This window comes from Ascaphus truei, chromosome 1 (assembly GCF_040206685.1).
Source record: "Ascaphus truei isolate aAscTru1 chromosome 1, aAscTru1.hap1, whole genome shotgun sequence".
Taxonomy (NCBI): domain Eukaryota; kingdom Metazoa; phylum Chordata; class Amphibia; order Anura; family Ascaphidae; genus Ascaphus; species Ascaphus truei.
The window spans coordinates 468,362,148-468,434,236 of record NC_134483.1 but is presented as its reverse complement, the minus strand read 5'-3'; the positions used below and the strand labels follow the sequence as shown (position 1 = coordinate 468,434,236).

The window sequence follows — 72,089 nt, the reverse complement described above, 5'->3', positions numbered from 1 at the left end:
CTGCTTAAAGAAGAGTAGACAAGGATTACAGTTGGGGGTTGGAGTGTGATGTGTGTGTGTGTGTGTGTGTGTGTGTGTGTGTGTGTGTGTGTGTGTGTGTGTGTGTGTGTGTGTGTGTGTGTGTGTGTGTGTGTGTGTGTGTGTGTGTGTGTGTGTGTGTGTGTGTGTTAGCAGTACAAATTATTACCATAAATGTTAAGCCTTGAAAGTTATTTTTTTGTCTAGATCAGTGAAGAGTACCCAATGATGTTTGTCTTTGTCATAGCTGTACAATTATCTGCATTGTTACCGTACCTAATAAAAGTGAAGGTACTGTACTTTGAAACATTTCTTGTGTCAGTCTCAACTTCCTTCATTGGTGATTGACCAAGTTAACTTCCAGGAGCACCAGACCAGAGACATGGAACTAGAGTAACACTTTTGTTGGTTTGGGGACAGTCAAGAAGCTAAAAGTGGCCCAGGGGACAGTCGAAAGGCTTGGAGTGGTTAACCCTCGGAGATTGAACATTCCCCAGTAAGCAGACATGCAAGAGGTCTGAGTGGTGAGTATCAATAAGGTAATAGGAGACGTAGGATCTAGGTGTGAATAGATCCTTATCTATATTCTGTGTAACTGATCACTCCTAAGGCCGCGCATATAGTGCCGGAGACGGGACGGGTGACATCACCTGTCGCGAAAGTTATATTTTTGCTTTGGGGCGCAGGCTTTCTGGCATTTGATTGGTTATGGGGCTGTTACATGAGGCAACAGCCCTTGAAAAATCAAATATTGCCAGCTTCCAAATTTGGCGACACCGCTCCGTCGTATTGTCGCCGTCGCGCTTACTATAAGAGCACGCGGCGGCGGCGGCAATGTATTTGTTTTTGGGCAACGTCGCCGTCGCCCGTCGCGGACACTATACGCAAGGCCTAAGAATCAAATACATGGAACATTTTCAGACACCGATTGTAATTGTAATCTCTTCAGGACAGGGACTCCCTTTCCCTATTGTTTTATGTCCGAAGCGCTTAGTCCCATTGTGTTATAATATTATGTCACGTGTATTGTAAAGTGCTATGTACCTGGGTGGCGCTATATAAATTAAGATATACATACCGTACGTGTTAAAAAGTACAGTGCCTGCTAATTCACGACAGACTCTATGTCCACCATTATTGATCAGTTTGTATCATGGCAATAACAGTGAAAAGCGTGAAATGAAAAGAGAAAAAAATGACAACGTAAAACTAAGGAACATGCACTCTGATGCACAATATAGCCAAGTAGGCCAGTCTAAAATGGGCGAAAGAGCAACAAGCCCCCCCAAAAAGGAAATTAGGAATTCAAATCACAGTTGCTCACAGATAATAAGAGCGCTATACACAAACAGGGACGGAATGATGCCTGTGCCCGTGATGAATTGCAATATCAGATTAAACAGACACTGAAAATATTCAGGTAGACACACGAACACAAAGATATACACATTATGTATTGTTTCCGCGTATAGGGAAATGACAGGATTACTGCATGAGAGAGTGGGAGTTTCAAGTTTAACCCCTTCTACGTCAAAAGATGTTAAGTGTGGAAATCTGTTGAAGTGAATAATAATTTCAGGCCTATAAACTTATTCTTGCCTTTATCTATTTCAGGAATGTTATTTAAGCAAAGTAAAAAAAACTTTTTTTTAGGACAATAAAGATGCACGTAAATATATACGTTTTATCTCTTTGCAAAATCTTGTACGTCCTAAAAACACACTAAAATAACAATCATTTGCATATTTATTACATTATACACACATGCAAATTACCATTAGCAGGAATATAATTAGTCAATTGCTCATGACAAACACGAGCAAAATATGAAGCATTTGTGCTTTAGGCACTTTTACTAAAAGTGCCTTAGGCAAAGCAGGTATTTTCCTAGGACGGCAATAATTAGAGGCATCAAGCAATGCTTTGTAATGTGCACCATGACCTTCTGGCAACAGAGAGATTCATTTCTAGCAATTATAAAGTTCATTTGACCCTTGCTCTGCCAGACAGGTCTGTAATAAATTACTATGCCAGTAGGGTTGCCAGGTGCCCGGTTTTGATCCGGACAGACCGGTATTTTGCCCCTGCGTCCGGTAAAAAATGAGAGGTAATGCCAGACATGTAATACCGGACACATACCTTTCTGAACGTGCGGCAGGCAGCGCGAATGCGGAGTGTGGCCGGGAGCGGACAGAGGCGTGTGGCAGCGGGTGGCCAGCAGCAGAGTGAGAAGCAACCAGTTGCAGTGCAGGTTAGAGTGGAGGAGGGCGGCATGACGCCGACTGATGATGTGGAGGGTGGCGTCGGAGTCAGAGGATGGCGGTGGCGGAGCCCACACCTCAGCGGCACCAGCAACGGGCGACCTGAGGCTGCAGTGACATCTTCCAGTGCCACTGTCTGCCAGGAGGATCTCCACAGTTAAGACATTTTGACAGAAGGGGGAGAGGATGAGGAGGGGGGCAGTGGTGAGGAAGGAATAGGGGGTAGTGGTAAGGAAAGAAGAGGGGGTGGTGGTGAGGAAGGGGGAGGTGAGGGAGTGGTGGTGTGAGAGGAGGATGAGGAGGATGAGGAGGATGGTGGTGTATGAAGAGGATGATGGTGTTAGAGGAGAATGAAGAGGATGATGTTGTTAGAGGAGAATGAAGAGGATGATGGTATGAGAGACGGATGAGGAGGAAAGTGGTGAGAGAGGAGGATGGGGGTGTGAAAGGAGGAAGAGGAGGATGGTGGTGTGAGAGAAGGATGAGGAGGATAATGGTGAGAGAGTAGGATGGGGGTGTGAGAGGAGGAGGATGGTGGTGTGAGAGGATGAGGAGGATAGTGGTGAGAGAAGAGGATGGGGGTGTGAGAGGAGGAAGAGGAGGATGGTGGTGTGAGAGAAGGATGAGGAGGATAGTGATGAGAGAGGAGGATGGGGGTGTGAGAGGAGGTAGAGGAGGTGGATGGTGGTGTGAGAGAAGGATGGGGAGGATAGTGTTGAGAGAGGAGGATGGGGGTGTGAGAGGAGGAAGAGGAGGATGGTGGTATGAGAGAAGGATGAGGAGGATAGTGGTGAGAGGAGGATGGGGGTTTGAGAGGAGGAAGAGGAGGATGGTGGTGTGAGAGGTGGGTGAGGAGAATAGTGGTGAGAGAGGAGGATGGGGGTGTGAGAGGAGGAAGAGGAGGATGGTAGTGTGAGAGAAGGATGAGGAGGATAGTGGTGAGAGAGGAGGATGGGGGTGTGAGAGGAGGAAGAGGAGGATGAGGGTGTGGGGAAGGATGAGGAGGATAGTGGTGAGAGAGGAGGATGGGGGTGTGAGAGGAGGAAGAGGAGGATGGTGGTGTGAGAGAAGGATGAGGAGGATAGTGGTGAGAGAGGAGGATGGGGGTGTGAGAGGAGGATGAGGAGGATAGTGTGTGAGATGAGGAGAAAGATGGTGATGTGAGATGAGTAGGAATAGTAGTAATAAACTAGTAGTGGTGGTGTGAGATGATGATGAGGGGGTGAGGATAAAGGGAGGGTGAGAGGAGGGAGAGGAAGGATGAGGGTGTTGAGAGGATAAGGGGTGGTGAGCAGATGAGGGGGTTGCAACAATCTTGGAATTTGTGGGAGGAGCATTAAGATCAGTATTGCTAGCCGTGTACAGTATGACTGCGGGTGTGTTATTTATAAATTATCTGACTGTTATGTCATTTTTTTTTAACTCCCAGTTTGCACCAATTTGCACCATTTCATATTCTATTTCATAACAAAATGCTGGGAGGGCGCTCAATCCCAAGACCCCTCCCTGGAATTTTTTTTACAAAATAGAATATGAGATGGTGCAAATTGGTGCACACTTGGAGTGAAATTTAGAAAAGATTACATACCAGTCAGATCATTAATAAATAACATACTGTACCTCCCCACCGACTTTTCGAGTGCGTCGCATCTTTCACCATTGTGTCCAGTATTTTTGGAGAAGCCACATGGCAACCCTATGTACCAGTATGAACTTGTGTAAGACTCTACATACAAAGAGATGGAAAGCATTTGGGACGCCAGTATTCAATTTGGTCTATACTAACATAAGGCCTTGAGCCAGTCCTGAAACTGTCCAGTGTTTACATTTGTAGATGTCTACCCTTGCTTTCATGCAGAAGTCTTTAGGCTGAAAACTTGGGGGCTCACAAACTTTAAAAAAAATTAATTAAATTATCAGTACTTATGTGTAACCCATCTTCCCCCCCTCCCCCCCTGGTTGCAGATCGGACCCCTAGGGTGTAGTGAGAGCTGGCTACATGTCTTATGGTGGTGCATACCTGTAAGGAACAGGAGGGCCTGAGTCTCCCGCGTTGGTATAGGGGACAACAGGGACAGGCTTCTGTGGTTAATGCTTTCATCTTTTAGCAACGGTGCAGCGCCTCCATCTCTGGCGAGCCCTATAGGGGTAGGGTGAAATCCTCCCAGAGAGCCCTGGTCTCAGGGCAAGAGATTTCAGTCTCACACAAGTCTCTTAAAAGCAGCAATGTCTCTTTATTCTTGCAACAGCTCACAGAAGCAGCAGATCATACATAGGGTCTTTTCCTCCTTCTCCTCCAGAATGTACCCCTTCAGGATGGGCTGTCCGGGGCTCACACTGCTCCCGGCCTCCACCCCAAAGTGCAGACACTCAAGGTGAGGCTAGCTTTCCCCCTCACCCCCTGAGCAGGGTGAGGGGCATTGGTCCACCACACTAGAGTTCTATAAGCTCTACTCAGTCTAGCCTGAGCTTCTCCAACTGTAAGACCTGTCTCTCCTGTAAATCATTCCTCCTGATCCCAGGGCAGAACTCTCTCCGCTCACTCCCAAGACAGATCTCACTCTCACACCTACTGCCACTGACAGGATCAGGCAACTCAATTTAGACAGCCCCCACCATCATGATGTCAGCAGGCCCCTCCCCTTTGTCTCTTGCCTTCCACACAGAGTCAGGGGGCCTACCTCCACCAATCATGGCAGGGCTTGAAGCGGGGGAAACCCATGATACCTACTGGCGACCTGCCCTTAGCAGGACTTACACCAGTAGGAGAAAGATATATAGCCCAAATTATTACCAGGGCTACATATGCAATGTAAAATCCTTTCAAATTCGGTCATATTTATTAGAGGTGTATAATTTGTTTGTGGAAATATTTTGCAAATCAAATTTGAAGACAGCCGGAACAACTCTAGCAAATGACATTAGGTCACACGGTGGCCCTTTACATTCTACCATTTTCTCAAAGTTCTATTAAAATTCGCAACGTTTCACGGTAATCTGGCGAAAATGTAACATTACTGACTAATGTAAACTTTCGCAAAACGTTTGTAAATTAAACATTTTACTTTAAGGCCTATTGAACCTTTTAAAGTTGCAACCACCCCCTCCCCCCCAAAATAAAAAAAAGTTAATGTTGTAAAGGAGCCGAGGAGTTAAACTCCCTTTACAGGGCAGGGATACAGGCTTGTTGACCAGAGGATTTTGCCTGGCAACAGTGGGGAACCCAAAGCCCCACACAGCAGAAGCCTGCACCGATAAGGCAAAATACTTTCCTGGGAGCAGCAGGACTTCAAAGCTTGCAGCTGGAGAAATCAGAGAAGCCAGACCAGCATCAGTCAGATAAGACTATATATTTGTGACGTTCAGGGGATTCCTTCCCCTTCATGTGTCCCTGATGTGACACGCTCACCTACCCTCTCTGTCCCTTCCCCTGCCAGCCTCCCTTCTTCTACCCACTCCTGTCCCTCTCCGGCAGCCTCTGACGCCGTTCCTGCACCACGGCGCGCGCCCCACAAGACTCGCGCACCCACGCGGTTCTCGAGCCCCTGCTGCGGCGTTCCCCACTCTCAGTCCCCCTCAGTATCTGCTCCCATCCCCTTACCTCCGGCGGCTGTTCCCTCCATTCCTCCATCCTCCTCTGCGGGCGTCCCCGCAGCGTGGCGTTCCGCGCGCCTCGTGATGCAGCCTGTGCGCGCGCACTCTCAGATTACAGAGGGCGGGCACACACGCTCCTCTTCTAGAGGTTTTCAGACTCCTCCTCTCATGCACTGCAAGCGATCTCCCTTACTGGTTCCCCTGTCTCCTCCCCTTACCTATCCCTGCTGTCTCCCACTTCACCTTCTGCTCCTCCTCTCTCTCCTATTGGTGTTTCCTCCTTTATAACCCCTGTCTGTCCTTTCTATCATTGCTCTGCATAGCTCTTGTTACCCCTGTGTGTGCAGTCCTATGCTTGGCTCTCCTCTGTGTTCCAGCTTGTTCCTGCTCCTGCTTATCCCTGGATTTCCCTGGTTTGACCTTTGCTCGTTCTGGACTACTCTGCTCTCTGTTGCCCTTGAACCCTGCATACGAACTCTACCTTGCTGACCTCTGTAAACCCTGGACTTTGGCTTACGAACTTGACGACTCTGACTTCTGGATCCCTGGACACTGGCGCACGGACACCACTACTCTTACTCTTTACTCCCAAGGCATTGCAAGTACCACTAACTATCTTTCAACAGGCCCGGCAACGCCATACCGCACTCCGGGCACGCCCTCACTGCTGTGGGTGCATGGTAATACCCTTCCCACCTCAGTATTGGGGTCTTGCCCGGTCTGCGGGAATACGGGCATGACATTATGCAGAGCCTAACAAATGCAGACCCCCCTGAGGTGGGTACAGGTGTTTCACTTGAGGCCTTACAATTTGTGAGCAATCAGCTGTCCACAGTCTCCCAGCAATTGGCTAGCCTCTCCCTTCAGGAGGCTCCTATGGCTCCAGCACCCCCGGTTGCCACGACCTATGTCAACTCTGGACCCCGTGTTCCATCACCTAATCGCTACGATGGGGACACCCTCGCCTGCCGCGGTTTCCTAAACCAATGCGAGGTACAATTCGAGATGTCCCTCTCCCTGTTTCCCACAGGTCATTCTAAGGTGGCTTACATCTACACCTTGCTTACCGGTGACGCCCTCGCTTGGGCCTCTCCCCTCTGGGAATGTAAGAGCGAACTAACCCAAGACTATCCTAAATTCAGGCACGAATTTCAGCAAGTATTTGATACTCCTGCACGGCGCGAGACAGCTGCATTCTCTCTCTTCCATATTTCACAGGCCCGAAGATCTGCTGCCAAGTACGCAATCGAGTTCCGTACTCTCGCCGCAGAGACCCAATGGAATGATGAGGCACTCGCCGCCGCATATTGGCACGGACTCTCAGACACCTTGAAGGATGATCTTGCTACTCATGCCCGGCCTTCTTCCCTGGAGGAGTTGATTACCCTGAGCGTACACATGGACCAGCGTACCCAGGAGCGACGGCACGAGACACACTGTTCTCGTTCTCTTCCTTCCTCTGTTGTCACTCACAGGTCATCTACTTCACCCCTCCTGGCACTGGATGCCCCGGAGCCGATGCAAATCGGTAGCCAACAACTTCGGGCCGCAGAGAGAATGCGACGCCATCAGAAAGGACTCTGTTTCTACTGTGGTTCTTCGGAACATCGTCTCCAGAATTGTCCCCTGAAGCCGGGAAACGGGAACACCCAGTAAAGGTAGAGGGGCTTCTACTGGGTACTGTCTCTCCTTGCCCCTCTCTCCCCGAAAATCTCCCAAAGAAGTTTATGCTTCCTGCCACTCTGGAGGGTCCTGACCTTTTCCTGCAGGTAAAAGCTTTCATTGATTCTGGATCTGGTGGTAACTTCTTGGACCAAACCTTCGCCTCTGAGAATGAAATCCCTATGGTCAGGAGAAAAGCACCTATTGGTCTCGAGGCCATCGACGGACGACCGCTCCAGCCAGCATTTATCATCTGGGAGTCCATTCCTCTCACACTGACCTTGGCCGATGGTCATAAAGAGGTAATAATTTTCGATATTTTTCATTCTCCGACTGTTCAACTTATTTTAGGATTGCCTTGGCTTCAACTCCACAATCTGCACATTGATTGGACCGGCACCCTGCCTATCCAGTGGCCTTCTTCCGCTGACTCTGCTCCTGCGGCTCCTCCTGTTGCGGTGCTTGCCGGCTTGGATTCCGTTCCTTCCAATCTATCGATGCTGCCAACCGTGTATCATGAGTGCTTGGATGTGTTTGTGACGGTTCAGGGGATTCCTTCCCCTTCATGTGTTCCTGATGTCACACGCTCACCTACCCTCTCTGTCCCTTCCCCTGCCAGCCTCCCTTCCAGTACCCATTCCTGTCCCCCTGCGGCAGCCTCTGACGCCGTTCCTGCACCACGGCGCGCGCCCCGCAAGACTCGCGCACCCGAGCGGTTCCCAAGCCCCTGCTGCGGCGTTCCCCACTCTCAGCCCCCCTCGGTATCTGCTCCCATCCCCTTACCTCCGGCGGCTGTTCCCTCCGTTCCTCCATCCTCCTCTGCGGGTGTCCCCTCAGCGCTCCGAGCACCTCGTGACGCAGCCTGTGCGCGCGCACTCTCAGATTACAAAGGGTGCGTGCACACGCCCCTCTACTAGGGGGTTTCAGCCTCGTGACTCCTCCTCCCATGCCCTGCAAGTGATCTCCCTTACTGGTTCCCCTGTCTCCTCCCCTGTCTCCTCCTCTTCTCCTCCTCACCTATCCCTGCTGTCTCCCACTTCACCTTCTACTCCTCCTCTCTCCGCTAACAATTTTGATGTGTTGGACGAAATCAACAAGGCCCAGGCTCACGTTCCCAGCAGGTTCAGGGTACCAGAAGGGCGCTTATATGCAGCTCCACGATTTCGCCACAAGATTCTACTTTGGGGTCATTCCTCTAGATCTGCCAGTCATCCAGGCTTCAAAAGAACAGCGAATCTTATTAAACGGACATTTTGGTGGCTGAGGATGAACTAAGACATTTTCGACTTTACTAGTGCCTGTCCTGTATGTGCCCAGAGTAAGACGCTCCACCACAAACCTTCTGGCCTCCTCATGCCTCTCCCCATTCCGGAGCAACCCTGGAAACACATCTCGATGGATTTCATTGTCGAACTGCCCAATTCCAAAGGAAAGAACACCATTCTTGTCGTAGTAGACAGATTCTCTAAACATTCACACTTTATTCCCCTCAAGGGTCTTCCTAATTCTGCTACTCTGGCCAATGTTTTTTCCAAGGAAATTTTCAGATTACATGGCGTTCCCATTTCTATTGTCTCTGACAGAGGGTCTCAATTCATCTCTAAGTTCTGGCGGGCGTTTTCCCAGAGACTCGGAATTTCCCTCCTTTTTTCTTCTGGATACCATCCACAGACCAATGGTCAGACCGAAAGGATGAATCAAACCCTAGAGCAATATCTCAGATGTTTCGTATCGGACTCACAGGACAACTGGGTGGACCTGTTACCATGGGCCAAATTTGCAATCAACTCTCTCAAAAATGAGTCTACCCAGGAGTCTCCCTTTTTCATTAATTTCGGCTTTCACCCCAGCAGTCTTCCTCTCTCTTCTCCCCCTTCTGGCGTTCCTGCAGCCGACTCTCATGTTACGACCCCACAGAACTCTTGGAAAAGGATCCTCAAATCCCTACAATCCGCTTTTGCCAAACAAAAAACCAAGGCGGATCGTCATCGCCAACCAGGTCCTTCATTCAAGCCTGGTGACAGAGTGTGGTTGTCCTCGAAGAACATCAGGCTTAAAACTCCATCTCCTAAACTGTCACCAAGATTTCTGGGCCCATTCAAAATCATAGAAAAAGTCAACCCAGTCGCTTATCGTCTCGTTTTACCTCCCACCATGAGGATTCCTTCCGTGTTTCATGTCTCCCTGCTTAAACCCTTTGTACAGAGCTCACATTTTCCGGACACTTCCCGTAAACCCAACCCAGTGTCCACCCTAGGACAACAAGAGTACGAGGTCCAATCCCTCATTGATTCATGCTGGTCTAAAAACAGCTCCAGTTCCTCGTCCACTGGAAGGGCTATGGTCCGGAGGAGCGTTCGTGGGTACCGGCACGTCACATTCATTCAGGGGATTCCTTCCCCTTCATGTATCCCTGTTGTCACACGCTCACCTACCCTCTCTGTCCCTTCCCCTGCCAGCCTCCCTTCTTTTACCCACTCCTGTCCCTCTCCGGCAGCCTCTGACGCCGTTCCTGCACCACGGTGCGCGCCCCACAAGACTCGCGCAGCCGCGCGGTTCCCGAGCCCCTGCTGCGGCGTTCCCCACTCTCAGCCCCCCTCGGTATCTGCTCCCATCCCATTACCTCCGGCGGCTGTTCCCTCCGTTCCTCCATCCTCCTCTGCAGGTGTCCCTGCGGCGTGGCGCACCGCGCGCCTCGTGACGTAGTCTGTGCGCGCGCACTCTCAGATTACAGAGGGCGCATGCAAACGCTCCTCTTCTATGGGTTTTCAGCCTCCTGACTCCTCCTCTCATGCCCTGCAAGCGATCTCCCTTACTGGTTCCACTGTCTCCTCCTCTTCTCCTTCTCACCTATCCCTGCTGTCTCCCACTTCACCTTCTGCTCCTCCTCTCTCTCCTATTGGTGTTTCCTCCTTTATAACTCCTGTCTGTCCTTTCTATCATTGCTCTGCATAGCTCTTGTTACCCCTGTGTGTGCAGTCCTATGCTTGGCTCTCCTCTGTGTTTCAGCTTGTTCCTGCTCCTGCTTATCCCTGGATTTCCCTGGTTTGACCTTTGCTCGTTCTGGAATACTCTGCTCTCTGTTGCCCGTGAACCCTGCATACGAACTCTACCTTGCTGACCTCTGTAAACCCTGGACTTTGGCTTACGAACTTGGTGACTCTGACTTCTGGATCCCTGGACACTACTTTTACTCTGTAATCCCAAGGCGTTGCAAGTACCACTAACTATCTTTCAACAGGCCCGGCAACGCCATACCACACTCCGGACACGCCCTCACTGCTGTGGGTGTGTGGTAATACCCTTCCCACCTCAGTATTGGGGTCTTGCCAGGTCTGCGGGCATACGGGCGTGACAATATTGTTCCCTAATCTTAGTTCATATGTTTTGGGGTTGGTAACCAGCTTAGTTGGCGGCCCAGATAGAAAGGGTCAGAGTAATGTTTATTTAGTCTCCTAACATGGAATAGTTGTTTGTTTTAGGATTTTGTGTTTTGCCTTAAAGGGGCAGTAGCCCCAATGTTTTGGCTGCTGTTTTGTGGAGAAATAAAACCACTAAAGATTTGGTGTACCCTAAAAATGCATGTGTGGACTTGTATCTGACCTCACCTACAGGCTGCTACATCACAGTTGAGCTGATGGCGTTCTAATTTTTCATTGTTTCATCTTTTTTTTTTTTGCTGCGTTATCACTGGCATTAGCTGTTACCATGACAATCTCTCTACTCCAAATGAATGTGAATAATGGTACAATTTTAAGCTTCCTGGGAGGCAATATTTTAGCAACGAATATCTCCAAAATTCAACTACAGAATTTAGAAAGTGTTGGATTGCTAAAAACAGCAGCAAAACGCCATTGCAATGGTAAAAAAGGAAAACATTATTTTTTTTTTATAACTTTCTTTTTCAGATTTTTATGGGGTACAGAAAGGAAAAGAAAGTTTACATAATATTATCATGACATTTCGGGAGACATAAGAGGGAACAGAGAACATGAAGTTACAATTGCATGTCAAGCCACTGGGAGATAACCCAGAATAATCTGTAGCATTCCAACCTCAAATGTTCAAACCCAGATATTGCTAGGGGAAAAGAATAAGAGAGGGAAGAGGAAGTGAGCAAAAACTAAATAAAGAAACAGGACGTGGTATCTCCACCCAAGTTTGTTCTGAGGGATTTGGAAACCCCTTCCAACAGGCTCCGGCAGCAGGACTAGGACATTGATTTTCCAGAATTCCCATCAAAGACTGGACTGTTTGACCAACGTAACTGTATGTAATCCCTCATTATCTGATAAGAGTTATAATTAATTATTATATCATAGGAATAGGGTGCTAGCGCTTCTTTCTTTTCCTTGTTGATAAGTATGATATGTATCTTTTATTTTACCTTAGCTGAGGATAGGCACACTTGTGAAACGTTTATAGAAATAGGCAGGTGCTGATCTAGTACTAAAATTGGTCTCTAGTGGAAATACAATATAAGCCACTCTTTCTTATAGTTGGAGAAGACCATTCTACAGTTGGTGGGACTATTGAATTCCTCGACGTTATGGTATATTAGTTTCAGGGAGGTCATTCTGGAGCATGAGAAATTATCTCAAGGGACCGAAATTTAGCGGGCTCTATGAGCTCGTTAAGCCTTCTGTCACAAAACTGGGGAGTACTGGGGGTGTAGAAAAGGGTCGGTAGTCTACCACTTGGGGTGGAATTTAGGGACAAAATAGGTGTTGACAAACATATCCATTTATGGATTTTTAAAAAAAAAGAATGTAGGCCATACAGAGGATCTAAGCCTGAAGGTACCATGTCTCGGTTAGGAGGGGACATGGAGAAAACCACTAGGTGACCCGCACCGGGGCTAGTGTGTCTGGGGCTATGGGGACAGGTGGCCATTTTTCCCCTTGATTTCCTTCCTGTCTCCCATAGAGGCCCCCCATGGGATAGACGCAGTTCCCTCCAGGCAGCAGGACAGTATTGCCCTCCTCAACCTAGCCAAACCAGTTGAAAAAGGCACTGGTGCTTTTCTATTCAACTTAAATGCATGTCATCACAAAACCCTTATCCCTACCCTCTTATGTGCAACAGTGTGTATGCCAATGGGGAACCCGCTCGTAGTAACAAGTTTTTTTTTTAAACCCGAGAGTTATGAATAAGGAGAGTCTCTTAGTCCGACTATGGGGCCCCACACAAGGCAACCTCGGGCCCAGTGCTCTGTGAGCCCTGTTGAGCACAAGCTGCGCTTCAGAGAGATCCGGGCACAGATGTAGAAACAGTCAGCCCAGATATACCCCTCACTCTTATGTTGTTTCTCCACTGTCTGTTCTCTTGATCTATATGTGCCTCTGCTAGATCTGTCACTTTGGATGCCAGAGCCTGAATTTGCTCTGCCTGCGATCACTGGAACGCCTCCATCACGGCCATTTTGTTTTCAATCTCATTCGTTCTTTCCACGAGGTGGTTCACGTCTCCTCTTAATTCTTTGACGACATGCTGAATTATAGCCTGAAAGGCTGTTTTAAGCCTTATATAAAGTTTGTCTATATTCTGCTTGGTGGAGTGCCGTGGCTCGATGTCTACTTCCGGCTCTAAATCGGTTCCTCCTCGTGAGGTGGCACCATATTAAACTGAGCTTTCTGCCTCTGGCCTTTTTTGGGAAGAAATCCTGAGCTTCCCTGAGCGGAATTTTTGGGATTTCGACATGTTGGGGTACCTGGATGAGAAAGAAATCATAGGCTTTGGTTTTAGGTCAAAAGTTGTGACTAGTGTTCCATATTTTGGTGTTATTTTGGAGTGAAGCTTTAGCAGCCTGTATCCATAAAATTAGACTCCTGGCCACGTGACCCAAACATCACTTTATTAGGGCGAGTCGAGCAGATTAACAGTAAATGGATATCCTATAAGGCATGTAAGGGGTAATTTATAAAAGTCACCCAGGTTAAAAAAAAACAGCACCATATTTATCACAGGAAAAAAATCCCAGTGATTTTATTGGAAATTAATACATTTGGTGCACTTTTTATGTCCTGGTTTTGCAGCTTGGAGACTTCAACCCTTCAAACAGTCCCTCTTCTGAATTTTCTAAAGGTATTTGTTCACAGACTTGGATCATTCCAGTAGTAACCTGAGGAAAATGCCTTTCAAGGTCTTCCCAACAGGACTTATGTCGTTCAGCTTCCACCTCAGTTGGTAGGCTGGACAATGCATCTGCATTTGCATTGGGTCGCCCTGAACGATACATTATAGTCAAGTTCTAACTACAAAGGCTTCATGCCCATCTTTGCTCCAAGCCTGCCAGTACTAAGGTGGGCTAATGGGTTTTTGTCCGTAAGCACAATGAAAGTAGTTGCCACCAGATAATCATGTAACTTTTCAGTAATTGCATAAACAAAAGCTAAAAATTGTAACTTGAAACAATTATAATGTTCATAATTTCGTTCTGAGCCCCTCAGTCCCCTGCTAGCATAAGCGATTACTCGCTCTACGCCTCCCTGTTCCTGGGCGAGAACAGCTCCTAAACCCTTATTACTTGCATCTGTGTATAAATGGAAATGTTTTTGTGATGGTAAGGGTGTAACCAGGCGATAGAATGAAGGTTAAGCCCCTCTGGTTACCCCTGAAACCGTGGCTTCCCTGGCAGCTACATAAGCCAGGGGCCAGGTAAAATAACATGCAAAAGTGAAAGTAACCCCTGCTTTTCCACTCTTCTTATTCCCTGTGCCCTAGAATCATGAAACTTTCTGTGTATAAGTTTTAGGTGGGATATTTGGGTCGAAATGCAGTTGTTAGCAGGAGTTCGGGGGCCAAAGATACCGGTAGTCCCCTAATTCTCCCGGGGGTGCAGGCATGATTTGCCAGTGCACGGGTTGAATTACTGTCCAGTGTCCCCTAGACTCCTAGTTTTTGAGCCCAGATATCCCAGTCTTATGTCCCGCATAGATATGAGTCTCCCCAAGTTATAACTTGTATTAAAATATGTTTTATCATGTTTGGTGCATTTACTATAAATGTCTAATAATTGGATGCGGTCTTTGAACCGCGCCCCGAGGCATAAGAACACTTGGCAGAGTGTGCCTCCACAATAAATGTACCAATCACTGGGGCTATAAAACTAAGTGTCAGCCACACTGCAATTTGGACTATAAGGGGATAAAATAAGATGCGGGTCTCAATCGCGCCCCGAGGCAGTAGGACACTCGGTTAAGTACCCCTATATACAGTGCATTAGTGCTTTGGATACAACATTGTAGCATGGGTTGACACTGTATATGTTTAGACTGAGAGGAGCATTGCAACAAGTTCTGTTTCTGCCAATACTGACAAAAGGTATTGACACAGCAGTCTCATTATACATCTACATAAGAGAGGGAGCTGTAACTGCTACTTTTGGCTATCACTACTACTAGTCTGAATACAGTCAATCAACATGGTTATATTTCCAGCTAATAAATATGCTACCCATTGTTGTATCTAATTAAGCACCTAAATAGAAGCCTGGTTCTGGGCACGACTATTTTCAGATAATGTCTTCGCAATCAGAGCCACTAACCTAGTGCTAGCTATGTGGTACTCTATATTTGAAGGGGCTATAACTGGATGTGGTCTTTGACCCGCGCCCGAGGCATACAAATACCTGGTAGGGTGAGCCTCCACACTAAATGTACCAATTATTAGGGTTGTTAATTAAGTGTTAGTCCCACTGCCACCCGCACTATAAAAGGTTTAAACACTATGTGGTCTTGGAATTGTATCCTGAGGTAGTGAGACTTTTGTTAGAGTATGTCCCGAGTCTAGACCATGCACTCCTGCTTTAGATACAATATTATAGTGTGGATAAACACTGCACATGTTTAGATTGACAGTAATATGCTGTGAATTGATATGCTACATACAGTGACATTTTTAGCCACATATTTTCTTCTCCCCCATATGGTGGGATCTATATGAACTCCTAAACAGTTGAGGGAATTTAGGGACATGAGATGGATCATTCATATAAAAAAGTTATATGTGAGTGATTCTACACATCCTGACTTAACTGCTATTACACACAGTAGCACGCGTGGTGTATGTTGCTAAATATACGCATAGCAGATCGTGTCAATTTTTATTCATATTGCTTAGTTGTAATTAACACTATTTTTTGCCACATGTTTAGTTTTGGCACGATTTTTGTGCCTCCTGTGTATTTGGCTGGTGTTACAAATTCACCTACAGTAGCTTTATATTTTAGAATAACCGATATATTTCGGCATGTATTAGATTGAGCACATATGGACTAACTGCGTCTTATACAAATATAATGGGCAATTACCTTGATCCTATTAAGACAGGGAGCCATTAAGGCATATTGTGAATTATGTCTCTGCTATAGCGATATTTGAACTATTAAGAGTTTGAACGGGTAGCGGTTGTACAGGGACAGGTCGTGGATTTACATACCTGGTCCCTCTTTCCAAAATATTTTTAAACACTCAATAATAGGGTTTTAAATGACTAATACTACCATATACATTCACACAGTGAGTGCATTCTGTAGGGTTCTTTTTCTCCTTTATGGCTAAGTGAATTACCAGTTCATCACATAACGGAGTCATACAAATACATTACATAATACCTTTACTTGGGGAATAAACTATTTCAAGGGACAACATAACTTTACACTAGTTGGCCATTTTAGCCAGAGTAATATGGTAATTTTAGCCTGTAATGTAGGCATCCATCTTGACAGGTAGGGGCAACGGATGGACTTAATCTTTAATGTGCTTGCCAGCGCTGCCCTTACTATCACACACGTGATTACAGGTCTAAGCCCCAGATCCACTAAAGCATGCCTCGGCTCCTACTCATATGAATGGGAGTACATCGGTGCTAGAGCTTAGCACCCGTTTGTAGATCTGAGCCTAAGAGAAAGCTGCAGATCCAGAAGGGTCAGAAAAAAAAATATTTGCTGTACTGTAAAATTAGATAGCTCAATTAATATGACCTTCAATTTATACATAAGCAATTAAACCCCTTTAGATGATATATATATATATATATATATATATTTATTCATATATATATATATATATATATATATATATATATATATATATATATATATATATATATATTGTGACAAATGCCCCTCTTTTGTAGCGCTGACGTCTGTCTGGGTTCTTCCCGACACAGTCTTCTAGGGTTATTTATACAACAAACAGGAACATGCAAAGTATTACGTTGCTTAACTCAGGCTTCTGCCTGCTTTATTTTCATTCAAGTAAGGTACTGCAGCTTTAACATGTGTAGGCAGGAGGCACTCAGACATTTAACCTTCAGCGGTTTACTCATATCAGTGTTATAGCATTTCACACAGTGTCACTTTTCAGAACCAAACCAAATCAAATAAACCAAATCCTATCCCATTCAGGGATCTAACTACACATCAGAATCAGCCTCTAACTGCTGCTGGGCCAACTAACCTGGTTCCCCAGTTTAAAAGAATGCCCTCTCATTTAGGGTCACTAGATAAAGCATAGTCTTTTAGATACAGCAATAAAGATTTATTTGTCTTATCTGTTCGTGGTGGGAACTCGGTCCCAAGTGTCCAGGCAAATCCTCTGGTACTGTGATATTTGAAGGGGCCGTCCACCCCGAACTGGATTCCGGGGAGCAGCGAGACCCCCAGCCCCCAGGCTCTAAGGAGAGAGACTGAAATGCAAACCTCTCTGCTCTAAATACCTGTGTATGTGATTAGAAGAGCAGGTGAGGGAGAACTAGACACATTGTAATCTGTGGTCTGGATTGTCCATCCAGCTGCCTGAGTTAATGTGAAGCTGTGGAATGGATCATTTTTAACTATTCCTGCACTTTCTGACCTAAAATGCCTAACATCTTTGGACTATGTCACAATATATATATATATATATATATCCCATTATTCATGTGGCTAGCACTTACATTGCATAATTAGCTACAGACATGAAGGCACAAAAATGATTCTTGTAAAAAAATAAGCCACATTGGCACATTATATTTTATAGATCTACTACAGGTAAACAGCTCTCGGTCAATCTAGAATTGATTTTAACATAAAGCATAAAACAATCTAGGAGATCAGCCAAGGCACTGAAATGTAGGATGGATGAAAGACTGCAGGCATATCCCATAAACATGCTGCATTCTGTGTAAAATATATAGCACATCAATTGTAATATTTCTAATATTAATAGTGTTTTTTCTCTTACTCGTACAGCACTGACAGGGCTGTTTGGAGACTTTTGCTGACATAATGAGTCCCTGTCTCGGAGAGGTCTTGCCCAAGGTCACAAGGTGAGTGGAGACTAGGGTTTAAAGGAAGTATTATATATTTTTCTTGAATACAACTCTTTAGATGAATAACTGTGGAGCCATGTCAAGGCTGTCACAGGACTATAGGAGTGCTCACCACAAACCAGACTGGACCGCGAGGCCGAGGTGGTGATACAGGTAAACCACCGCCCTACAGCCGCGTGAGCGGGTCCGGTAAGCAGAGTAGTGTGGATAGCCTGGGTCGGGGAAGGAGAGTGTAGAATCGTAGAGGTACTTGACGGAGTCAGGGTCGGAGAGATCAAGAGTAGTCGAAGTCCAAAGCCAGGGTCGAGGAGAGGAGAAGGTAGAAGTCCGTAGGGCGAGCCGGGGTTCAAGGGTGCCAGAGGTCGGGAGTCCAGATTCAAGCAAGGGTCTGTAACAGAATGACAAGAGCAGACTACGAAGTAGCTTGTAGCAAGCACAACCAGAGACTGACTATGCTCAGCAATCAGCTCTAGGCTGGTAGCACCGCTACCACTGATAGGAGCCAATGGGAACTACCAGCAGTGAGGTCAGATGTAGGTAGAGCGCTGATAGGCTGAGGCTGGATGCAGGACAGGTGTGGGAGGAACAAGTACATTGGTGGCAGTGGAGGTGGACATACTTGCGATCGCGCGCGCGACACACGCGGCGGAAGGGGAAGCGGGAGCATGCGGGGAAAATAGGCAGAAGCCGTCGGGGCGCGCGGGGGTCTGCCCTGGCGGCGCGCATGTGTGGGAGAAGATGGAGGGAGGAGAGGGCGCGGGGCTGGACGCCGTGCGCCTGGTGGCGGAGGTGAGTGCTGGAGTGGGCGCCGCGGGCGTCGTCCTTACAAAGGCATATTAATGATTTCAGCACTAAAACCTTTACTATTGAAATGTAACGGAGTGCTCACCACAAACAAGGCGCGACCGCGAGGCCGAGGTGGGGATTGATATGAACGCCACTCACAGCCACGTGAGCGCATCTGGAGTATAGATTGGTCGAGGTAGCCGGGTCGGGATTGGAGAGGTCAGGGTAGTCGTAATACATGCCGAGGTCGGGTTTGGAGACTAATGGATCGTTGCAGGTACTAATAGCCGTGGTCAGGATTGGAGAGAGAAGAGTAGTGGTGGTTCATTCCGAGGTCGGGGTTGGGGAGGTGTGGATCGGCGTACGTAGCAGGGGTCAGTAGTATAGAAGAGCGGAGTCCGATGGAAAGCCGGGGTCAGGAACTGAGAGCTAGGAACAATGGTACAAGACAGGACTTCAGGGTCAAGGAAGCAGTGAACACTACGCAACATAGGTTTATGCTCAGCCAAAGTGCCAGTGGCACAGCTGAGCATATAAGAGAGAGAGGAAACAGTGGAAAGAGAGGCGGGGCGGAGGTGTGTCAGCTGCGACGACCGTGATTCGCCATTCCACTGCAGGAGGCAGGTGTAAGTAAGATCGCTGATGCAGCGTGATGATGTGGTGCTTGCGCGTGTTGTTTGCACGTCACTGCGCATGCGCAAGCCGGAGGAGCCAGACTCCACACTAAGTTGCGGACGGCATGCTCGAAGTATCGCGGGTAGCAGCAGAGTTACCAGGAGATGTGTTGGAAGGAGCGGATGCAGTGGACGCGGACCGGGGTAAGGCGGGTGTGCGCCAAGGGCGGCGTGACTCCCCGATACTTACATGAAAGTACAGTGGCAAAGTGATTGGCAAAGTGCTATAAAAATAGTGTTTACTGCTTTACTAGACAACCGTCCTTTAAGATACAGCTGCAGCAAGACTTACTGTCTTCTGTATCATGACAACTCGCAAGATTCCACCTGCAGGAACACTTTGGGTACCGTGGGTATCGAATCACATCCCACGGTTTTGTGAGGTTTATTTATTTAATTGCAATTCAGTATGTGTTCGTCAGATGGCACTGTGAATATTTTTGCCCGCGGTGAGCCTATTTAATGGCCCAAGAACTTAACAGGTGTTTTTATACAGCACAGTATTTTAACTGATTGCAGCGGTGGGCAATTGTTCAGGTGTAAAATAAATGATATTTCTGTACTGTACCTTTTTAATCATAAATAGAAAAAGAGGCACGCCACTGGTCTTTCAAAAATTATAACATTTATTGCACAAGAATCAACGTTTCGGTCCAATTGCGTACCTTTGTCAAGATAAATGGTAAGGCACAATGCATGTCTCATATACCCTCTATGTGCGCGGCATATGCAAAACGGCACCAAAAACCTCCAATGAAACCTATGCGGCAAAATACACCAAAAAGGATCATAAAGTGTACGAGTAGTAGTAAAATTACGGTAGCCATAAATAAGATGTACATAAAACTGCACAGCATTGCAGCAACAAGTTCTAACAGCATAAGGTATAAGATAATAATATAGATAAATGAACAAATATATATATATATACACACACTATACAAAACGTTACCTTAAATGCCTGTAAACATGTTGAAAAATATGATTCTGCCGGAGTGTACTGTACATACATACACACATACAACCATACGCACAGAGATATATATATATATATTTACTCACCATAACTTAACTCAGTATTATGGTTTATATATATAGCCTGGAGCTCCCGTGGCTCCTGGAGACCCCCCTCCCCTGGAGCAGCTCGAGCGCGGGTGCCGAACGACCCGACGGCTGCTTCCAAGGGTGGGGGCTGGAGCAGGGAGCAGCGCGGCTTCTCCTGCCTGCGGCTGGTTGCCGGGGACGCGATCGGGCCGTTGCTAAGGCCGCGATCGCATCTCTAAGGTCCCGGTGGCCGGACAAGCAGGGCGCCGCCATTGTCCTGAGGATTGCGCATGCGCAGGGACGCGTAGGCGCAGGAAGAGCCCCAGAGACAGGGATAGTTCGCGCGAGAGTAGGGGCAGCCGAGAGAAGGTACAGACAGCCCGGGAAAGCTTGCGCAAGCGCAGTGCAGGGTAGGAAAAGCCCGCGAACCCCTAGCCTACCAGGGAAGGCTCTGAACTGGGACTACATATCCCATGAGCCTCTGTATGCCCCACGTGACACCAGGGAGCCAATAGGGCTTAGGAAGGCCAGGCAGGCAAAGAGATACATTGTTTGGGCTGCAGCACGTTTGTCAGTTGGAGCCAGGGAGCTGTGAGGGAAGCAAGGGTGCGGGGAGTGAGTGCAGCTCCTGCATCCAGATAGGTACCCACACTCCAGGTAGGCCCCAACTCCCCACCAGGTTAGTGGGTAATTTATAAGGGACGGCCCTAGATAAGGAGGTCACCCTTAGGTGTGAAAGGTGCAGGTTTGGCAGTGCCACAGCGGGTAGTGCTGTGCGCACTGGCAGATAGGCATAGAGTGCGTGCAGTGGATTATTGCTGCGGGTATCCAGGTGGCTGTGTACGATTGCCAGCTGTGTGTGTGTCGCTGCATGTGCTGGGCGCAGTGTGTGCAGCGTGGGTGAATGTCTGCAGGCGGACGGTGAGAGCTGTGTGTCTGCTGCAGGCTGTTAGGAGTAGCTAGTTATAGGGAGGATTAGGGACTTGGGTAGCTAGGGGAGTGGGGCAGGTTATAACTCCGCAGGCCCTAGGAGAGTTCCCCAAGCCACCCCAGGTTGCGGTTCATCAGGGACAGGCCCTAGGTTAGGGTTCCTGTCACTTTAGGGTTAGTTAGGGATAGACAGGGATAGCGGCGGTTGCTGTTCCCGTGATGCGGTTGGTGTTGCCGTGATTCGGTTGTGTTCCCGTGAAGCGGTGGGACCCTCGTTGGGGTTCCTGGAGAAGTACCTGGATAGGATCAGATGGATGCATCGCACGTCTGACCCTTTGAGAAGAGTGTTGCAGGCCCGAGCATCGGAGTGCTCGGAAGGTACCTCTGTATTATATGTGCACCAACAGGCCTATTAGTTCATAGTGACTGCGCAGTCACCCACGACCTCCGTAGGAGTACGGGACATTGGGTGGGGATTACCGGACACTGGGTGGGAACACCAGACATTGGGCAGAAGGTGATACGGTTATAGCATAGGGTTATGATGTTGTGTAATGTCTTATATGTGTGTTGGTAAAGTGTTTGTTCATTCAGTAAACCTGTTATCCATAACACTGGTGTATGTGGTTTCTGAGTGGGTTCCTATGTTAGGGTCATTCTACACTTCCATAGAATCCTACATAGGTGGAGGCGCTGAAACAAGAAACGTTCCAGAGGAGTCACCCCAGGCTCTCACTAGCGGAGGCTCAGACCTCCTGTGAGCCTGCAGGTATACGCACCACACCGGTAACACTACATGTTCTACTCACCCACACTATATATGCGATTGGGTGGGGTGGAATACCCGTTACATATATATATATATATATATATATATATATATATATATATATATATATATATATATTACAAATTGAGCTAAACATTATATGGAACAAACAGACAACATACACACATACACACATATGTATATTGTGACAAACGGCTTACTCCGGGGCTCCGCCGTCTGTCCGGGACTGTTAGAACACGGTCTTTTAGGGTAGGTTAAATGACGAGGCGTCACGTACTGTTCCTTTAAACAGGCTATGCCTGGTTTATTCAGTCCCAGGCACTGAGACTGCCACAGTGCATACAATAGAAACACATCAAAACAAAAAGCTGCTCACCTGAGCGATAACTTAACTTAGATTTTCCCTAACTCAGGGTGGAAGTGGCTTTTCCACTTCCCACAACAAAACAAGGTACTTTTCAGTTTTAGACAAAAAGGAACATAAACATTTAACCTGTTTGGGGAGAGGCTTTTTCCCCTCTCTGCTTCCAGCAGCCTTCCTGTCTCCAGGCTCTTGGGGAGAGGAAACAGGAAATCAGTCTTACATACCTGATTTCTAATTAGCATGACAGGTGACAGAAATCAGGCAGCAGACAAACTCTGGTCTGGATCTCTCATCCCTCAGTTCCAGCGCTTGCCAAACTGTGGGATGGAGTGCATGTATTATAAGGCTGCACTCCCAGGCCAAACAGGATAGAAACTGTTCAGTATCCTGGGAGCCCTATATATGGAATTTATTACCATCCCCTGGTTTCTGTCACAATATATATATATATATATACATACAAAAGCAGGTTAAAGTGCCAAAACTGAGCATCTAATTAATCAGACTCACACAAGTCCAAGAAAATGAAGTGAAAAGATCCGGTGCGACAGCAAACAGCCAAATGACGTCAAATCCACAGTTGAATGCAGTAGCTTTATTGGTATGGACACACACAGGTAAAAACAGCAGGCTGCAGCACAGCCTCCTCCTCTACGCATTTCACGCTCTGCTGGCGCTTCGTCACACAAGTCCAAAAAGGTATAACCCAGGTGAAACTCAATCAAATATTCAAATGGGAAAAAAATAACATGGTGCCTTAAGTCACACGCTGTGAATCATGGATAGTACCAACAGCAGAGTCACAGAGATACAGATGAGGATTAAATAACCCATACGCACTATGGCAAAGAAAAGATGACGCTGGGCAATAAATGGGTATGAACTTGAATAGTCACAGAAACATACTTATCGACAGGTCAAATATACATGCCTAATGATACTAATGAAATGGTGCCTTACGTCTCGTGCCATAATAGCTCTGGACAGCATCTCTAGAATAGTAGTGCACATATCAATGCACATTGTTATTGTGTAATATACCGGTAGCTCATATATTAAATGACCCATAAATTCATTTATAAGAACATCATTAATACATAACCAGCATAAGGGTAAGGTTAACAAAATCCAACGCGAGTGGATCATAATTGATATTCACAAGTAAGAAAGACATTTTCTGATGAGACTTCCAGGCAGTATAGCACATCACGGACGACTAAACGTCAAAGCCTTTAGTAGAGTTGTCAGTCCACTGTATGTCTCATCTGGATCCACCGGAAGGGTCTGCAACTCCATAGACCCAAACTGGTATGTAGCGATGACATCAAGGTCATATGTATCCATATCAGAGGAAATGGCCTGATTAACTTCCTCATTAAGGCCTCTCGGTACGACAGTGTCTAGTTAGAAAATCCATCAGGCTCCTCTTCTCATTAATAACTTGCTCGTATCACCTTCCCGTACATGTCGGGGGACTTGGTCAATGACCATGTAGCGCAATGAAGACAATTAATGCCTACAGTCCAGGAAATGTCTGGCAACAGGTTCAGTAGTTTCGCCCTTCCTGAAAGCCAGTCGAATGCTAGAACAATGTTCATTCATCCGTTCACGAAAAGTGCAGTCAGTCTTGCCAGTGTATATGAGATTGCACTGGCACTGTATTGTGTAAACAACTGATGTCGAGTGACATGTCAGGAATGAATTGATCTTGATCTCTTTGCCAGAGTTAGGTTGCTTAAAGGACGTGTATTCAACAAGTCTGCTTCTGCACGTAGTACACCCATGGTATTTAAAGCAGCCTTTCTTGAATGGAGCAAGAGTCTGTTTGGGGAAAAAGTAGGCATATCCGGGTCCATCTGTACCAGTATGTCTCGTAGGCTCGGATTTCTTTTAAGAGAAAAAATAGCATGTATATTTTCTAAGCCTCGGATCCTGGCTAATAAATGCCAGCATTTATTAACCGAAACATTTAACACAATATGTTAATGCTGAGAAGCTAGTGACCATAGGTATTCTGGCTATATCTGACTTATAATAATACATAATGCAAAAGCCCGGCGCTTAAAATAACAGTTTACCCCAGTCCAATGAAATGTCCATTAAGCTCTAAAAGTTCTCTTGGTAATTCAAGCGAAAATTAAGTGGTGAGTCTGCTGCTGGCTGGCACCTCAATGATCCTCCTACAGATGAATAGATAAGGGAAAAGAGACCATTGCGCAGTAACAAGCACCAGGTTTCAGTTCTATGGACTAGAAGGTGGTCAACTCTTACAAGAATAATAATGTTATGTTCAATTGAGAGAATCTGTTCTTTAGCCCACATTTTCTCCTGGACTCCACGAATCCCATGTGTAGTCAATCCTTAGTCAACCTCATCTACTAGTTCACCACAGCTTGTACCCAATAGTATTCTCCGTGGATCCCCAGAAATGAAATGACAATTGGAGATAATAGTGCAGACTGCTAGAACATTTAATATTGATAAAAAAACGCCAAAAGCTTACTTACATAAACTTTGCTGCTGTAAAACGACTGACAATGTGCTGTCCGCAGCTTGTATCAGGTATAGGGTATGGTACATTGAGCTGCAAGCGCTCTCACTGCTCACAGCTCCAATGGCAGCGCGACCCTCAACTGACGTCACACGATGGCGCCACCCCAACCCTCCTTGCCGACGGACACCTCAGCTCCTCAACTCCTCCTTCCCCAAACACGTTTCGTGACGCAAAAATCGTCACTTCATCAGTGGTATGGGGGAGTTCTCGGACACTAGTGGTATTTATACCATAAGGAGCAATATACACCCCTCATGTTAAAATCAAATGCCTGCAATAAAATTCACCTATATTATGTATATCTGACTTAGTAGAACAAGTTTGTAATAAAGATTCCCTATTCGCCATCAGTGCTTTTCTGACCTGATTATTAACATTGCGTCTATTGTAACCTCGGGCAATGAATTTATCAACCATGTAAGAAATGTGTTGTTGCTGCTAACAGGTCACTAACTATTATCGGCAATATCTCCATATGCTCCGCTTATACTCTACCTTTTGTGCTTATACAACCCACATGTGTTCACCCTTGAGCTACCAGACGGTTTCTATTGCATTCACTAACTATTATCACTACTTTCAACAATTGAGAGTATGGTAGTCCTGCTTTTAAAGGTATAGGGTGATAGCTGGTGGCATACAATAGACTGTTTCTATGGCTTAGTGTACAAAGAAGTACTGATAACCCCCTTGTCACGAGTGACAAGAACATCCAGAAAGTTGATTGTATGTGTATGATGATTAAGAGTAAATATGATAGGGCAATCAATTGTGTTAAGTTCTGAGACAAATGTAAAAAGTTCAGCTATGGTGCCAGTCCATAAGAAAAATAGATAATCTATATACAGTATCTGTTGTAGTATAGGATGTGCTTACAGAATTGATGATTAGAGAGCATATGTGACTCCTCATATTTCCCCATACAGTATATAAATTGGCAAAAGATGGGGCCATGTTAGACCCCATCGCAGTGCCAGTTCATTGTACGTAATAAATGATCTCAAACTTGAAATAGTTGCAGGTCAAAACAATCCTCATCTTGTCCATAATAAAGACAATTGTGGGTTCCCATATGTGATCCAGCATTTACCTTTTGGACTTGTGTGAGTCTGATGACCTAAATGCTCAGTTTTGGCACTTTACTATGCTTTTGTACATTTATATCTATAAGTTATCTGTTTGTTCCATATAATTTTTAGTGGGATTTGTATCTTATCATAGGTCTTGCTTATTCCTACCTCAATATATGTACAGTAAAGCAAAATCATATTTTACAACATATTCACAGGCATTTAAGGTTATCTATATTATTATCTTACACCTTATGCTGTTAGATCTTGTAGCTGTAATGCTGTGCAGTTCTACTGTATGTACGTCTTGTTTATGTCTAGTAGCTATGGCTACCATAATTTTACTGCTATCACTCACTTTATGGCAATTTGTACACTTTATAACCCTTTTTGCTGCATTTTGCAGCATAGGTCTCATTGGAGGTTTTTGGCGCCGTTTTGCATATGCTGCGCCCATAAAGGGTATATAAGACATGCACTGTGACTTACACTTTATCATGACAAAGGTTCGCAAGCGGACCCAAACATTGATGCTTGTGCAATAAATGTTATCTTGTCTGTGTCTTGTCTGTATCTTGTCTGTAATCTTTGGAGGACCAGTGGAGGGCCTCTTTCTCTATTTTTTATCTACCTGTGGCTCCGTATCCAGTGGGATTATTGTTGCTGTGCACCTGTGGCGATTTGTTACCTACCTCGTGAGTGCACCTACAGTATTTTAGCTTTTTAAACATAACATATATCATTTTTTCATTGAGACACATGGGACACCCAGACACCCACAGAGCGGGAAAGATGGAGATATGTATAAGCACTATTTCTTTAAGGTTATTTAACACCTCCATAGCTTTGTTTATACTGTTCTTGGTTAACTGAGAGCAACAATTTAACATTGTGAGGATCAGGGAGTCACGCCGCCCTCACCGAGCTCCCCACTCACCTCTGCTCGCTGCCGAGGCTCTCGCCTTCCCCGCTGGTGGGGACGCCTCTCCTTCAGGGACCACCCAGCAAACGGCTCGCGCGTGCACCCGCTCCAGGCTTAATGCCTCTTCCCCTGGCTTGCGTCCTCGCGCTGACTTCGGGAGCCTGCGGGATGCGTTCGGTGCGCACAGGGTCCGCCTGCTCAGACCTCATCATTCCACCTGTTCCCTGCACCGGATTCACCAATCACAGCCCTCGCTGCTGACGCACCTCCACGCTGCAGGTTACTCATTGGTTGCTCTCTCCTACCTATGCTCAGCTGCCCCAATGGCAAATTGGCTGAACATAATCCTATGTTCCATTGTGTTCATTACTTCCTAGCTCTTGCAGTCCTGTCTTGTTCGTCTGTTCGTAGCTCTCTGTTCCGGACCCGGCTTTGTATTGGACTACGTTATTCTCAACTCTTGACCCCGGCTATCTACGACAATCTACACCTCTCCAACCCCGACCTTGGCACCCGTAAAACGACTACTCTCCCCTCTCCAACCCGAACCCCGGCTAATAGTACCTGCAAAAATCCGTACCACTCCTACCCAGACCCCGGCAAGTATATCGACTATCCATACCTCTCCAACCCAGACCTGGCTACCTTGTCCAAACTACACTCCAGAAGTGCCCACGTGGCTGTGGGTGATGTTTATATCCATCCCCACCTCGGCCAGCAGTCACGTCTTGATGGTGGTGAGCACATCATGACAAACATCCCCCTGCTAGAAATGTATCATAATTTCTAAGATGGCAGGCACATGGGTGCCACAGAGCCCACGGAGCATCCACACACTCCTGCTGTGGTAGTTTCTGTGGGAATATTGGGACTTGATGCAGACTCTAGAACCAATCTGGAAGAACCAGGCAGGAACCATAGCGGTTGGGCTTCTCCATAAAGTTGGTTCTGCACCAGATACCTCAAGCATCAACACACCCTGTACACCCCACCACAGACCTATCACACTTCACTCCAGACCTAGATCACCCTACCTCGGACCCATCGCACCCCACTCCAGATCCAGCTCACCCCACCTTGAACCCATCGCACCTCACCTTGGACTGAACTTTAATGTAGTTTAACTGGTACCTTGTTCACGAATTGCATGGCACATTTTTTTGGACAATTGTGATGCCTATGTACCTTGAACACCTGTGGCCAGATCAGCCACTGATCGGGCACAAGTACATAAGCAGGAGCAAAGACTGGACTTAGTAGACAAAAATAATGGACCTTGTATTAGAGAGGATGGACCATACAGCTAGGTACATGGACGGTCTCTTGTGGATAGACTGCTGCAAGATAAACTCGACATCTGGAGGAAGCCTCTCCCCTCCCTCCCCATGTGCCTCCAAGCAATACTCAGATGCTGGGAAGTATAGTGATAATACTAATCAAACAATAATAGTACAAGTGAAAAAACGCATCAGAGGTGTTGCCTGTCCTCTATTTTATTTTTATGTTACCATGTGCCTAATAAATTGATTTTTATTCTTCGTGCCCTCGCCCTTTTATTCACACAGCAATGGACTGCCTTTTTTTCTTTTTTTGGACTCTCTGTTGCTTGAACTACTGACTGCAGAAAGCACACAAGCGGACATTGTCTGGTGATGGCGTGAGTAATGGAGTTTTGTCCCCCCCTGTGAGGATCCATGAGACTCACCACCCTCGGCACACCTCCCGCCTACCTCGCTCTGTGATCGGGTGCTCCGCTGCTCCCTCTCCCTGCAGTGCATACTCCTCGAGCCGCCGGACTACAGGCGCGCGTCACGCGCAGACAAATACAGAGTCTCCTGGTCCCATCTCTAGGTTGCGCCCGCACGGGCACGTAACGCACGCTCAACAAGTGCCTGCTCCGCGTTATCAACCCGCAGCTGCTATACGACTCACCTGTCTCCTGCGTGACAGCAACCAATCACAGCCCGCGATGAAGGCGCGCCTCTGCTCTGCTCCTCACTCATTGGCTCTCCTCCCTGTTATATGCTCAGCCGCCCCACTGGCTCATAGGCTGAGCATAACCCGTTGTGATTGCAAAGTGTTTCACCGCTCTCCTTGTTCCTGCTGCCTTGCGCTCCTGTTCCTTGATTTCTGTTCCTGACCTGGCTATCCCTTGGACTCCGCTCTTCTGTACTCCTGACCCCGGATACCATCGACAATCCGTATCTCTCCAACCCTGACCTCGGCATACGTACCATGACTACTCTCTTCTCTCCAACCCTGACCTTGGCTAATAGTACCTGCAATGATCCGTACCTCCCCAATCCAGACCCGGCAAGTATCTCGACTATCCATACCTCTCTAACCCTGACCCGGCTACCTCGACCAATCTACCCTCCAGACGTGCCCACGTGGCTGTGGGTTGGTGTTTATCTAATCCCCACCTCTGCTCGGCGGTGCCCGCCTTGTTTGTGGTGAGCACTCAGTGACACACCCCTCCCCCCCCCCCATATTTTTGGGAAATACTATTTATTCATGTTGATATAATACCTACGTATGCGACTCCAAGGCGCACTTTTTCTCTGCATTACGGGGATATCCCAGGGTCGCTTATGGTTCGGTGGCCATGGGGACTCCAGGCATGCAAGATATTATTTGCACCTTATTCCAGAGTTTTATTGTGTCACCTAACACCCCTCCACATTACAGGGTTAACAATTTTGGATAAATGCTCCACCCCAACCACTAGCCACAGCATTTATTATACTTCACAAGGGAGTATATATGATAGGAGGAAGGTTCTGGAAAGTCAGGTTCGTGGAGGACAACTCAGGAAGAGTAAATAGGGATAAGTCCATAAAGTAATAGAAGAGACCCCCCCCCCCCCATTATTTATTATGTTATAGATATGGACCTTTAATTTAGGATCCCAGAAGATGGCTAGCAGAATCAAACAGGTCCCAGAGTGGGGAGACCGACATGCCACAGAAAGCCCCAGGTAGAGGGATCATGGGCGTCAGCGGATCGGCTCTAATAACAGATCCATATATGTATTCTTTTCAGCCTGTGTGGAAGTGGCAGTTCCTACACAGAAAAGGGGTACAATCTTCACCTGCATAGAACCGGCCAAGATCCCAGTAAGGGCCCAGTTTAAACGTAGTAAAATGGACAATACTCCATGGGGGGGGGGGGCCAGGTCCAATTCAAGGAAAGTAACCAAGCAGATACACCTCCCTTTGAGTGTTAAGAGCGGGCACTAAAGGAAGCACAGTAATCATGAATAACCGAGAGAAAATAGTACAACATTGTCGTCTGTGGGTAATGTGTCCCTGTGCCTGGGGACATGAATAAAGACTGATGTTGTACTACAAAACTTCCTGGCGCCCATCATTTTCACCCTTGGCATCTCATTACCCAGTTGTTTAAATCCAGCACCGAGTCAAGGTTACCTCTTCTGAGTAGCACACATACATACATACATATATTTTTAAATTTTTGAAAAAGTCACCCGTGTGTGACGAAACGCGTCAGGGAGCGCCATCACGCACGCAAGGACATTACGTCATCACGGAGCGCAGCTACCAACTGATTTGAGCGCCGGCTATCGCAGAGAACTCCAGGCAGGGCGGTGTGTTCCTGGTATCGTTGGAAATCGTTTCATACCATCACCAAGCCCAGGACATCCTGCAAACAACGTGGTTCAATACCATCTTGGGACCGAGGATTTATTCCAGCACCTGTTGCAGTTACCGGATGGTGGTGATTATATCACAATATGCTTTTAAAACTTGTACCCTTGTGAGTGCATTTTTTATCCCCCCCTCCCCTCAATAAATTTACGTTTTTACGCTATGGGGTGTGCGCTCTCTTTATATATATATATATATATATATATATATATATATATATATATATATATATATATATATATATATATATATATATATATACATATATATATATATACACACACCACACACACACACATATACACATATACATATACACACCTACAAATGTACATATATACAGTATTTCCTCGATTGTAAGACACCATCGATTGTAAGACGCACCATTGATTTGGCCCTTACAAATGGAGGAAAATTACTTTTTCACTTACCGTGTTTCAGGAGAGGTCCCATGTCAGCGGAGGATGAAGTGGGCGGCGGCGGAAGGAGAGGTCCCACGTCTGCACCTGGTTGAAGATGAACAGGTGGCGGGAGTGCGGCAGAACAGGCCCCAAGTCTGCAGGTGAATGAAGATAAGAAGACAGTGGGCAGGCGTGCGGCGGCGGAAGGAGATCATAATAGCAGGAGAGCTGAGCAGGAGCAGAGCAGCATAGGGAAACGGCTGTGGAGGAGCGCACTGTAACACCGGAAGTTGACCAGTGTCTGACTTCCGGTTACAGTGCGCTCCTCCCCAGCCGTTCCCCTATGCCGCTCTGCTTCTGCTCTGCACTCCTGCTATTATGATCTCCTTCCGCCACCGCCTCCTGCCCGCTGTCTTCTTATCTTCATTCACCTGCAGACTTGTGACCTGTCCTGCCACCTCCGCACTCCCGCCGCCCGCTTCGTCCTCCGCTGACATATTGTAAGGAAGCAGGGCTTTCACAAACCCTCCTTACCTCTTCCAGGGAATGTCTCTGCTTCCCCTTCTCCCTCCCAGCGGTATCCTCTCCGCAGGCAGCCTCCATGTCATCCGACGCAGACACACTCGGCCACCATGTTGGCCGTGACACGCGCGGGACAGTCTTACACCACGCGCGCTCCCGACTATAATTTATTCACTGCACTGGCAGCTCTGTCACGCCCCCAGCACTCGCTCCAGCCGTACCCACGCCCCCCTGCTTCCCAGCTGATGCCGCTTCAGTAGGTTGACCATATTTCATTTAGACAAAAACGGGACATCTCCTCCCCCCCCCCCCCGATGAATAAACCCCTACTTCAGCACATAGAATGCTCAGTGCAGTGGGAATGGGGGTACACTCCTTGTGATAATCAGTAATATGGGGTCACTTAACCCCAAAAATCAAACTGTGGAATGACCCACTTTTAATTGAATTTAAAATAAAAAAATGTATTACTAGGGTGGTGGGGGTGGGGTGGGTTGGGGGGGTTCACCCCACGATCACCTTCTTGCTCACAGAGATACCTCCGAAGAAGGTGCCGGCAGCCGCTCCAGCTGAGCAAGCAGGCCTCTAAAGTATAAAGCTCCCGTGTCACATGGGCCAATAGGAAGCCGCACCAACGATGTCACGGGACGCAGGACATGAAATCTTTGAACAGCGGCTATTACGTGATCCCTGGCACCCTGGGAGAGCTGCTACCAGCACCTAATTCGGATCCATCACCGGATACAGGGGGTTCCCAGAGCTGAAATTAATGGGGTTCAGCTCCGGAGACCCCCGGCTTCAAGCCTATATAAAAAAAGACTCACAAAATGGCTTGAATTGCCTTTTTAAAGTTCAATTTCTATTTATTGCCCGGTAATAGAAAAGTGTATTTTCAATTTACCACAAAGTAACGTATTCCCTGGATTTATTGATGTAGAGCAAAAAAATAACATTAATGTATCTATTTTTTACACTTTTCACAAAAATCATACTTTCTTGTGCAATGCCGGCATAGTACTTGACAATCAAGAAGTAGTCAAATATATTTGCATTTAGGCGATGCTAAGCCTCTGTGCATTGTAAGGCCAATTGACTGGTATTAGCCCCATGAATGCTTTCCTGCCTTGAGCAGCTTGCATAATGCATAATGTTAATCTTTTAAAGTCTATTGAGATTGAGTACTGCCCAGTCTACTTTTATTTATTCAATGACTTGGTTAGTTTCTATCAGGGTGTTCATCAAGCCTTCAAAGGTCTGTGTTGCCAGGGAACAAGTAAAAGGGGTAGGGTGAAACTAGATTCATTTTCATGACATCTGGCCTGGGAATAGTGGTCTTATTATGGGATAAGAAAGGGGTAAAATGCCTGGATATGGGGTACATGAACGCGACTGCACAGAAAGACATATTCACCTAATTGTGTGAAACACACCCAGTTTAAGGAGTAATCACAATGTCCCCTTTCAATACTTTCTCTAAGAGTTAATCTAGGCTTAAAGCAACAGCAATGGATTTGCAAATTGGGTCTCTGATAGGAAGCAGACCCACAAGGCTGAGGTAGGGGTATAAGATCACGACCAGCGCTAGGGGACAGAGTCCTGTTAGAGTAGTCGTGATCCAGGCAGAGGTTATGGCAGGCGGCACAGGAGCGGTCACAACAGGAATCCAAAAAAACTGGGAGGGCTCAGGAACAACAACTCAAGGGGGCCAGGAACACATAGGAAAACATACTATGCTCAGGCAGGGGCTGAGTCACTGACTGCTATTTACGCCCTGGAACCTGTGCAACCAATAACCAAGTTCAGGAAGAGGCTTGCCAGGAACCAAGATGGCCACTATAACCACATAAGGGCAAGTTGCAGCAAAACCCTGGACTGGAACCCTTGCATTTATGGGTCTTAATTCCCCTGGGTGGGAATATTAAATCTGCTTCTGTCAAGGGGCAACTTTAGCTACCTCTAAGAGTATGTTCCACCCAATGAGTGTTTAAAAAGAAAACTTCAATATTCTAAATGGCAAAAAAACATTAATCTTATAATGTACAACACATATATGGTAAGCAACTGTTCTTTTAAAGAGAAGGACAAAGAACAGACAAGAAATTAAGGAATGTCTCATGAACTTTTCCTTTTCTACAGGGTGAATGGCCTAGGTTGACTAAGCCATCTCTTTTCCTTCATCAATGTGGTCCAGCCTGATCTTGGAGGTCTGGGATGTTCTTGCACACGATCATCTGCATTGGAGGTTTCTGGGCTTTGTAGGAGCAGCAAAGCTAGGTCTTCCTCTTTAGTCACAGCCGTTATGCATGATTATCATTTGACAAGGAAAGTCCCATCTGTACTTGATCTTGTGTTTCCGTAGTGTCGTCAGGATTTCCCTGAGATTTCACTTCTTTTGTAAGGTGACTGGAGCCAAATCGGGAAAGATTTGCAAAACCTCATCTTCCATTCCAACTGATGCCACATCTCTAGCCGCCTTCAGAATGGCTTCTTTGCTTTTGTAATAGTATAATCTGGCTATTACATCTCTAGGCATTGTTTAGTCTGCATACCTTGATTTCCAGGCCTTAAGTGCCTAGTCCATGGCTAGGTGTTTTGTCTGTTTCTGGTAGCAACAAGGAAAAAGGGCAGGGTACATAAAGCTTGAGGTCTGTTGTATCTACCGAGTCAGTATATGTTTCATGTGTAGATTGTTACATTGTAATCTGTTCTCTGGGTCCTCTGCTTTTTCTAAGATGGTATCAACCTGCTTGCGGAGGTATCTCCTGGTCTGCTCAGACTGAAAGTGGAATACCTCTTCCAGGCTGCCTTCCACTGCATCTGTTTCTTTCCCTAGGGAAGAGAGTACTAGGCCAATAGATTATTTTCAGTTCCACTTGAAATGTTTACCTCATCTCTGCCATACATTTAGACATGTCTTGTCTTGTTAGAGGGTATTGTTCTTCTTCCTCCAGACCTATCTCAGAGTCCTGCACGCAGTGAGCTGCCATGTGACAGCCTCTTAAAGAATTGGGAAACTTCTTGTGTAGCTATTCACCTGGATTTTGCACTCATGTCTCAGTCGGGAGGTAATAAGCTTGCCAATCCGTTTGGAGGTCTCAATGTGAAGGGACCGAGGACCCGCCAGTGGAGCTCAGCTTCCAGGTGTTCATCTTCCTCTGCGTCTCGCCACATACCATTTTTTTAACAAAACAATTTACATACATCCCCTTTCTAGGTCTAGAAAAATTCTAGGTCTTGGAATTTGAGTTTTGTGTATTAAAAGCAAAGTGTGAAGATTAAACCCATATCATTTTGATTAACACTATTAAATAAATAATTCGCTAACATCTGCCTCCCCTTTTCAGATAATCAAAATGTGATTGATAAATCTGCGTCAAAGAATCATATTAAATAAAAAGGATTTTATTCTATATACTGTATACAATTGTTCCCAGTACCCCAAAAACAGATTTGCTTTGGTGCAAATGTTGGCCCCATCGCAGTACCACGTGTCTGTAAATAAATATCTAAAAATTGTTTAGAGTTAAGATAAAACCAATAGACAATAATAAAAGAGATTTGTTGTTTAGAGTGATCGTCCTGGGGAAACGAAAATGTACTGCATGGCTTACAGACCTTTGGCATGTGCAGTGCAAGTGTACAGCACACTGACATCACACGAAACCCATATAAAATCCTCTTCTCATGGTATATTTTGTATCATCCCTAGAAGATGTAAGGTATGCCTTAAACATGATAGTAACTTTAAAGCAAGAGGCTGTAAGACGGTGAAATATTGAGAGAGATTTGTTGTGAGGGATCCAATGCTCGATATAATTGGTCTACCTGGGGGCTCGCTGATTTCTGTATATTTTAGGTAACTAGTAGAAATGTTCCAGAACAGGGTGTCACGCACGACCCCCAGCTAGCACGCGACCTGCATACGGGACAAGGGTTAATACTGACTCTCGCAAGCGCTCCCACTTTTCACCTCCGCAAAGGTCCGTCAAATGGAAAATATCTCCTCTGCAGGATCAAGGATTAATATACAGCTCACACACTGCCCCACTCTTCACCTTTGCAAAGGCCCCTCAAATGAGTTATATCTCTCCTCAATACCACTGCCACAAACAGCACACAAGTGAGCATGTGACTTATATATGCAACCAGGGTTAATAGACACGGTTACTCTAGCCAAATCACCTTTCTCCTCCTCCAGGAACCAGTGAGTTAATATTAACCCCTACTCAATTGCAAATCATATGTATCCACTGCCACTGCCTGGGGTATGCAAATAAGAGATCAAAGTAATATTTGCCAGGTCCCTGTTTATTATAGAATAAGCTATGTACTTTCACACACCAAAATCAGTTGTAGCTAAATGTGCCCGAATCGTAATTCCTCTCCCCAGATCGTGCAATCAGTTCCTTCAGAGCCCAAAGCATTACTTATTAAATGTTTTAATATATAAAAATACAGTGCTAAGATTACAGAAACGATATTACAAAAAACATGCAGTTACAATAAAAGGCAGAACAACTTCTTAAAGTAAAACAGAAAATCTTATACTTTACAAAATGCTCAGGATTTTCCCAAGAGAGGCCACCGGCTCAGAACAGGAGGTCTCACGTGCTTTGTACAAAGCATGCCTCTGGTGAGATCTGATTTTCAAAATCTTTGCCCAGTCTTAAATACATTCTTTCCTCATGGCACCGGCATAAGCCCGCCCCTTCTGGAGGATGCTGTGAAGCTCCCCTCCCCAGACCATGTCTATAGAACTTGATTAAAACAGTTGACACCTTGAGTGGGCTATCCAGGATGGACCCCCGCCCCAAGTAAGTCCCTTTGAAGTTTAGAGCTGACCAAAGAAACAGTCCTGACCTGCTTCAAACCCAACATTTTGTATTTTGTTAAAACAAGTGCATTAACCCCTCAAGCACCAAAGGGATAACATAATATTTCATGATATTATCATGACACAGGGTGTTGAACAAATAGACATTAAAATTCAAGTTTATCGAGGATATTCTTATCAGAGGCTGAATATAAAAGATCGTTAAGCGCTTTGATAAATATGGCTGTTGTTTTTTTTTATACTTATATTTCTCATAAGTATCACTATCACCCAGGAGCCAGAATGCTTCTGGCAAATAATCCTGTATCACAATTCTGCCCCATCTCAGCTTGTCAAATCACAATAGTCCTATTGGCCATAAATTCCTTGATGGTCTTAAGATCCCCAGGTGTAAGATTCCTCTGTAGACCAAGCTTCATGTTACACAGTGCTTGTAACTGCCTATTGACAGTCTGAAAAAAAAGTTTCCGTGTAGATACCCTTATTGTGTAGGAAGAAAAGTGGAGCGAGGATGGAGTCTGCTCTGTGCCACTTCTGGGATCTCACTAAGAAGCTTTTGTATACATTCTAGATTTTGAAAATCTATCTCAGTGCTCTGTTTACCTTGATTGTTATTTCTTAGATGTTCTCTAAAGACTCGCATATTGGACAGGCGTGTGCGCGTGGCAGAGCGCATGGCGTCGCGCGCACCTGTACGAGAAGCAATCCGTGGCCTGTAGGATTCCTATAACGTGCGTGACGGGGAGGCGTGGCAAAGGCATGCCAGAGGCGGGGCCGTGACGTCACGTGAGCGGTTCGCCCTCATTGGCTGAACCGCGCACGTGACCCGGCTGTCGCGCGACAAAATAAACAATTTGTCTGGCGAAAAATCGGCCACTCCGTCGCTCTTGTGCACACGCGCTCTATGACTGTCCTCATTGACGTACGGCCTTTTGTTTGCGCCGCACACGGACTACAGACTCGGCCTAAGGTCCTCAAGATATAATGTCTTTGTCAGTGCTGAAAATAGAAGAGGGAAGAGACCTTGGTCTGTACACTGATGCCTGGCTTTTAATTCGTTTTGTTGGGAGACAGTGCACGCTGGACTGTGGTGTATATATATATATATATATATATATATATATTTTTTTTTTTATATATATATATATATATATATATATATATATATATATATATATATTTCTTCATATCTCACTGCACTGAGCCAAAGCTGTAAACAGATCATGAAATGGGAATACAAAATCAGTACTGGAGCATTATTATGCAGCTGAACCGGAAAGCGTTATATAATGGCTGTATTTAATGTATACGAGTTTTAAAAGAACAAAAATAAAGTGAAGTTCAATATTTCACTAAATACTTTTTGAAGCAGCAAATTCTGACTTCAGTAACACATTAGTGAGGCTGCTTTTCTATTAAAAGACTATAATACAGTATATGATGGTTGCAATACATGTTCAGTGGGATCCTTTGCTATACAGTAGCTGCAGCCAGACAAGAGGAAGTGAGGAGGCTGTGTGTGTGCTTCACTCATCCCATGTGGGGAGGGCTGTGTATTGCTTCCGGTTGGTGCAGGATTTCCGGTCTGTGGCTGAATGTATCGGTAGGAGAAAGAGAGAGGTCACATCGTTACCCAGGACAGTGTGATGTTTACCTATTGATGTGAATGTGATGGCCACTTCCCCAGCAGATCTCAGTGACCAGCCGCAGACGCATAAGAATGTGCAGGTATCACAGTGTGTGCAGATCATGGGGAGCAACCAAGGGCAGCACATATTTGTCATGTAACATGTACTGAGCTGTGTGCAGACTACCCCAATTAAAGGTGCCAGCAAAGCAAGGAGTTAATTCACCTTGTCACTATTGCAAGAAAGGCATTTCCAGCAAGGAATGAGTTAATTACACACAGGATCTCTCCTGCTTTATAACATAGAAGATAATCTAGCTGTTAGCAACTAAAGCTCAAATGATGTGCCCGAGGACTGGTTATATCACTGATTCTTATTTACACATGAAGTTGCTTGTTGCTATTACTTGTTGATCACATCACTGTCCTACTTGATGGTGTATCATTCTCCTTGCACAGCTGTATCCCAGACTGAATTGTGCATTATATTGTGTATTTGGAACTTAGTACAATAAATGCATGTATTTTAAATGCATTTACTTGCAGAGGGAACATTTGTGTCATCTTCATATTGCAATTTGTAGCAAACAGAAAACATTCATTGGAATATCGGATCCATTGAATTCCACATGCATGTTTTTGTCTGCAGGTTAGCTATATATAATGTTACTTGTAATGTTATTCCTGTTTCTGTGCTCTTCTATGTTTTTTTATGTTTCCTTCATATGCTGGACTAGCATTGTATTCTATTTCCTTTTCTATGTTTCATTTAGTAGACCTTTCATCTGTATAATGTCTGGGGTAAAAAAAAAGGAAGAAAGTTAAGACCTTTGTAGCAGCCGTGGGTATGAGCTTCTCCACTCCAGTCTGAACGCTGACACACTGAATACTGTCCCATTCTTCTCCTTACACTGGGCCAGTGGTTTTCAACCTTTTTTTTTGGTTAAGGAAACCGAAGTTAAATTCTGAGGAACCCCCAACCATCTCTAATAGCGACTCTGTGATCAGATGCATTGTACATTTTTCTGCATTTGATACCATTTTCAAATGACCAGAAAATTGCAAGGAACCCTTTAGGGATACCCAGGGAACCCAGGGGCTCGTAGGAACCCTGTTTGAAAAACACTGCACTGGGAATTGGTGATGAGCATGGTAATTAGGCTATGATCCACACAAGCAACTTCTCCACTCCCTCTTTCCCGGAGAGAGGACTGCTGGGTGGTAAACCCCGAGGGACACATGTGAACCCTCGGAGGGCCGCCTGTTGCCCACCAATGAATTAGAGGGAAGGTGGCTTCATCACAATAAAAACCTAAAATTCCTAGGTAATGCAAGTAGAGGTATGTAACTAATAAACAAATCTCAGGTACCATTTGGATGGCGATGCTATAATTATTCAGTAGAGTACTGTTATTATTTATTTATAAAATATTTTACCAGGAAGTAATACATTGAGAGTTACCTCTCATTTTCAAGTATGTCCTGGGCACAGAGTTAAGACAAATAATACATGGTTACAAATACAGTTACATAATGAGCAGGGTATACATTATATACAAGACATTGCATGCACAGTTAAAGAAAATATATGTTATGGGCGTATGTAACAGTTACAGACCAGATTAAAATGTGTGACAGCCTTAGATTTGAAAGAACTTAAACTGGTGGTGGATGTGAGAGTCTCTGGTAGGTTGTTCCAGTTTTGGGGTGATATTGGTATTAGACTTGTGGCTAAATAGGGGTGATGATGGGAGATGGCCTGTGTCCTCCGAACTCCACATGTATTGTAATAATTCACTAATTGGATGGTTACCTTTTCCATATACACAACATCCCATATTATTTGGGGTTAGGTTGGATGCCCAGAGTAATATGCATCACATAATACAGCATGTTACTTTCCGTATATATGATATCGGAAAACTTTAAAATATCTTGAATTGTTTTTTTAATGAAATATCATAATCAGTAATTACCCAAGAGATTTTTTTTCCACAACTGAGACATTTCGTACAGTTTTGTCATATACAGAGAAACTGATCCTACTATCTTCAAAACCTCCCGCAAAATGGAAAAGCAGATGGATACATAATGTGGATGCAAGTTAACGAGATACCGCCAATGATATACATATGAATAATGGTATCTACACCATTAGATACAAAAATTGGTAGTGCTTTGTATCAATTTTCATTGATACTTGACAAAAGGCATTTTTTCTCCCCAGGCATACGTCAAGTCACAAACCTTGTGTGTGAAATCAAGACGGCCTCCTATTGTCACACAGAGCAAATCTTAACGGATGGCTGGCAAAAGAGACTATGGAAATAATAAACATAACTGTATAAACAATTATTACTGTATTAATAGGTTCCCGGGGTTGGCTATATGCCAACTGACGACGAGAGAAGAGTCTTCAGAGAATGTAATCAGGAGAGCTTTTGGTACAGATGTAAGTATCATTTTGCTAAAGCAGCAATGCACTCCTCCAAAATAATACAAAATAACATTTTAAAGTTCCCCACAAACTAACCACGATTTTATATTTTTGGTCCAACTTTTGTATATTTATTTTGAATTGCTCTATATAAACCATACAATTGTGATCCTAAAACATCACTCTGTGATTTTAAAGTGGGAAGGCGCTGCCTGTCATGATATAAAGCATAACATTTTAAAATCTGTCGATTTCCGACTCCAAACGTTCATGAGTAGCTTAATTTAATTAGTGCTAACGTTGTATGCAGCGTTTTACATAGATTATGAGAGTATTTGCAATTGCACAATACAGGATACGTACACCAGACGTAAAACAAACATTTAAAAGAAGAGCTTATAAACAAACTGGCTAAGACCGGGGTTCTCAACTCCAGTCCTCAAGACCCACCAACAGGTCAGGTTTTAAGGATAACCCTGCTTCAGCACAGGTGGCTCAATTAGTAGGGTTAAATACTGAGCCACCTGTGCTGAAGCAGGTAATGATTGAGCCACCTGTGCTGAAGCAGGAATATCTGAAAACCTGACCAGTTGGGGGTCCTGATGACTGCAGTTGAGAACCCCTGGTCTAAGAGGTATGGTGGAAGACTTGCAGAGACAGTAGGCCTAGGTGGGATTGCAGTGTTTGGTCTGAAATGTGGGTGTATTTGGAGAAGGTCCTGCAGTCATGATCTCAAGCTATTTAAACACTTCATTAACAATTTTCGGTTTTCACATAGGACTTGGGGAAGGGGGGTGGGGGGGGAGGAGAAGTCTATACAGTATCTACCAAATCAGCCGTCTGAGCTTCAATGCGGATTTTCGGGCCGGTTCTGCAGATATACAATACGGCTATACAGTTGATGGGTTTGCATCAAGCACTTCACATGTAGAAATCAGTCTCTAAAAATGATCTGCAATCTGTATGTTTTTCATTTTTATTTATATATAAAATGAATATAAAGTAGAATTGGGAAAATTGCCAATTGGAAAGCATTTCTTAGTATTTTACTTGGACATTAAAATGGAACGTAGATGTAATATGTAATGTTGTATTGGACCTATTGTTTTTAAATCCTCCTGATGTAGGCACCTTCGGCACTAATTAGCTTGAGCTCATTTTCAAACTGCAGCCTTGGGCAAGTCACCTGATGATAAATGCATTAGCATTAGAGCAGCTTATAACATATTTAAGTAGATCTGGATTAATCCATTGGGTGAAGAAGGGCATGTGAAACTCTGCCATGCAAATCATTATATGCTTGCATTATTAACACTATACTCTTTCGCTAGATTTATTCTCCAAGAGAGACTCGCCCTATTATTTTACAATGTCCCTGTGAAGGATTCTGTCTTTTTTTCTGTGTAGCTGGAAATGCATTTATGTAGTGTTTTAAATGTTCAATTTGGGGGGGAAAGTTTTGGTTGCTATCATCACACTTTAAATGTACAAACACATAAAACATGTTTGAGGAAAGCACTTGAAAAATTATTCAGCACTATTGCTCTTGCTTTCAGTTTCTCCTTTTGATGCTTTAAAAACTATATAACATCTATCTATGCTGCCCAATTTTTGTTTTCTATTTAGTGTTTATTGTCCCAACCTCCTGGGACTCTGATGAGAGCAGTAGTGTCCCTCTAACTTGACCTTTGTTTTAAAATCCTTCATCATTAACCCTTAACACTTGGGGGCACGGCTGATACATAGGCCCCTCGCTCTTCAGTGCGAGGCCTCTGTAAGGCCGTGCCTATAGTGCCGTCGTTGGTGACATCACCCGTCGCCATCGGCGAAAGTTATGTTTCGGCGGGATTCCGGCAATTTGATTTGTTCAAGGGCCGTCATTTTTCGACGGCCCTTGAAAAATCAAATTTTTGCCGGCTTCAGGTTTTCGCTCCGTCGCTTGTCGCTGTCGCGTGCACTATAAGCGCACGCGGCGGCGGCGGCAATGTATTTGTTTTCGGGCGACGTCCCCGGCACTATAAGCGCGGCCTAACTCACCTGAATTAAGCTGGCTTCGGGCAACGCGGCATCAAATGACACAGTGGGGTCACGTGACCTGACCCAAATGACGCCGGATTAAATGTAAGGGTTGGGGAGGGCGCGACACTGGGGGAGAGCAGGCAGGGGGGGCGCAGAAAGTTTGCGCACCCCTCCTCTAACCTTTGGAATATGGTGAAGTCAGTGGCTTCGGTGTGCCACGGACCTTCAGCATCACTAGCCTGTGTTCTCTTGGATAACAATCACATGGTTACAGTCCGCTCCCCGATTGTGTCCTGAGAGCTGTGAGCATGATCTCCACTGTAAACGCACAAAAATGTCATGATGTGCAGTGGATTTCACAAGGGCCTCCGGTGTTCCGGCCTTTGTGATGTTCTCTGATCATTAGGAGATTCTAATTGCTAAAGAAAAGATCCAGGGTAACAGTAAAAAAACACAGTTAGCTATATGGTCTTTCCTTTTTAATGCCTGGTCACATGCAATACTGATAACGTTCAATAGTTTTGTATTTTGGAGAAAATGTGATGTGAAAACATTTTCTCTAGAGCCTAGTAAAATGTTCTGTTTACAAGTCTTACCATGTTGTTTCATGCTTGTACGTGCATGTGTGGGAAATAATTGCTTTACTGTACTGCTTAGTGATGGTATTTTTTAAGGTCCTTTGACGTAAATAATTTAGTGCTTCCGATTAAAACATTTTGAATGTGCAGTGCATTCCTGTGTTGGACTGATGCATGTTTTGTAGCATTGCACTTTCTATACCTCTTATTTCTAACAGGTGTTTTATTTTCCCTCCAGCACTTCCCATCGCAACAGTAAGCATGGTTCTTACACAAGGCCTTATTTCCAGAGGTACATAACTTTTATTTTAAATGAATTTATTTTGTTGTTTCTAAGCCATGCATTCACATTGCTTTATGTAGATAACAAATCTACGTAAGTTCCAGCACTCACTGTCTAATAGCTAAATGATGAAAACAGTTGTAATGCAGAAAATACATTTAATAATAAAACAAACAATCAAATGTGTTTGCAGAAACTAGTGTCACAAATGGGCATGTCACAAAGTGAGGGGTGGGGGGGGGGGAAATGAAAAGGGGAAAAAAACATGAAACACAAGGAATATAAACAAAAAACGGAGAACGGAAAGTATGCTAGGGGGGCGACGTTTCGAGGGACTACCTCTTCATCTGGCCCATTCCCACTGGTCCAAAAGGTCCCAGAGGTACTTCCCTAAGCCCCCCTTCCCCTAAAACTGGTCAAATCAGACACCCCTGAAAATAGATAGCAATCATGCAGTGTAGGCTAAATACAGCTAATAGCAGGGCAGCAAGAATCCACTAAAGGCAATGCCAGTAGTTCAAGTACCACAAGACACTGTTGGCAATAGTACAGTAAAGGCTGAACACAGCTTGCAAAAAAGCAGCTTGCAAATACGCACCAAGGGGTCCAAAACTCCGCACGAGGAGCAGAGTCACAGAGGGTTTGATCACTGTTTTCATTTGCTATTAACCTTTTATTGACTGTTGTGGCTCCTGGTGCTTATTTGCAAGCTGCTTTTTTGCAAGCTGTGTTCAGCCTTTACTGTACTATTGCCAACAGTGTCTTGTGGTACTTGAACTACTGGCATTGCCTTTAGTGGATTCTTGCTGCCCTGCTATTAGCTGTATTTAGCCTACACTGCATGATTGCTATCTATTTTCAGGGGTGTCTGATTTGACCAGTTTTAGGGGAAGGGGGGCTTAGGGAAGTACCTCTGGGACCTTTTGGACCAGGGGGAATGGGCCAGATGAAGAGGTAGTCCCTCGAAACGTCGCCCCCCTAGCATACTTTCCGTTCTCCGTTTTTTGTTTATATTCCTTGTGTTTCATGTTTTTTTCCCCTTTTCATTTCCCCCCCCACCCCTCACTTTGTGACATGCCCATTTGTGACACTAGTTTCTGCAAACACATTTGATTTATTTCTGGTTTGTTTTATTATTAAATGTATTTCTGCATTACAACTGTTTTGATCATTTAGCTATTAGACAGTGAGTGCTGGTACTTACATAATTTGTTAGTACTATAAAGGGGAATAAGGGTCCCCTTTTGTTCCGTGCACCTTGCAATTGCATAAATTTAACACTATCGGTGTGCTGTCTATCGTTCCCTTTTACCCTTAGCTTTATGTAGATACTTTTATTATTGCATTAAACCTTTTCAGCGGCAAGATGTCTAGTAGCTCAAAGTCCCAAAGACATTTTGGTTGCAGGGTTGTGTCATCTCTCTTGCAGCGATCTCATGATTGAACCCATCTGCCACTGCCATGAACGAATGAGGAGGTTCTAATTCTCTGGACAGACTGCTAGCGTGACTCAATGAAATCCACTGCAGTGATGAGCTGTCAGAATTTCAGAAGGTGCCCCCGGCATTCTGACAATGGCACAATGGCTGAATGTGTGACAGCTATAGTGATGTTCTCAGAATGTCGCATACGTGATCAAGTACTTCATTGTGTAATTCTACTGAATGTACACAAGTAAAATATTTGTGCAACCAAAACATGTTGCACTACGTTCTTTTAGTGTTGTTTGATAGCCCTGACATCTGTTCTACATCATGAAGAAGTCTGCAGAGTTCTATCGTGCATGTACTCCTTGCCAAGCCGTATATTGTCTGGGGTTTTTCACACTGCGACACTAGAAATATGTTTCTCCAAAAGTTGTTTAACATGTCTATAAATGCAAGAGAGACAGAGACGGTGCATGAATAATGCTGGCATCTAAAATGTCCATGGTGAGCATGTGTCACTGCTGTCTGATTTCTGTGTACCCAGCGCCCTGGTGAGGGCATTGTAGAGTTTCCCCTAAGCCTTAAGCATTGTACGTAACCAATGTATTTATAAGCAGGTAAAGCCTTGTTCTGAGGAGCGTTTTGTTGTTATAGGCATGCAAGAACACACACGCACTGAATAGGGAGCTATAGCTGGAAATCAGTCATCTGGGTAAATTCCTTTCTGACATTATATTGTGACCCAGAGAGAAAGTATTCACCAACAATTTCTGTGTTTTTATATAGACCTACGCTGCTAATCAGTGACAATTTTCCATCAAAGCAGTGTTTTTTTCCCCAATATGCATTAAATATGTTCTTGATAGTAATTGCTATGTTTATATTTTATTTTAGGGATTCTTACATCATCTTCAAGATTTGGCTCTTTACCAAAAGTAGCATGTAAGTGGTATCATTTGTGTTATGATCACCAGTTAGTGTGAAAAATAGTAATATTATATATATATATATATATATATATATATATATATATATATATATATATATATATATATATATATATATATATATATATATATATATATGAGTGAAAAGAGAAAAAAGTAACCCGTATGGGAGCACTCAGGTATGCAATTGATATATTTAGTTTATTTATTTTGACACAGTGCAAAAAAGGATGGATAAACAGTACATGATTAAAAACACTTAAAAAAGAGACTTGGACCCCTGTCACGGGTGCTACCCTTAAACACAAGTGAACAACACTAGGGTACGATTCAAATTGTCAACCCTAAACATGAAAAGGATGGTGACTCAAAAGACACTAGGGTAAATCAAAGTAAATCACAGCAGGTTAATGGGTTCTCAGGCACCTATACAAGGCTAAATAATACACACTACACACCAAAAAATAGACTGATCAAAATATTAATGACAGTCTCAGAGCGTCCCACATCTACATGAGCATACAGTGTATATAACCAATCCTAGCAGAGTGAGTATGTCACTTGTAGGAACAGGTGGTTAGATGGATTGAAATCCCTAGATGTATAGAGCAATAAAGTGTGTAAATAGCATATATAGGAAAATGCCTGATGAACGCCTATTGAATAACCAGGTGTTTGATGTCAGTATCCCTAATGAAAAAAATGAATGAAATGTCACAGTCCAAAAAGATTAATTGCACAAGTTCAGGGTAGCATAGTTACGTGAACCATGGGTCAGGGGTCCTGCCTAGCACCCCCACTCCGACGCGTTTCGTCCAGAGACTTTGACTAGGAGTGGTGAGGGAGCTGAAGCTGGAGACTGTTTATGTAGGATTATTTTTCGCGCCAAAATCGGATGAGGGCGGCAGCAGCTGCAGGTGCTTAAGGGAATTACTTCTTGTATGCCGTGTCTGCGTGTCAGACTGGCACGCATAGTGTCCGCGCGGGTAGTCTGCGCATGCGTGGCTTGTAAGTGCTAAGTTCTACAATCATATCTGCTGCGCATGTGTGAAATGCGGCCTGCCCCTCTCCACGCCTAATGTGCAAGTACACAGGGCTTCACGACACTCTAGTAGTGCGTGTTAGCTTGGATCGCACATCGCGCATGCGCGCTGAACATATCAATAGATCCAAGCGGTTCTGCACAGTGACGCCAATCAAACATAAATGTGGTGGCAAAAACAAATTTCTATTATCACATATATGCAGGATATTGATAGAATCAATGTAATTGTAGTACACAAATGTTAGGCAGCAAGCATGATTCAAAACGAAACTGGGGAGTACCACAGAAAACGCCCATGTCTGGGCATTATAACAGCGCTCCCTAAAGGAAAGGAGGCTGCATTGTACTTGATGTTGTCTGTTAGTAAGAGATAGTGACATCAATGTGTAAACAGTATGTTGAAAAATGTGTCATCAACAGTGTGGACACTACATTGATAACGCCACCCTGCACCATTCAAAATTAATTGCATATGGATATATTGCGATGAACTATAAACCCTCAATAATAGGGCCAAATAACAAAACACAGCCAACCTTGTGTGATACAGAAACAAGGGGGAAAGGAAATGAAAAACATGTAAATCATGTATCCATGTGGTCAAAATTTGACGGAGTCCAGTCAGTAATGCTTGAGTCCATAATGTCCAAGTAATTTCTCTTCATAACTCCTGAAGTGTGCCAAGAAAGTTTAGACCAGATATGGCCAAACTGGAAATGTTCTGACATCCACAGTTAAGGTCAGCGCATGGAGGTGAATTCCTTCCGTGTAGTTGCTGATGACTTGTAGTGTCTCTGGGTTGTATTAGTCAATGGGTGTTGTCCAATGTTATGTAGTTTATGGATCATGTAGAAACTTGATTACATGGGCATGACGTCTTTGGAAGATATATTCCGAGATCCATAATTGATATGGCTAGTGGTCAGGAAGATCTCTAGCTTGAGCCTCTCAGTAGCATGTAGTATCTAAAAGATTAAACAAAGTACATGCAGTAAGTGCACTCATCAGGTTGAATATAGAGCATTTTACCTATATACAGGCAGAGTTTGAACAGTATATTACAAGAACATGGCGTAGCCAATATAGTCATTCAGACCTTTCGGGATCATTGAGTTGATTTGTGTGATCCACCTGGTCTCTTTTTTAAGGAGAGTTTTTTCCAGGTCGCCTCCACGTATGCCAAGGGAGACTTTGTCAAGCGCAAAGGCCCTTAGCAACGTAGTGTCCGCCGCATGTTTGTTCAAAAAGTGCCTAGCGACACTAGTTATTTTTTTAAAACCATCAAGGTCCCTTTGCGCATTCTTGATGTTCCTGACATGTTCTAAGACCCGAAATCTAAACTCTCTTGTAGTCATGCCTACATAAGGCAGATCACAAGGGCATAGGATACAATAGATCACCCCTTTAGATTTGCAGTTAAGCATGGAGCGAATTGTATAGACATGGGTCTTTTGACTATTTGTGAATGTTAGTTTGTTTTCCATATGTTTGCAAGCTGAGCAGTTGGAACATTTGGTGAACCCTATGCGTGGGGTAACGGACACAAAGGTTTTATCAACATGTGGGATGTAATGACTGTTGACTAAGGTATCTTTAAGATTTGGTGCCCGGCGGCTAGTCATAGTGACTTGTTTCCCCAGGGCTTGTGCCAGGTCAGGATCAGTCATTAACACCCCCCAATGTTGCTGTAAAACCCCACGTAGTAGTGGCCATTGCTGATTAAAAGACCCCACAAAGCGGATGACTCTTTTATCTTTTGTCTTACGCTGGGGTTGTAAAAGGGAGGTACGGGTCTTGCGCAAGCTATTACGGTACCCTTTCTCTACCATGGTCTTACTATAGCCTCTTTGTAGGAATCTTAATTTCATTTCCCTAGATCGTAAGTCAAAGTCATGAGTTGACGAGACATTTCTCTTCAGTCTGAGAAACTCGCTTGTGGGGATACCTTTCACTTGGTGGGGGGGATGGAAGCTTTTGGCATGCAAGATCGAGTTTGTAGCGGTATGTTTCCGAAAAATGTCGGTACATAGTGCTCCACCCTCGCCAATACTGATTGTCAAGTCCAAAAACTCAATTTTTATTGGACTTGACTGAAACGTCAGTCTGATGTTTAGGTCGTTGTGGTTGAGGGCATCGATAAACGCAGTAAATCCACCGGCATTGCCTCGCCAGAGGACAAGCACGTCATCGATGTACCTCAACCACAACAGGACATTTTGTGTGTATACAATATTCACATCAGTAAACACCACCTCTCTCTCCCACCAGCCCAAGAAGAGATTGGCATAGGAGGGTGCACAGGTCGCACCCATTGCAGTTCCTCTCTTCTGCAAATAGTATCTGTTTTTAAAGATGAAATAGTTATGGGACAATATAAAGTTCAGCAGATTAATTATAAGTTCAATCAGGTCACCTGCAAGATTTTGCATAGACAGGTAAAATTTTGCCGCTTTTAAACCGTCTTTGTGATGGATGCATGTGTAGAGAGATTCTACATCACAGGTCGCGAGGAGAACGCCCTCATCGACCGTGATGTTCTCCAATTTGGACAATACATCCATGGTGTCCCTTAAAAAAGATGGTAATGTTTCAACAGACAGTTGCAAGAAGAGATCAATGAATCTGCATATGGGCTCGCTCAAACCCCCTATGCCTGATACTATGGGTCTACCTGGGGGGTGGGAGAGATTTTTGTGTATTTTTGGCAATATATAGAACTTGATAGTGGGATCCCTACTCAGCAATGTGATCATATGGCCGAAGGTGATGTATGAGCGAGAAGTCTTTAAACAACTTAGAGACATCCAGTGCTATGCTGTGCTGAGCAGGGATCCCACTATCAAGTTCATGGAGGAGCTCGAGAGATTACTCCGAGGTGCCGTCCTGGATGGGGTAATCACTCAGCACAACATGGACGCCCTGGTGACAAAATGTCCGGTCGTACCCACCTTCTATATATTGCCAAAAATACACAAAAATCTCTCCCACCCCCCAGGTAGACCCATAGTATCAGGCATAGGGGGTTTGAGCGAGCCCATATGCAGATTCATTGATCTCTTCTTGCAACTGTCTGTTGAAACATTACCATCTTTTTTAAGGGACACCATGGATGTATTGTCCAAATTGGAGAACATCACGGTCGATGAGGGCGTTCTCCTCGCGACCTGTGATGTAGAATCTCTCTACACATGCATCCATCACAAAGACGGTTTAAAAGCGGCAAAATTTTACCTGTCTATGCAAAATCTTGCAGGTGACCTGATTGAACTTATAATTAATCTGCTGAACTTTATATTGTCCCATAACTATTTCATCTTTAAAAACAGATACTATTTGCAGAAGAGAGGAACTGCAATGGGTGCGACCTGTGCACCCTCCTATGCCAATCTCTTCTTGGGCTGGTGGGAGAGAGAGGTGGTGTTTACTGATGTGAATATTGTATACACACAAAATGTCCTGTTGTGGTTGAGGTACATCGATGACGTGCTTGTCCTCTGGCGAGGCAATGCCGGTGGATTTACTGCGTTTATCGATGCCTTCAACCACAACGACCTAAACATCAGACTGACGTTTCAGTCAAGTCCAACAAAAATTGAGTTTTTGGACTTGTCAATCAGTATTGGCGAGGGTGGAGCACTATGTACCGACATTTTTCGGAAACATACCGCTACAAACTCGATCTTGCATGCCAAAAGCTTCCATCCCCCCCACCAAGTGAAAGGTATCCCCACAAGCGAGTTTCTCAGACTGAAGAGAAATGTCTCGTCAACTCATGACTTTGACTTACGATCTAGGGAAATGAAATTAAGATTCCTACAAAGAGGCTATAGTAAGACCATGGTAGAGAAAGGGTACCGTAATAGCTTGCGCAAGACCCGTACCTCCCTTTTACAACCCCAGCGTAAGACAAAAGATAAAAGAGTCATCCGCTTTGTGGGGTCTTTTAATCAGCAATGGCCACTACTACGTGGGGTTTTACAGCAACATTGGGGGGTGTTAATGACTGATCCTGACCTGGCACAAGCCCTGGGGAAACAAGTCACTATGACTAGCCGCCGGGCACCAAATCTTAAAGATACCTTAGTCAACAGTCATTACATCCCACATGTTGATAAAACCTTTTTGTCCGTTACCCCACGCATAGGGTTCACCAAATGTTCCAACTGCTCAGCTTGCAAACATATGGAAAACAAACTAACATTCACAAATAGTCAAAAGACCCATGTCTATACAATTCGCTCCATGCTTAACTGCAAATCTAAAGGGGTGATCTATTGTATCCTATGCCCTTGTGATCTGCCTTATGTAGGCATGACTACAAGAGAGTTTAGATTTCGGGTCTTAGAACATGTCAGGAACATCAAGAATGCGCAAAGGGACCTTGATGGTTTTAAAAAAATAACTAGTGTCGCTAGGCACTTTTTGAACAAACATGCGGCGGACACTACGTTGCTAAGGGCCTTTGCGCTTGACAAAGTCTCCCTTGGCATACGTGGAGGCGACCTGGAAAAAAACTCTCCTTAAAAAAGAGACCAGGTGGATCACACAAATCAACTCAATGATCCCGAAAGGTCTGAATGACTATATTGGCTACGCCATGTTCTTGTAATATACTGTTCAAACTCTGCCTGTATATAGGTAAAATGCTCTATATTCAACCTGATGAGTGCACTTACTGCATGTACTTTGTTTAATCTTTTAGATACTACATGCTACTGAGAGGCTCAAGCTAGAGATCTTCCTGACCACTAGCCATATCAATTATGGATCTCGGAATATATCTTCCAAAGACGTCATGCCCATGTAATCAAGTTTCTACATGATCCATAAACTACATAACATTGGACAACACCCATTGACTAATACAACCCAGAGACACTACAAGTCATCAGCAACTACACGGAAGGAATTCACCTCCATGCGCTGACCTTAACTGTGGATGTCAGAACATTTCCAGTTTGGCCATATCTGGTCTAAACTTTCTTGGCACACTTCAGGAGTTATGAAGAGAAATTACTTGGACATTATGGACTCAAGCATTACTGACTGGACTCCGTCAAATTTTGACCACATGGATACATGATTTACATGTTTTTCATTTCCTTTCCCCCTTGTTTCTGTATCACACAAGGTTGGCTGTGTTTTGTTATTTGGCCCTATTATTGAGGGTTTATAGTTCATCGCAATATATCCATATGCAATTAATTTTGAATGGTGCAGGGTGGCGTTATCAATGTAGTGTCCACACTGTTGATGACACATTTTTCAACATACTGTTTACACATTGATGTCACTATCTCTTACTAACAGACAACATCAAGTACAATGCAGCCTCCTTTCCTTTAGGGAGCGCTGTTATAATGGCCAGACATGGGCGTTTTCTGTGGTACTCCCCAGTTTCGTTTTGAATCATGCTTGCTGCGGTCCTGTCTAACATTTGTGTACTACAATTACATTGATTCTATCAATATCCTGCATATATGTGATAATAGAAATTTGTTTTTGCCACCACATTTATGTTTGATTGGCGTCACTGTGCAGAACCGCTTGGATCTATTGATATGTTCAGCGCGCATGCGCGATGTGCGATCCAAGCTAACACGCACTACTAGAGTGTCGTGAAGCCCTGTGTACTTGCACATTAGGCGTGGAGAGGGGCAGGCCGCATTTCACACATGCGCAGCAGATATGATTGTAGAACTTAGCACTTACAAGCCACGCATGCGCAGACTACCCGCGCGGACACTATGCGTGCCAGTCTGACACGCAGACACTGCATACAAGAAGTAATTCCCTTAAGCACCTGCAGCTGCTGCCGCCCTCATCCGATTTTGGCGCGAAAAATAATCCTACATAAACAGTCTCCAGCTTCAGCTCCCTCACCACTCCTAGTCAAAGTCTCTGGACGAAACGCGTCGGAGTGGGGGTGCTAGGCAGGACCCCTGACCCATGGTTCACGTAACTATGCTACCCTGAACTTGTGCAATTAATCTTTTTGGACTGTGACATTTCATTCATTTTTTTCATTAGGGATACTGACATCAAACACCTGGTTATTCAATAGGCGTTCATCAGGCATTTTCCTATATATGCTATTTACACACTTTATTGCTCTATACATCTAGGGATTTCAATCCATCTAACCACCTGTTCCTACAAGTGACATACTCACTCTGCTGGGATTGGTTATATACACTGTATGCTCATGTAGATGTGGGACGCTCTGAGACTGTCATTAATATTTTGATCAGTCTATTTTTTGGTGTGTAGTGTGTATTATTTAGCCTTGTATAGGTGCCTGAGAACCCATTAACCTGCTGTGATTTACTTTGATTTACCCTAGTGTCTTTTGAGTCACCATCCTTTTCATGTTTAGGGTTGACAATTTGAATCGTTCCCTAGTGTTGTTCACTTGTGTTTAAGGGTAGCACCCGTGACAGGGGTCCAAGTCTCTTTTTTAAGTGTTTTTTATCATGTACTGTTTATCCATCCTTTTTTGCACTGTGTCAAAATAAATAAACTAAATATATCAATTGCATACCTGAGTGTTCCCATACGGGTTACTTTTTTCTCTTTTCACTCATATTACTTACAACCCGTGAGCACCGCCAAACCTTACTTATGTAAAGTAAACAACATATTTTCTTTGGCTTATGGTGGCGTGAATTGTGCAAAAGTAGATGCGAGGTTTTTCTTTCCCTCCCCTACCCCCATTTTTTTCCCCCGCTTTTTGAATATATATATATATATTTATATATTTATATTTATATTTTGTACATTCCCTACGTTCTAAAGTACAATGATAGTTTGGGTCATAGAAAGGGAAATGTCCCCTTCTACTTGAGAGCAATTATTAGAGAAGTGGGAGGCTCATAAGATGGAGAGTGAAGTGCAACAAGACGGTTGCATCAGAGACATCCTCATAAATAAAATGAATGTAGTCCTTAAACCATCCTAGTGTAAAAATAACATTAAAACATAAATCGGTCTCCTTGGGACTGAATTGTAGAAAGTGGATGCTTTCCAGATACCACTGTCTTCTGCTGGCAATGGGATTTCTGAGTCCATACGTCAATGTCATTGCAATGTGGCTTCTCAAGATTATTCAAGGGATGTTGATACTGTATTGTTAGTGTATCAATCCTTATCTTTTAAATCATTTTTTTTTAAATTATTACACGTGTGTCTCATCTATCTCATCTTTCCCATCCACCCATCCTATCTATCCATACACAAGATGGCCGGATTCACAGGGGATAATGAACATTTTCAAGGAGGCAGGCATGGTGGATGGAGAGGGGATAAGCGAGTCAAAAGTAGATCACAAGTGATTCATATTACACCCTGGGGACCGAAATGTTGGGCCTGTGTGCATTTGCGATGCAATAAAGTAATCTTTTCCCCTAACTTAGTCTTGTGCCAGTAATATAGATCACTTGTGAAGTAATTTTGACTATATATATATATATTGTAATTTTGACTATATTTATTTTTAAAGTATCTATTAAAAACAGAATCTGTCCTTAGCTGTATTATTTCCTATGATTTACCTTTTTTGTTTGTTATACTACAGTTGCTGGCTTATGTGGATACCTGACAGGAAAAGTTTCCTACATGAGGACTTGTCAAGAAAAGTTCAAGAGACTGGAGAATTCTCCACTGGGAGATGCTCTTCGACATAGACGCCTACCGGGACAGTAAGATGAACTAAAATACTTTCACTTCTGTGTAGGGCATAACAAAGTGTTATTTGTCTTCAAGGGGAGCATAAAAATAGGGAGACCTTACACTGTATAGGCTGTGGATGTGAGCTTGCACTCATTTATCTAACTCATTGTTTTTCAACTGGGGTTCCTAGGAACCCTTGAATCCCCCATACATCCCCAAAAAGTTTCCTGACATTTTCAGGTCATTTGAAAATGGCACCAAATAAAGACGAATTTGCAGTGCATCTGATCTCGGACACACTATTTTATTTCTTAAATGTTTTACCAGGAATTATAGGCTAAAGCTGTTCCATTCCAGGCATTATTGAAATCCCTGCTCTCTGGTTAAAATTCGGGGCATTATTCATTGAGTAATGGCCCGGAATTTTTGGCACCCTACCAAGTTTTTCAGCCAATCCGCTTTCAGTTCTCATTCACAAAGAGTGAGATCAGCACTCAGACAGGGGAGGTGATTGGACAGGAGGCAGCAGCAAGGCACTGACCCCTCCCCCACCCTGCCTGCAGCCAGGCACTGACTCCTCCCCCTTCCTGCCTGCAGAGAGCTCCGCACAGGAGAGTGAGGGGAAAGGTTTGTGTGTGTGTTGTGTTTTTTGTGGGTGTAAAGGGGGCCAGCAGAGTGTTTTATTGGTGTGTGTCTCTTCTGTTGGTGTGTGTTTTGTGGGTGTAAAGGGGGCTGGAGAATCTGTTTTGTTGGTGTGTGTGTGTTTTGTGGGTTGAAGGAGGGGTGTGCAGAGTGTGTGTGTCTGCAGTGTGTCGGTTTACAGGGGGTCTGCAGTGGGTGTAGAGAGGGGGCTGCTGGTGTGTGTTTTGTGGATGTAGAGGTAATAGTAATAATCGCTGAAGAACAGGGCATTACTGGCCAATAATGCCCTGGCTGGGTTAAAGTCCCTCAGCTTCGCCTCTGACCTTCAATTCTTCCAGCCAGGGCATTATTAGCCTGTAATGCTCTGTTTTTCGGGGATTATTACTTAAGTAATACATTGTTACCTCTCGTTTTCAAGTATGGCCTGGGCACAGTTATGATAACAATACAAGGTTACATTAAATTAACAAAGTTATACATTATATATTAATTGTATGAACAGTTAAAGATAATCTGTGCTCTAAGACAGGGGCACGCAAACTTTATTTGCGGGGCTCCCCCTGCCTGCTCTCAAGTTAGAGCGCCCCCCTGGCGCTGCGGTGTCGTATTGAGTCACGTGACCCGCTGCATTTGCCGTCGCGTTTCCGCGTCAATCATGACGTCACATACCCTCACGCCATTTGACACCCCGCTTTGCCATGCTGACGCCTGACACCAAGCTTCTGAACCACGGTAAATGTAGTTGCAGAGGACTCACGCAGTCCCCCGGCACTTGGGGCAGAGCGCGGGACCTCTGCAACTGCCTGCGACCCCCTCCAAAAAAATCTAGCGCCCCCCAGTTAGCGCACCACTGCTCTAGGCGTATGGAACAGTTACGGACCAGATTAAAATGCGAGACGGCCTCAGTTGTGAAAGAGCTTTGAGAGTCTCTGTTAGATTGTTCCAGTTGTGAGGGGCACAGTCAGAGAAAGGAGCGGCCGGATTCTTAGTTGAACCGTGGGACCATAACCAGTCTTTTGGAGTCAGATCTCAGGTGATCAGTGCTGCGTGTGGCAGGGCTGAGGCGCTTGTTCAGGTAAGTGGGTAGCTTGAAGGAAGTATTTGAAGGCAAGACATGATGAACTTTGCGCCTAGATTCAATTGATTATCGATCTAGTTCTTTGAGCATTTCGTAGTGGTGTGTTGTAGTTACATTGGAGGACAAAGTGGCATATTGAGTTGTAGAGGGTGTCTAGTTTAGGGTGCTGTACCATATACTATGTCTCCATAGTCTATAATTGGTATTGGCATCTGCTGTACGATTCGCTTTCTGACCAGCTGGTTTAGGGAGCATTTGTTCCTATAAAGTACACCTAGTTTGGCATAGGTTTTGGATGTCAGGGTAAAAATGTGCAACCCAAATGTTAAATGGTTGTCAAACCATATGCCCAGATTTTTAAAACTAGTGATAGACCCTAGGAAGGTAATAGAGATTGACTGTAGCTATGTCATTGGTAGCTTTAGAAACCATGTTTTTTTGTTTAGAAACAAGTTTATTTTGGGAAATCCAGTTTTCAAGTCTCTCAAAATCAGATTGAAATATGTGTCCAGGGTCAGAGAGGCTAGAGCTCTGTACATATAAGATTGTCATCCACATGCATGTGTATTGAAGCTCCCATACAAGCTGTAGGTAGATCGTTGATGAAGGTTGAAAAGAGTAGGGACCCCACAACAGAGCCTTGCAGGACACCGCATGTGATCTCCAAGGGGTTGGAGTTAGAGCCCGATAGACACATGTTGGGATCTATCTGATAGGTAGGAGTGAAACTGCTTTAAAGCATGTTTCCCTATTCCAGAGCACTGGAGCTTGTTTAACAAGATAACATGATCGACCACATCAAAAGCCTTTGGAATATCTAGGAATATTGCACCAGTAAGTTGTCCCAGTTCTATGCCACATTGGATCTCATTGAAAACTTTTAGGAGAGTCCAGATGCAGTGGCCATTTTTTTAAACAAATCACGCCGTGTATACCTTGGAATACTCATGGCGCGGAATTTCTTCCAACCGTACCGCCTTAAGACGCGAGTGCATAAAATGGCATTTTAGTGTTGTGGCTTTTAAACACCTGAAATTGACACAGTAGCACAGTACTGTACACATTACAATTCATTCATTTCATTGCATTTAATTGCACACAATCCATGAAATTCAAACAAAGCAACTGCGATAAACACGTGTGCCTGCAGCGATTGGCCGCGTTCATGCTGCGTGGGGTACAGCAGCGCACATGAAAACGGCGCCATGATTTGTTTCAATAACGGCCGCTGCTTCTGAAGTAGCTGTGGAGTGTTTTGGGTGAAAGACAGATTAGAATTGACTTAGGAACTTTGTCTTGGTGTAGTAATTGCTTAATTGGGAGTGGACACTTTTTCCATGACTTTCTATTGGGAGAAGGCAGATTGGCCTGTAGTTTGAGACAGAGTTTTTGTCCCCACTTTTGAAGATTGGGACAACTCTGGCAGTTTTCCAAGTCTTGGGTGTATGGCCTGTAGCCAAAGCGGTTTGACAATGGCTGGGGCACGGAGTCGTAGGAACTTTGATTGCAGTATGTCAGGTCCACATTGGCTGCTTAGTTTTAATTTGAGGAGCACTTGTGTAATCTCCTCTTCACTCTTCAGATACTGGGACAAATTGAAAATTGTGGGCACTGTTGGGAGAGGGTGAGGTTATAGGTGTTTTCCGAGGTTGAGCTTCATGTTTGTAGTTCGGGTTGCGCTTTGCTAATCGGGAAGTGGCACACCCCACAAAGTATTAATTGAATGCGTTTGCAATGTCGGTGAGATTTATCAGAGTAATATCATCCTTATTGATATATGGTTGTTGATGGCTAGAAGGTTGGAATATATTGTTGGTGACCTTCCAGAAGTTAGCTGGAATTCTGGTGACGATTGTCAGAGTAATATTGGGCTTTTGCGTGTCTTGTTTGCTTAGAGAGGGTTGGGGTTCCTTACAATGCATCTGATCTCAGACGCACTATTAGAGAGGGTTGGGGTTTCACAAAATGTGATTTATAAGGTTCCTTAAACAAAAAAAAGGTTGAAAAGCACTGCTCTAACGTCTCTTTTTGATGAAGACCTGAAACACTAGCATTGAAAATGTAAAGAAAAACAGAGAACAGACCTAGTAAAATAAAGCACTCTTTTAAAAACCCTACCAAAAACGCGTGCTGTGATAATTGTTTCTTCTTTTTAAAGAAATGGTCTGTCTGTTTTTGTTCACACACGTCCCACTTGCTAAAGCTTAGCACCCTTGTGTGGATCTGGGCCTTTGTGGGAAAGTCTGCGGGCTACAGTACTGTTTTTTTATAGATCAGGGAGAAAAGTTTATTGGGGGGGAGGGGGGGTAGACAGCTCTTTATAACCAAAATGATTTTGTAATGAAAAATCTAAAACAATTGGAGGATACAGAAAGGAAATCTCAGATTTCAGAGCTGGAAGCTGGTCACTATACTAAAAAAGGGATGTTATTGTATGTTCGATATGGAGCAGAGATTCTCTTCTTTTCTGTCCTTGCAATGTGAGGTTATTTAAACAACCAACTACTACCTGAATTGTAGATGTGAATTACAGCTGCTCAAAGCAGATGTTTTGAATATTTCACAACTTTCCTTTTTTCTGTTTTAACCTTAGAAATATACAGCAACATTTTATTACATTTGTACTGTTTGACCTTATTTCTGTGTGTGCTTGTATCAAACTCCAGATGCACCTTATTTACTGATTTATTTATAAAATGTTTTACCAGGAAGTAATACATTGAGAGTTGCCTCTCGTTTTCAAGTATGTCCTGGGCACAGAGTTATGATGACAGATAATACATGGTTACAAATACATACAGGCATACCCCGGTTTAAGTACACTCACTTTAAGTACACTCGCGAGTAAGTACATCTCGCTCAATAGGCAAATGGCAGCTCGCGCATGCGCCTGTCAGCACGTCCTGAACAGCAATACCGGCTCCCTACCTGTACTGAAGCTGTGCGCAAGTGGGGAGACTATAGAGCCTGTTACACATGCGTTATTTACATCAGTTATGCACGTATATGACGATTGCAGAACAGTACATGCATCTATAAGTGTTAAAAAGGTAGTGCTTCACTTTAAGTACATTTTCGCTTTACATACATGCTCCGGTCCCATTGTGTACGTTAATGCGGGGTATGCCTGTAGTTACATTAAGTGAGCAGGGTTATACATTATGTACAAGATATTCCATGCACAGTAAGAAATAATATGTTATAGGCGTATGTAACATTACAGACCAGATTAAAATGTGAGACAGCTTTAGTTTGATGTATGAAATATTGGATTTTTGCATCTTATAAAACATTTTTAATTGATTTTGTAAGTTTTACAGCGTTATTGGAGTCTAAAATTTATTTGATAATTTAGTACCTTCTAAATTGGGTGGGCATCTCCAGTCCTCAAGGGCCACCAACAGGTCAGGTTTTAAGGATATTCTTGCTTCAGCACAGGTGGCTCAGTCGAAAAATAATTTCAAATTCTTCAACGCACAAAAATCCAAGATATCACCCATAAGAAGTTATATGAGAAGTGACCACAGTTGGGTATTTCGATGCCATAAAATTGAAACCTTCCCAATACACTGCACAAACGCAACATTAAAAGGAGGATTGCTGTTTTAGTTAGAATTGGTCAAAGACTGAGCCAGTAAAATAGCCACCTACGCTGAAGCAGGGATATCATTAAAACCTGACCTGTTGGCCCTTTTGGACTGGAGTTGAGCACCCCTGTTATAAATAGAACTCAACAAGAAGGAGCGGCTCAGTGAGTAAAGACACTGACTGGCACTGAGTTTGAAGCAGGGGAATCCGGTGTCGGCTCCTTGTGACCTTGGGCAAGTCACTTTATCTCCCTGGGCCACAGGCACCAAAAAAATAGATTGTAAGCTCCACGGGGCAGGGAGTGTGTCTGCAAAATGTCTCTGTAAAGCGCTACGGAAAACTAGCAGCGCTATACAAGAACATGCTAAAAAAAAAACACACATTTAAGAGCAGTTAAAACAAGGAGTCTTCACTCCATGGAACCAGTAAGAGCGACACCATGATATCCTGTAATCTGTAGGTGCCAAAATCAATGATTTGGAGGAGGCCTCTTCCCTGTAACAGCTGATCACACACACACAGCTATTCTGTTACCTCTTACCACATTCACCTAAAAGCAGCTGTTTGCCTGACGACACTGTACATATAACCAATTACAGTACTACCCAGTACTTGTGTAGTATTTTTCAAAGTGTCTCAGTTCCCCCACAACAACTGCAAATGCCAACTGTGAACCATATAAAAAAGAAAGACTGTTATACCATCAAGTGCAATGAAGGAATAAAAGGGTTAACCTAATTAGCACTTAAGTAGGCAGCAGGAAGAGTCATTGTTTGCACTATAAACCTCTCTTCTCCCTTCTGATTGCATACCATGGTGAGTTCATGTCAAATGTGACCTTGTTGCATAGCAATTGAAATGCATAACATAATCATTTCCTGTCTCAGAGGAGGTGATCTTCCTTTTACACGTAGGCCAATCAAGATAGATCGTTTACTTAAAAATAAAAAAATTGTATGTACAAAACAAATGATGTCATTTTGCCAAACCATTCATACACAAAACAAACAGAATTTGTAGTCGTTGCTTTTTATTAATGGGGCATAGTGGACATTATGGTATCACAAATCCAGCATCGTGGATCCCTCTGTGTGAACTACATTAGATAATAAACTATGACACAAATTGCAGACAATGGAGAAATATGTTTATGTAATTGTGACATTACTGCGGTGCTCCCTACTTGGTTTTTATCATAAGCATTAGTATTTGTCAAGAAATGCATTTATGTGCGATTTATAATCCTATCCCATTTCGGTTATCACCATAGAAAACAAATGGATCCAAGATTGCATTGTGTTAAAGGGGCCTCCATCACCCGCTGAACGATGAATAGGAACATTTAGCAAAGGAGAGAACCTGGCATTCTAAATCGCTGCATTTTTGTCATATAGGAATAGCAGATAAAAATGCCACTTGTGAGCACATTCACACATCTCACAGGTCTGCACCCTGTCTTTCCACATTATAGCTTAGCACGGGGTGTGCAAACTGGGGGTCGCAGGTTTTACAGAGGCCCCACGCGCTTCCTGAAGGCATTTAAATTAAATGGCGGCAGAGCGGCGAAGGCCTCTGTAAACTTCACTTACCTTAGCTCACACGGCTTCTTGAGACGTGTCGCCATGGCAACGCGGTGTCATGACGACAGAAAGCCGGAGCCAAGGTTAGGAGGGAAGGGACAGCCGGCAGGGGAGCGCAGGTGGAAAAGATTGCACTCCACTGGCTTAGCATACAGTGCTTCCACTGCAGCCAGGGCCTCTGGGTAATGACATGCAAATAAGCACCGTGAGTCACTTTTTGCTTCTTGTCCACTTTTTAACATGGAGCCCTATAAGCTTATGCCTACCGTATTACCCAGCTTTTCAGCACAGCCTGGGTTAAAGAAAGCTGTGAGCAGGTTTACTGGCTATGCATGTCTTTAACCCAGGCTGTGCTGAAAAGCTGTGTAATGCGGCAGTAATAAACGTATAGGTGGGTCCATGTTATATCATATAGGAAGAAATCCATACTGAGATCAGAGCTAATACATCACTGCCATTCGTTTTAACATGGCAGTCCACTGCTCTCTCGCTCACCTGAAATATGTGAATTACCGCAAAACGTTTACAAGGGACTTTTAAACTAGCTAGAGCATTGTCCTGAGTGGGGTTGTGACTGGCAGTACATTTTATTGGAATGATTTCAATATGTTTTAATGATGTTTTGTAGAAATGTGTACATCTGCTTACCTTGTACTTTGTGATGTTTTGCGTGGAAATCTGTATCGGAGTCCAGTTCTGGGAGGTTTGCATTTAGTTATACATTGAATCCTGTTGCTGAGTTTTCATTATGAAAGTCTTCTTCGGCTGTGATTTCTAATTACAACATCTCAGGTATTCTCTGTTTAACTTTTCAGATCTCCAGCTAGCAACACAGAGTTTTCTGATGCCGACAATGTGACTGCTTCACCTCTCATTCGTTCTGCTCCAGCTGCGGCAGAACCTCTCTCTAATGTGTATCCAAGTCAGTACGACTCCGGGCATGACTCTGTCCCATTCAGTGCTTCCCTCAGCGAATCGTCCACTACTGGAATAACTGATCATGCTGCTTCAGGTACTGTGGGTCTGTGCCTCTGCATAGTACAGGGGTTGCCACCGTTGAGCTTTAAGGATATACCTGGCTCAGTCAAAGACTGCACTCCGATCTGTGCTGAAGCAGGGATATCCTTAAAACATGACCTGGTGGTGGCCCTTGAGGACTGGAATTGGCCACTCCTGGCCTAGTGCATCACAGTAATATCGTAATCGCTATTGATGTATCCAGTTAGGAGTGGGAGTTTTTGGATTTATGACATAAGGTTGTAATCTGTGGTTACCAAAGAAAAGCTTGTACTGTGTGTGTGTGTGTGTGTGTGTGTGTGTGTGTGTGTGTGTGTGTGTGTGTGTGTGTGTGTGTGTGTGTGTGTGTGTGTGTGTGTGTGTATATATATATATATATATATATATATATATATATATACACACACAAAAAAAGGAACATAAAGGGTGTGTAGAGAAAAGAATGGTTGAACTTTTTTTTACTTCTTTTCAGTTAATTTCATTTTAAATATTTTGTTTTGTATTCAGTAAAATTATGTTTTTTTACTGTAAACATTTTAATTGGTGGAATTTCTTATTTCTTGTAGACTTGAAGTCCGTGCTGTTGCTTTGTTTTTTTAACGTAAAGGTGCAATCCCTCCTAGGACTTAAGTGTGACAGTGACATGTTTAGGTTACATGGGAGAGTTTTGAGTTTCTCTGGCAACTCCCCTTTTGTCTTCAACAAGGGTAACATAGCCAGAGCTCATCTTCCTTTTTGTTTTTTGTTTTTGTTTTTAACAATCTTTTTTCCTTTATTGGAGACAGATAAAAGTTGTTACATTCAGGGGTTACAATCAGTACAGTATTTAACAATCGTATGGGAATAACTTGACTTGATTGTATTCTATGGAGACAATCTCAATAAAGCGTTTTCTCAGTTTTGTGTCAAGAAAGATATGGGTAGGGGGAGACTCAGGTTGGGGGGGGATAGATGGGAACGACATAAGGTGGATTGGGGGGGGGAGGCAGGTTTCAGGGAGAGGGGGGGGGAGGTGTTGGGGTGATCCTCTTTTATTACCAGTGTCGGGGGTAGGTGAGGGGAGGTGGGTTATGTTTTATATTTGGGTCTAGTCCGGTGGCGAGGTTCCTAAACTTATCCATGGTTCCCAGGTGTTGTGGACTTCCTTTTCTTTTTGATTCACAAACCCTCCCAATTTAGAGGCGCCTAGTAGAGGCAATTTGTAATTAATTTCCAGAGAAGCAAAATGTCAAATCTTTGCTTTTAGCATGGTTTGTTCTTTGGCCAGCTAGTTGGGATTGCACCTTTTTTAAAACCCTGCTGAAATCGTGTTAACGCAAAGAGGGTTATTTTCTTTGACTTTGAGGGGTTTTTTTTGCTTTGCATGATACTTACTTTGCAGAGCCCGTGCCTTTTCTGGAGGAAAATCCTAAAGCGACAGCGCTTACGTACGACGAGTTGAGAAGCAGAAACAGGGAGACATACGAGATGGCGGTGACGCAAAAGACTGAAACTTCTACGAGACCCTCACAAGACCGGACTCCCAGGAGAGCTGGTACTGTACTAACTAACACAGCCGCGGGTAGTAAAAGCAAAGCATTGGTTATGCTGTAAACCCCATTTCTTGCTACGCCACTCCAATGCCAGTAGAAATGAATGGGGAGTAAGCCCTAACCAGTTAGGAGTAGGACAAACTTTCAACGAACCAGGATCAATGATCCCCCAAAAATGCTCCCTACTCTCATCGCAGCGGTTATTTTTGTCCTCCCTGTCAAGGGGTTGGTTCTCTTCTCACAGCTTTCGTTATCTTTCTGCTACGTCTTGGTGCAGGCTTCTTTATTCCCAGGCAAAGGACAGCATTTGCTCGGAAGTCCCCAAAATGCCACGATGCTCTCGTTTGGCCAGTGGGAACCAAGCATCTGTCGGCTTGCTCGTGATCCTAGCCATTGTGCTGGAAGTATGCCCCCTGCATTGTGTTATTCAGTGGCAACTATACCTTCTTGTTTACCTGAAAAGGATCTCGCTGCAATTGGAGGATTTCGCTACAGTTGTTTGGTGCAACTCCACTCCGGAGAGTAGGGGCCATGGGCATGGAAACAGGCCGCACATGATTCCAAAAGGCAGGATATGCCTTCTGTGATCTATGCTAGGGGTGCGCAAACTTTTTTGTCTGTGCCCCCCTGCTTGCGCGCCCCACGCCCCCCACCCACTTACCTTTTCTCCAGCGTTTTCTGACGTCACGATGTCATGTGACGCCGCTGCGGCATTTGGTGCCGCGTTTCCTTGATGACACGCCGCCAGAGACAAGGTAAGGGACTTACAGAGGCCTCCTGCTCTCTCCTAGCATTTCATTTAAATGTTGTGGGGAAGAGCACGTGGCCTCTGTAAGCGACGCTCCCCCACGTTTGCGCACCTCTGTTCTATACGATCTATATGATCTGTCAGATCCTCTGTGGAGAGTCCTCCTGCTAATAAATGTAAACAGACTTTTGTGGTTACCTTCTGTTGTATGATACTCTGTTCAGGCTCTCGGTGGTGGCGTACTTGAAGCCTGCGCTCTCGGTGGTGGCGTACTTGAAGCCTGCGCTCTCGGTGTTGGCGTACTTGAAGCCTGCGCTCTCGGTGGTGGCGTACTTGAAGCCTGCGCTCTCGGTGGTGGCGTACTTGAAGCCTGCGCTCTCGGTGGTGGCGTACTTGAAGCCTGCGCTCTCGGTGGTGGCGTACTTGAAGCCTGCGCTCTCGGTGGTGGCGTACTTGAAGCCTGCGCTCTCGGTGGTGGCGTACTTGAAGCCTGCGCTCTCGGTGGTGGCGTACTCGAAGCCTGCGCTCTCTGGGTGGCAGACCTACTCGAAGCCTGCGCTCTCTGGGTGGCGGCCTACTCGAAGCCTGCGCTCTCTGGGTGGCGGCCTACTCGAAGCCTGCGCTCTCTGGGTGGCGGCCTACTCCAAGCCTGTGCTCTCTGGGTGGCGGCCTACTCGAAGCCTGCGCTCTCTGGGTGGCGGCCTACTCGAAGCCTGCGCTCTCTGGGTGGCGGCCTACTCGAAGCCTGCGCTCTCTTGGTGGCGGCCTACTCGAAGCCTGCGCTCTCTTGGTGGCGGCCTACTCGAAGCCTGCGCTCTCTTGGTGGCGGCCTACTCGAAGCCTGCGCTCTAGGTGGCGGCCTACTCGAAGCCTGCGCTCTAGGTGGCGGCCTACTCGAAGCCTGCGCTCTCGGTGGCGGCCTACTTGAAGCCTGCGCTCTCGGTGGCGGCCTTCTCGAAGCCTGCGCTCTCGGTGGCGGCCTACTCGAAGCCTGCGCTCTCTGCGGTGGCCTACTCGAAGCCTGCGCTCTCGGTGGCGGCTTACTCGAAGCCTGCGCTCTCGGTGGCGGCCTACTCGAAGCCTGCGCTCTCGGTGGCGGCCTACTCGAAGCCTGCGCTCTCGGTGGCGGCCTACTCGAAGCCTGCTCTCTCGGTGGAGGCCTACTCGAAGCCTGCGCTCTCGGTGGCGGCCTACTCGAAGCCTGCGCTCTCGGTGGCGGCCTACTCGAAGCCTGCGCTCTCGGTGGCGGCCTACTCGAAGCCTGCGCTCTCGGTGGCGGCATACAGAAGCTTTGATGCCCTACACGCTTTTGTGAGTTTCTTTTTCTCTCTAGTATTGAATTTATGTTTCTTGATTGGTGGTCTTTTGTTTTTCTTCCCACCCAGAGAAGGGGATTTGCTTAGGTATATCCCCATTCGTTTGTACCGGCACAGGAGGGACGTAGAGAGAGAACTGTAATTATTCTTACCGATTTCCGATCATTCCATTTCTGCTTGTGTCCCCCATGCCAGGGCAAGGTTCCCTCTCTGGAGAAATGTTTTTGTTGTTTGTCCGTTGTACGTTTTGCTCGGCAGGATGGGTAACTGCTTGTGAGGAGGAGAGTACGGAGCCCTGTAGGGCCTGATTCGTTGAAATGTTAGCAGACATACACTGTTATATGTGCACAATAGAGCAATGTTTCAAGCCCCCCTGGCCCATTCATCAGGCTGCTTTTTTGATACATTAAAGTAGAAACTTAGTGAGACATAAATCAAAACGCAAGTCCTTCATTATTATTATTATTATTATTATTTTTGAGTGCTGATCCAGTTTGGTTTTTGTATAGTTGCATGCATCTAATATTTCCATTTGCTATATGCTTTACTATGGAGGGTTTTCGTCACTTATTTTGTACCCACCATAACGTAACTAGGTGTGGATATAGATATATACTACAGCCTGCAAGGGATCTAATGTTCTTAAAGTCCAGAGGTCCAACTAAGGGTTCTAGTCTGTGAATATTTAGGTGTCACAACGCTCACTCATCTCTTGCTTAGTTAGTGGTTTGTTCCTCTTGGTGAGGGAAATAATGTCTTGCCTTGCACACCGCCACTCGTTTTGAACGGTCTGCAAATACATTATACCGGCTTCCCCAAGTTTAGTCTTTGTGGGCAGCCAATACACAAGATTAGCAGGGCAACACTAAGCTACACAACTTATTTTGTTGATAATTACAGCCGCGTGAATGAATTGTTAGAGCTTGAAAACGTAGCCTATTGGTTGCCCTCTAGGACTGAGCTTGTTCCAGGCCTACGATAGATTGATTTAGTAATATGTGTGGAAGTCTACACCCCCTTATACATGGGAAGAGAGGAAACGGATACTGTGAGCAGAAGAGCCGAATTCACATTGTAAAGCTTTTATATTTCTGTTTCTTTTTTTTATTCAGTTAAGACAAACAAGTATGGCGATGTTGTGGAAGAATGAAAACGGAATTCACTATGCAAGAAATCCACCCCAAGTTGTGTGTGTTAAGCATTGAGATAAATAAAAAATAACTCTATGGAAGCAACTTTTGTCAATAAATGATTGACTATAAAAGTCTTATTAATTTTTAAATGCAATTGCTTTTAATTGTATTCCTTCGATGTACTAAGGCAATATGACGAACTATAAAATGTATGGATCTGTTCAATGGAAAGCTGTATCTATATTTTCAGCACATTAAAGTTTGATTTTTTTGTAAGTGATTTTCATGCGAACTTTTTTATATAAATGCTAAATTATACAATGATCATCTGAAAAGGGGCAAATAAATACAAGTAAATGGAAATAAAGACATGTTCAAAAGCTGCTCTTAGCCGTAAATGATATTAATTCGGATTTGGTTTTTGGAAGAGCGAAGTGAAGACATCAACTAAACGTTTTGGCCACTTTGGGTTTATTTTTGTTTTTTTTGTTCGTGTGTTCTCTCTCCGCAGGCCAAATGCCTTGCCCAATTCTGCTGGACATGTAACGGTATCTTTCTGCCATCCTAGCTTAAATCTGCCATAAATTTCAATCAAATTGCTGCAGCCCCCATTTTGGAAAAATTACATTACATTTATTATTTTGCAACTTGTACTAGATTTTCAGACCATTTGCTTGAACCGTTTTAGAGAAATTAAATATATATTTTTTAAGTATCTTTTTATGAGGGTGTTTACAGATGCATTTAAAAATATTACATTGTAGCATAACATAGGTTATGGTATAATGTTACATAGTTCAATACATATTTGCTCTACCCATTTTTTTTTTCCTTTTTTCGAACTTATAACTGGTCTTGATCTAATATCTCGACCATTTAACTCAAACCCTTGTATCATAGCTTGCTTGTGACTCCCATTCTTTCTTTTAGTTACCGTATTTGTTTAGACTAGGATCTTCGTTTTTACTCTGTTCTGTCATGTTATGTTATGTTGTGATGCAGAACGTTCTCCTTATTTTATATTTCCTTTATCCGGTAGAAATGAAATATTTAAAATGAAAATAAATTAGTAAACACAGTACAACTACCACCTGTAGATTTACTTTGACACCTAGGTGGCAGTGGTAATTATTCACTGCGCAATAGGTTTTTGATGGATTGTCCACAGTATCCACAATGTCAGTATAACTGTTCCTATATCACGGCCTTCTTGAGTGTGATGAGTTTTGTGTGTTGTTTTTGGTCTTTCAGCTTTCAGACAGTGTGTTACAAATGCACATCATTGTTACATGGAAGTGTTGTGCAGATTGCATTAGAAAGATTTAAAGCTGCAGTTCAAGCAATATCCTGCATGTGTGTTTTTTTTTAATAAATCGGTTCTGTAGTAAGAAAAATACTTTTAGCATTTTCTGTTTTAAAAAAAACAACTTTGAAAGGCCAATTTTCTTGTATTCTATTTTAACAAGCATGCTTGTTCCTATAGCAACGATTTACATTCCCCATATTTAAAGATGTCGCCAAACTTTGCCGATCAATAGACGGAGAACAAATTGGCCGGCAGCTGTGCAGTTCTTTTTAGGTAAGTAGAGATTGCCCACATGAAACTATTGAAGTTAAAAAAAAAAAAAAACGGGAGCCTGAACTGCAGCTTTAAATTACATTTTTATCTGTTTGTTGTGAAAAATGAACAACTTTCTATGTTCTTTGCTCTCTATGGAATTCTTATATTTACCCCGGTGCTTATGGCTCTGCTCCGTTATTTCTGTCAAATGACAGCAGTATCATACGTTACAACAAAATAAAAAATGTGAGTTAGCAATATGTCCGTTCCACAAAAAGTGTCGGGGACACAGTAACAAAAATGGAAAGTGTCGGTCACCTAATTTTTGCCTGTTAAACATGCTTTTGCCATAGCGCGGTTGTGGCATGTTGATTGTGTTCACATGTTGAAGATTGACCGATTTTAATTGAAACAAGTAGAACTATTTTTAAATAATGTTTAAGCTTTGTGTTTCCATGGAAAGCCATGTTTGTTTTTTTGGTGCAATATTCATCTGATCTTATTAATTTTTTGTTTTCTTTGGAAAGCAATTCTAATATCACTATTAGACCAGCCAAAAAATCTGTTGCAAAATATAACATAATGAATAAATTGCTTATTTTTTTCAGCAATATTTCTCTGCTCTTTTTAGGAGGTTGCACCAAATAACATTTTGAACACTTAGATTGTAAGTTCCACAGGCAGGGACTGTGTCTGCAAAATGTCTCTCTAAAGCACTACGTAAAACTAGCAGCGCTATACAAGAACAAATTATTATTATTACACTTGGCTGCTATTGTATATTTTTGTACTGTATGTGCAGTGACTTATTCACATTGGTAGCGTACTGTCAGTCACGTACTGTATGTGCAGTGACTTATTCACATTGGTAGCATACTGCCTGTCACGTACTGTATGTGCAGTGACGTATTCACATTGGTAGCGTACTGCCTGTCACGTACTGTATGTGCAGTGACTTATTCACATTGGTAGCGTACTGCCTGTCGCGTACTGTATGTGCAGTGACTTATTCACATTGGTAGCATACTGCCTGTCACGTACTGTATGTGCAGTGACTTATTCACATTGGTAGCATACTGCCAGTCACGTACTGTATGTGCAGTGAGTTATTCACATTGGTAGCATACTGCCTGTCACGTACTGTATGTGCAGTGACTTATTCACATTGGTAGCATACTGCCTGTCACGTACTGTATGTGCAGTGACTTATTCACATTGGTAGCATACTGCCAGTCACGTACTGTATGTGCAGTGACTTATTCACATTGGTAGCATACTGCCTGTCACGTACTGTATGTGCAGTGACTTATTCACATTGGTAGCATACTGCCAGTCACGTACTGTATGTGCAGTGACTTATTCACATTGGTAGCATACTGCCAGTCACGTACTGTATGTGCAGTGAGTTATTCACATTGGTAGCATACTGCCTGTCACGTACTGTATGTGCAGTGACTTATTCACATTGGTAGCGTACTGCCTGTCACGTACTGTATGTGCAGTGACTTATTCACATTGGTAGCGTACTGCCTGTCACGTACTGTATGTGTAGTGACTTATTCACATTGGTAGCATACTGCCTGTCACGTACTGTATGTGCAGTGAGTTATTCACATTGGTAGCATACTGCCTGTCACGTACTGTATGTGCAGTGACTTATTCACATTGGTAGCGTACTGTCTGTCACGTACTGGATGTGCAGTAACTTATTCACATTGGTAGCGTACTGTCTGTCACGTACTGGATGTGCAGTAACTTATTCACATTGGTAGCGTACTGCCTGTCACGTACTGTATGTGCAGTGACTTATTCACATTGGTAGCATACTGCCAGTCACGTACTGTATGTGCAGTGAGTTATTCACATTGGTAGCATACTGCCTGTCACGTATTGTATGTGCAGTGACTTATTCACATTGGTAGCGTACTGCCAGTGACGTACTGTATGTGCAGTGACTTATTCACATTGGTAGCGTACTGCCTGTCACGTACTCTATGTGCAGTGTCTTATTCACATTGGTAGCGTACTGCCTGTCACGTACTGTATGTGCAGTGACGTATTCACATTGGTAGCGTACTGTCAGTCACGTACTGTATGTGCAGTGACTTATTCACATTGGTAGCGTACTGCCAGTCACGTACTGTATGTGCAGTGACTTATTCACATTGGTAGCGTACTGCCTGTCACGTACTGTATGTGCAGTGACTTATTCACATTGGTAGCGTACTGCCTGTCACGTACTGTATGTGCAGTGACTTATTCACATTGGTAGCGTACTGCCTGTCACGTACTGTATGTGCAGTGACTTATTCACATTGGTAGCGTACTGCCTGTCACGTACTGTATGTGCAGTGACTTATTCACATTGGTAGCGTACTGCCTGTCACGTACTGTATGTGCAGTGACTTATTCACATTGGTAGCATACTGCCTGTCACGTACTGTATGTGCAGTGACTTATTCACATTGGTAGCGTACTGCCAGTCATGTACTGTATGTGCAGTGACTTATTCACATTGGTAGCGTACTGCCCGTCACGTACTGTATGTGCAGTGACTTATTCACATTGGTAGCGTACTGCCTGTCACGTACTGTATGTGCAGTGAGTTATTCACATTGGTAGCGTACTGCCTGTCACGTACTGTATGTGCAGTGACTTATTCACATTGGTAGCATACTGTCAGTCACGTACTGTATGTGCAGTGACTTATTCACATTGGTAGCATACTGCCTGTCACGTACTGTATGTGCAGTGACTTATTCACATTGGTAGCATACTGCCAGTCACGTACTGTATGTGCAGTGACTTATTCACATTGGTAGCATACTGCCAGTCATGTACTGTATGTGCAGTGACTTATTCACATTGGTAGCGTACTGCCCGTCACGTACTGTATGTGCAGTGACTTATTCACATTGGTAGCGTACTGCCTGTCACGTACTGTATGTGCAGTGACTTATTCACATTGGTAGCGTACTGCCAGTCACGTACTGTATGTGCAGTGACTTATTCACATTGGTAGCATACTGCCTGTCACGTACTGTATGTGCAGTGACTTATTCACATTGGTAGCATACTGCCAGTCACGTACTGTATGTGCAGTGAGTTATTCACATTGGTAGCGTACTGCCTGTCACGTACTGTATGTGCAGTGACTTATTCACATTGGTAGCGTACTGCCCGTCACGTACTGTATGTGCAGTGACTTATTCACATTGGTAGCGTACTGCCTGTCACGTACTGTATGTGCAGTGACTTATTCACATTGGTAGCGTACTGCCAGTCACGTACTGTATGTGCAGTGACTTATTCACATTGGTAGCGTACTGCCTGTCACGTACTGTATGTGCAGTGACTTATTCACATTGGTAGCGTACTGCCAGTCACGTACTGTATGTGCAGTGACTTATTCACATTGGTAGCGTACTGTCAGTCACGTACTGTATGTGCAGTGA

The 72,089-nt window shown here is 44.3% G+C and overlaps 1 protein-coding gene across 1 annotated transcript; it reads left to right on the top strand.

Annotated features, from left to right (window-relative positions):
- Positions 1-37,968: 37,968 nt before the first annotated feature.
- On the top strand, positions 37,969-67,349 carry OCIAD1 (OCIA domain containing 1). The gene is made up of 8 exons (XM_075566720.1): positions 37,969-38,136; positions 40,406-40,487; positions 43,308-43,361; positions 45,674-45,721; positions 54,345-54,468; positions 62,143-62,339; positions 63,726-63,878; positions 67,053-67,349. The coding sequence occupies exons 1-8, from the start codon at positions 38,080-38,082 to the stop codon at positions 67,088-67,090; spliced, it is 753 nt and encodes a 250-aa protein (XP_075422835.1). The 5' UTR covers positions 37,969-38,079; the 3' UTR covers positions 67,091-67,349.
- The last annotated feature ends 4,740 nt before the right edge of the window (positions 67,350-72,089 follow it).

Bases quoted from the DNA above. Each gene is read 5' to 3' on its own strand.
- OCIAD1 (XM_075566720.1), top strand. From the start codon at position 38,080: ATGGCCACTTCCCCAGCAGATCTCAGTGACCAGCCGCAGACGCATAAG. The intron at 45,722-54,344 runs GTAAGTGGTATC...GTTATACTACAG, and splicing joins CTCTTTACCAAAAGTAGCAT to TTGCTGGCTTATGTGGATAC. The intron at 54,469-62,142 runs GTAAGATGAACT...TTAACTTTTCAG, and splicing joins CATAGACGCCTACCGGGACA to ATCTCCAGCTAGCAACACAG.